Source organism: Pyrus communis, chromosome 13 (genome assembly GCF_041283825.1).
Source record: "Pyrus communis isolate YQ-2024b chromosome 13, ASM4128382v1, whole genome shotgun sequence".
NCBI lineage: Eukaryota > Viridiplantae > Streptophyta > Magnoliopsida > Rosales > Rosaceae > Pyrus > Pyrus communis.
This window is the reverse complement of record NC_142577.1, coordinates 23,274,668-23,346,137: the sequence shown is the minus strand read 5'-3', so window position 1 is coordinate 23,346,137 and position 71,470 is coordinate 23,274,668. Positions and strand designations below refer to the sequence as shown.

The 71,470-nt window shown below is 36.6% G+C and overlaps 6 protein-coding genes and 1 pseudogene across 6 annotated transcripts; 6 read left to right on the top strand and 1 right to left on the bottom strand.

Annotated features, from left to right (window-relative positions):
- The first annotated feature begins 12,560 nt into the window (after positions 1-12,560).
- On the top strand, positions 12,561-16,124 carry LOC137738235 (potassium transporter 5-like). The gene is made up of 8 exons (XM_068477867.2): positions 12,561-12,774; positions 12,897-13,119; positions 13,366-13,611; positions 13,756-13,794; positions 13,920-14,180; positions 14,288-14,340; positions 14,474-14,588; positions 14,803-16,124. Exons 1-8 carry the CDS (start codon positions 12,664-12,666, stop codon positions 15,939-15,941), a joined length of 2,187 nt encoding a protein of 728 aa, XP_068333968.1. The 5' UTR covers positions 12,561-12,663; the 3' UTR covers positions 15,942-16,124.
- A 9,733-nt stretch (positions 16,125-25,857) lies between these two features.
- On the top strand, positions 25,858-34,733 carry LOC137738224 (potassium transporter 5-like). Its single transcript, XM_068477857.2, has 9 exons — positions 25,858-26,060; positions 31,239-31,464; positions 31,636-31,884; positions 32,061-32,099; positions 32,197-32,457; positions 32,556-32,608; positions 32,871-32,985; positions 33,071-33,325; positions 33,424-34,733. The coding sequence occupies exons 1-9, from the start codon at positions 25,893-25,895 to the stop codon at positions 34,425-34,427; spliced, it is 2,370 nt and encodes a 789-aa protein (XP_068333958.1). The 5' UTR covers positions 25,858-25,892; the 3' UTR covers positions 34,428-34,733.
- A 901-nt stretch (positions 34,734-35,634) lies between these two features.
- Positions 35,635-43,765, top strand: LOC137736239 (potassium transporter 5-like; annotated as a pseudogene).
- Positions 43,766-44,710: 945 nt separating this feature from the next.
- On the bottom strand, positions 44,711-49,090 carry LOC137738078 (putative protein S-acyltransferase 7). The gene is made up of 6 exons (XM_068477680.2): positions 48,248-49,090; positions 47,878-48,152; positions 47,502-47,684; positions 46,498-46,806; positions 45,723-45,956; positions 44,711-45,640 (listed from the first exon to the last, which is right to left on the bottom strand). Exons 2-6 carry the CDS (start codon positions 48,019-48,021, stop codon positions 45,188-45,190), a joined length of 1,323 nt encoding a protein of 440 aa, XP_068333781.2. The 5' UTR covers positions 48,022-48,152; positions 48,248-49,090; the 3' UTR covers positions 44,711-45,187.
- A 9,038-nt stretch (positions 49,091-58,128) lies between these two features.
- Positions 58,129-59,963, top strand: LOC137737502 (putative 3-beta-hydroxysteroid-Delta(8),Delta(7)-isomerase). The gene is made up of 4 exons (XM_068477004.2): positions 58,129-58,371; positions 58,997-59,143; positions 59,269-59,377; positions 59,467-59,963. The coding sequence occupies exons 1-4, from the start codon at positions 58,212-58,214 to the stop codon at positions 59,741-59,743; spliced, it is 693 nt and encodes a 230-aa protein (XP_068333105.2). The 5' UTR covers positions 58,129-58,211; the 3' UTR covers positions 59,744-59,963.
- Positions 59,964-61,493: 1,530 nt separating this feature from the next.
- LOC148691965 (protein SRC2-like) lies at positions 61,494-62,268 on the top strand. Its single transcript, XM_088683457.1, has 2 exons — positions 61,494-61,929; positions 62,261-62,268. The coding sequence occupies exons 1-2, from the start codon at positions 61,494-61,496 to the stop codon at positions 62,266-62,268; spliced, it is 444 nt and encodes a 147-aa protein (XP_088539583.1).
- A 6,859-nt stretch (positions 62,269-69,127) lies between these two features.
- LOC137735972 (uncharacterized) lies at positions 69,128-70,045 on the top strand. Its single transcript, XM_068475323.2, has one exon. The coding sequence runs from the start codon at positions 69,277-69,279 to the stop codon at positions 69,862-69,864; it is 588 nt and encodes a 195-aa protein (XP_068331424.1). The 5' UTR covers positions 69,128-69,276; the 3' UTR covers positions 69,865-70,045.
- The last annotated feature ends 1,425 nt before the right edge of the window (positions 70,046-71,470 follow it).

The following is a 71,470-nucleotide window of genomic DNA, read 5'->3' as shown; positions in this document are numbered from 1 at the left end:
AATAGCAAGGTTCAACTTTTTCATCTTCAATTATATTTTTTGTATGAGTTTACTGTTTCTTCACGTGTACAGTACACCCAACAAAATTAAAGAACTAACGGGAAAATTCATTACTTTACAAGTATATTTTGAAAGTCACAGTGACCTTTAGACTAGGGTGGTTCGGTATGGGATACCGAACCGAAAACTATATACCAAATACCGAACTGAAAAAGTTCGGGATGAGATTTTAGCAACCGAAACCGATCCAAAATTTTGCCTTTCCCGAATTTCGGTATTCCCGAATGTTTTTCGGTTTTTCGGTACGGTTCGGGACGCAGCCAACACCAACAATCTCCAGTGGCTTCTTCACAAGCCTCCTCCTGAGAGAGATCTTAATACCATTCTCCTCCGCCACCTTCACCATTCTCAGAAAGCAACGACCACGGCGACGGCTCCGAATCCACCTAGCTCCCAACCCCACACCCACTCCTCTCCACAATCACATCTTCTCATGCCATTTCTGCACAAATCCTTTAGAACCCACAAGCAAAAATCCAATCTTTTTCTTCGAGCACGGCGGCGACTCTGAGTCCACCTCACTCCTAACCCCACACGGCCACACCCGCTCCTTTTCACAATCACATGTTCTTATGCCATTTCTGCACAAATCCTTCACATGCAAAAATCCAATCTTTTTCTCTCGAGCTTCAGTGATCATCAAATGGAATTATTTGTTGTGGGTTATGAATCGTGCATGCGCAGCGCTGAGGATTCATAACCCAGAGACGAGAAAGCTTCAGAGAGGATAGAGAGAGAAATGGGTCGAGGCCAGAGACGAGAGAGCTTCTTCCTATCTCTGCTTCCCAACACGAAGACTGCTTCTCTCATCTGCCTCAAGAATCAAGATTCAAAACCAAAACAAAAGCTTTGTGCTTTTAGTTTCCAAAAAAGCTTTGTGCTTTTATCCCAAACCGACAAGGCATCACCATCACATGCCTCTTCCATATTATTTTATTTTTGTTCCTTTGCTAGTGGAACCGAAAGGCTCTGCTTTTTATTTTATTTTTTCATTGTTCTTTGCAGATGTAGCGCTGGAAAGTAGGAACCAAAAACAAGAGAAGATTTCGGGACTTCGGGAATACCGAAGAAAAGAAATCTGGAAACCAATTCCATACCGAATATTTCGGTATGGGATTACCAAAGTTTGGGATAGTTTCGGTTTGGGATTTTTCGGTTTGGGTTTGGGATTTTTTCGGTTTGGTTTGGGATTTTCGGGAATTTTTTCCAGCCCTACATGCAAAATTAGTGGCCGGTCGTCGAAAAAATTGATCTAACCGTTGGAAAAAGTTGACTGGTTGGAAACATTGTAGAATGGAGTGGCAATCTTGTAATTTTCTAAACTATGTGGTATTTTAGCTAAAATTTTTGTTAGAATTGATATTTAAACTTAAAAAACCCTTCCAATAATTAAAAATATTTTTGACGACAATAAGCAGAAAAAACTTGAAAATAGTTTTGGATTATAAACAGACACATTTAGTGAACCAAAATCACAAGAACTAATAATCCTTGTGAGTATTTATCAAGTATAGCAAAAAATTAACTCTTAATTTCAAAAATGTCACTTTTTATAAAAACTTTCAAATATATCCAAAATTTCACTTAAATAGATACAAATACCCTCAAATTTAACAATTAAATAAATTAAAAGTTTTTTAGCTACTATCATCTCAAGCTCCGGTTCAACTTCACATTCGCTTCTACACTCCAACACCACAACCCTATTCCCTTTGACCTCCTCATCACCGACATTAAGCACTGCCATGGTTACCGTAAGTGGGAGCAGCAGAATTTCAATCATGCCTTCAACGCCTTTTTTCTTACTAATATCTTTTTAGTTTTAAATACAAAATAGTTTTTAAAGTTAATCCACATGTCGTTATATAATTATATTTGTGAGACCCACATGGTGCCACACAATCACACTAACAGAGCAATTAATAGATTTTTCACGAAAAAACTAAATGATCATGACGAACAAATTTAAAGAAAGACTAAAATGATTCAGTATAGACAAATTCAAGAACACTACTATTGATTATCATTAATTGTTAAGGACTAGATTAAGGAGTTATGTCAATGTCACAAATCATTTTGGCTAAAAAACCTTTAATTTGTTTGATTGTTAAATTTGAGGGTATTTGTGTCTATGTAGGTGAAATTTGGATATATTTGTGCCCCCTCAGGACTTAGATTCGAGGCGTACAATCCCGGCATCAAGGCATTTTCGCATCGGCATCTTCGAGTTCTCTTGGTGTAGGACCCATTCCTTTATTCATTAAATCTTATGTTATTTCTTTTAATGTTTTAGATTAGTTGTATACTCTGAACACGTTCCTCATTTGCATATTAATTATATTTAAATTTATAATTCTTACTTATTTCTTGTTCTCATGCATTCTAATACGGCTTTGTCACCTTCGGGTGTTGGCCAGCACATGCCTACCCTGGTATTTGGGAAATATCAGGGTCGGGTGTGTCAATTAAGATGTAGCGAAATGCAAGTAAATACACACAACTTAAGCCTAGAGATCATGATCCATTGTCGTCCTTGCATTTTTGTTTAGAAAAATTTTATTGGTACCCAAATTTTCTCCCTATACACACGACCTATAACTTTTTATTTTGAAATTTCAGTTTTATCCCATATAGAAAATGAGTTTCGAAAGACAAAGGATAAAACAAAAAAGAAACCCTTTCTAATTCAGTTGAAAGCTTTCCACGTAGGTATGAAATAACCGTTTGTTAGGACGACTTCTTTTACGATGTTTCTTACATTCGAGCTTGTTGGTGTTTACATAATCCATTGATAGTTGCATAAATGACTAGAATATGGTTTTCTATTGGAATGTCTCAGAGTGTAATCTTCCTATTTAATTGTGCTTTAGCTTTACTTACTTCAATAGCATATTTTTATGCAGGCCTTACAAAAAAGGGATTAGGCTAAGCGCATATTTCCTCTTTCTATTAGTGAGGTTTTCGAATTAAAGTTTACTTGCTTACTTTAAAGAGTAAGGAGAAACTTTAATTTTATGTGTAATGCTAGGGAAACCAAATTTTCAAACCAAATGATGTGGTCGTTGACGATTAGATTATTACTTTTTTGAGAAAAGATTGATAGATTTCATTAAAAGTCAAAATGGACAACAACACAGTTTCATATTAGCTTCCTCAAATAGAAGGTCTGAAATGAGGTCCAGTGGAGCCCCATCCCAGGTACAATTAATTCCACAAAGAAGGGCAGCACGCGCTAGGCGATGAGCAACACCATTGGCTTGGTGACGAACATGGGTAGAAGAAGCCTCAGTGACTGATGCTAACAAAGGTTTCGTGTCTTCGATAATATGCCCAATGACTGACATATTAGGAAAAGGATCACGAATTGCAGCAACAATCTAGAACGAATCACTTTCTAAAATAAAGTTTTGAAGTCCCTTTTGCGTCGCCAACATTACGCCATCTTTGGCTGCCATCGCTTCCTCCTGAGGGGGAGAGAAGATGTGATCAAGCTTCGTAGCAGAAGCCACCAGAAGAGAGCCCTGATCGTTTCTTATTATGATCCCAATTCCCCCTGTTTAAGATGTTCATTCCACGCCCCATCGACATTAATCTTCAGAAAGAGGCCCTTGGCCGAGCCCATTGAGTCTGCATGAGGGTAGGAGTAGTGCCATAAGTGGGGAGAATAGTCTTCTTAAACTCATGCCACCAGCATAGACATCGAGCCATCACTAAGTTCAGAGACTCTATTTTGTCATTCCACAGACGATCATTCCTAGCACTCCATATAGCCCACATAATCATAAGGCAAATCTCAAAGTTGTGCTGGATGAGCTCAGTAGCCCAATTCGATAAAACTTCTAGAAAAGAGCATGAACCCGCTCGATGGGGAATTCCTGTAAGAGTATATAACTGAATTAGTTAGATTGTGCCATCTGTCAGTAATACAGTGGCTAGATTGAAGACTATGGTTAGGACAGTTCAGATATGATAAGGTCAAGGTAGTATATAATATAGCTTGTGTAAGAAGATTAGAACAATGCAAAAATAATAAAGAAAAGAAGATTTCTTTCTCTCTCTCTCTAAGCTTTCTGATTCTTTCTCTTCTCCCTTAACTCTTCTGTCTTTCTGGATTCTATGTATGGTATGGTTAACATGGTATCAATCGCTCTCGTAAGTTTCGATCGTAAGCTTCGATCGTAAGCTTCTTCGATTCTGGTTTCTTAAGCTTCCGCTCCATTCTTTTCTTCTTTCTGAATCATTCTTTTTCTGATTTCTGGGTTCTGGTGTTTGCCCATTTCTTTGATTTTTCCTCTGAAAATCTTTGCTCACCACCTGTTTGGTTTTATTCCTCTGAGAGAGTTCTTACTATGGTTACTGCAAATCAACTGCAAATCTTGCAGTCCCCTATTACTGGGTTGATTTCGTCTGTGTCAACTTCGGTTTCGGTTAAATTGGATGATTCTAACTACCTTCAATGGCATTTTCAAATGAAGTTGATGCTTGAAGGCTATGGAATTATGGATTTTGTTGATGGAACAAATCTGTGTCCGTCTCAGTTTTCTACTGATCTGGAAGTTACTGCGTCTGGGTCTGGTATGAGAGTTGAATCGGATTCGTATAAGGTTTGGAAGATGCATGATCGGGCTCTCATGCAACTTATCACTGCTACCTTGTCTCCCATGGCTATTTCTTGTGCAATTGGGAGTAGTAGTGCTAGAGATTTATGGGTTCGTCTTCAAGAACAGTTTTCTACGGTAAGCAAGACTTCTATTTTCCAGCTAAAGTCTGATCTTCAAACAATCAAGAAAGGGGCTGATTCTGTCTCCCAATATCTTCAACGCATCAAAGAAACAAGAGACTATCTAGCAGCTGCTGGTGTTACATTTGTTGATGAGGATATTGTGATCTTGGCCTTAAATGGTCTACCTGCATAATACAATACGTTTAGATGTGTTATTCGTGGCCGAGAGAATGTGTTGAAGGAATTTCGTGCTCAGTTACTTGCTGAAGAAGCCACTATTGAAAACAATTCATGTGTTTCCTTTCCTACTGCAATGCTGGTAAAGGAGCAAGGTGTTACTTCTGGGGCTTCGTCATCTTCAGATCAAGGTTCTTTCTCAAATGGATTTCACAATTCTAATGGTTTTCATGGGAACTCTGGTCAATCTTCATTCTATAATGGGGGTCACAAGTCCAAATTTAAGGGTAAAGGCAAAGCTACGTATAATCAAGGTCAGAGATTTGGTTCGAATCAGGGACAAAAGTTTTATCATTCTAAACCTACCGTTCGGGATTTTGCTCCTGGTATACTTGGTAGTCCTTCTCAGGCTCACAATGGTAATTCTCTTTCCAATGTCATATGTCAAATATGTTCTCAACATGGACATTCTGCTGCTACATGTGTGTATAGATGTGCTGAGTCTTCTGAGAATTGTCAAATCTGTGATAGAAGTAATCACACGGCTAAGACATGTTTTTACAGAAACAAAGAAAGGAATTATCCATCACAAATGACTGCTATGCATACTGTGTTTCCTGGTTCAATGCAATCTCAGTATATGAGTGCTATGCCTCCTGTGTCTAATATGTCCTCTGTGAATGTGGTTCCTTCCATGAATGCATCTTCTTCCTATGCCATGAATGCATCTTCTGCCATGCCTAATCCAGTTTCTTCTCAAGTCTGGCTCACTGATTCCGGGGCAACCAATCACATGACGAATGAATTGAGTAATTTGTCCGTTGCTTCACCATATTCTCAAACTGACACAGTTCAAACAGCTGCTGGTGAAGGTTTGCAAGTTTCTCATATTGGCGATTCCCTTTTAAGGACTTCTCCACAGTCTATAAAATTGAATTCTGTTCTTTATGTTCCAAAGCTATCCCATAATCTGTTGTCCGTTCATCATATTTGCCTTGACAACAACTGTTGGCTAATTTTTGATGCTGCTTGTTTTTGGATTCAGGACAAAGCCACAGGGAGAATCTTGTTTAAGGGCCTCTGCAACAATGGATTGTATCCCATTTCTTCATTTCCTGTCATTCCTCATATTCCTCAAAAACAAGCCAATCAAGTTGTTGCTTGTCTTGGACACACTGTCACCTCAAACTTGTGGCACTCCAGACTAGGTCATCCCTCCAATCCTATTGTCTCTCTTATACTTAGGAAATCTAATGTTGCTATTACCAAGGATGTGTCTTCTATAGTTTTTCAAAGTTGTCTAGAAGGCAAATTTAGTAAACTTCCTTTTTGTTCATCGACTTCCAAATCTGTAATTCCTTTTCAAGTTGTACATAGTGACCTATGGCGTCCTGCACCTTGTGTATCTGTGGATGGATTCAAATACTATGTCATATTTGTTGATGAATGTACACGGTTTTGCTGGCTGTTTCCTTTGCGAAATAAATCAGATTTTGTCTATGTGTTTGTTTCTTTCTATCAATATGTTTTTACCCAATTTTCAGCTCGAATTAAGATCTTGCAGAGTGATGGGGGGGGGGAGAATACATTAGTAAATTTGTTCAATCTTTTCTTGCTCAACAAGGCATTCTTCATCACAAATCTTGTCCTTATACCCCTGAACAAAACGGGTTGGCTAAGAGAAAGCATAAACATATTGTTCAAACTGCCTTTACTATGTTACAAACTGCACATTTGCCTTCTAAATTTTGGACATTTGCTGTCAAACAGCAGTTTACTTAATAAACAGAATGCCATCGCCTGTTATTCATAATAATTCTCCCTTTGAACAATTATATTCTGTTATTCCAGATATTCATCATCTTCGAGTCTTCGGGTGTGCTTGTTTTCCATTGTTAAAACCTTATAATAGCAACAAGTTTCAACCTAGATCTACTAAGTGTATATTTTTGGGATATGCTTTGAATTACAAGGGGTACACTTGTTATGATCCCTGTCATGAGAAGACTTATATATCCAGACATGTTATTTTTAATGAGATAGACTTTCCATATGCCACAATGGTTGTCAAACCCAAGCTTTCTGTGTTACAATCATCTCCCTCTCCTGTTCCCTGTTCCTCTGTGCTTCCTAATCTTGCTAATATCCTGGTTACCCCTTTCACATCCTGTTCTTCACCCCACTCCTCCAATCTGCCCCATTCTCAGCCTAATATCCAATCTTCCTCTCAACCCTCCCCTGCTCCTCAATCCATTGTTGTGCAAGATTCTTCTGTGGTACCTGAGTATAGCTCAGACACTTTGCATGTGGTTCATGACATTCCATCAATGAATCTGCACCCTATGCAGGCACGTTCTAAAAGTGGGATTATCAAGAAGAAAGTTTTCTTGGCTTCTGTTAACAGTGCAGCTGAGGTTGATTTAACTACAATTGAACCAGCCTCTTATAAGTCAGCTTTGAAAGTTCCAGTCTGGTATTGTGCCATGCAAGAGGAGATTGCAGCTTTGCATTCACAGAATACCTGGAGTTTGGTTGATCTGCCACCTAATAAGAATTTAGTTGGCTGTAAATGGGTGTTTAAAGTAAAAAGGAATGCTGATGGAAGCATTGCCAGACATAAGGCTCGGTTGGTAGCAAAGGGGTTTAGCCAGGAACAAGGTTTGGATTATGGGGAAACGTTTAGTCCTGTGGTCAAGCCTACCACAGTTCGATTAGTTCTTGCTCTTGCTGCTCAGTTTAATTGGCCCTTAAGACAACTTGATGTTAAAAATGCCTTCCTTCATGGCATTTTAAATGAAGAGGTATACATGTCACAACCTCCCGGGTTTGAAGATTCTAGATATTCATACTTAGTATGCAAGTTACACAAGTCTCTTTATGGCTTAAAATAGGCTCCGAGGGCTTGGAATGATCGATTTACTCAGTTTTTACCACAGTTGGGTTTCAGCAATACATATTCTGATTCTTCACTGTTTGTTAAGTATGTTGGTGCTGACATTGTGATTCTTCTGTTGTATGTTGATGATATAATCATCACTGGAAGTGCAGCTGCAACAATTCAACAAGTCATTGCCCAGTTAACCAAAGAATTTGAGCTTAAGGATCTTGGTCCTTTACATTTTTTCTTGGGTATTCATATCACTAGAACTGCTTCTGGTTTGTTTCTATCTCAGGAAAAGTACATTCAAGATTTGTTGAAGAAATCTGATATGTTGGACTCCAAACCTGCTGCCACTCCTTGTTTGCCTTACCATAGGCTTATTAAGGATGATGGCCAACCGTTTAATAATCCAGCTCTATACAGAAGTCTAGTTGGGGCTTTGCAGTATCTTGTTTTTACCAGGCCTGACATAGCCTTTTCTGTTCATCAAGTTAGTCAGTTTATGCAGGTTCCCATGCTATCTCACTTCACTGCTGTCAAACGAATCTTAAGATATCTTAAAGGTTCTCTCAGTCATGGAATTAGTTACACCAGTGGAGAGTTGATCCTCAAGGCTTTTAGTGATGCTGACTGGGCAGGGGATCCTAATGATCGACGGTCCACTACTGGCTTGGTGGTATTCCTTAGCAATAATCCCATTGCTTGGTCCTCTAAGAAGCAATAGATTGTGTCTCGATCGTCCACTGAGGCGGAGTACAGGGCTTTATCAACTACTGCTGCCGAGTTAGATTGGGTGCAGCAACTTCTTACCTTTTTGAAGATCCCCCTCGAGTCTACTCCTGTTTTATTCTGTGACAATATGTCTGCTATTGCTTTCTCTTTTAATCCTGTCCAACATCAGCGGACAAAACACATTGAAGTAGATGTTCATTTTGTTCGAGAGCGTGTGGCTCACAAGCAGCTTCTCGTGCAGTTTGTCTCCTCCTCAGAACAGTTTGCTGATATTCTCACTAAAGGCCTCAGTTCCCCTTTGTTTGCTACTCACTGTTCCAACCTCCAGCTTGGGTCCTCCCAACCTGAGCTTGAGGGGGGATGTAAGAGTATATAACTGAATTAGTTAGATTGTGCCATCTGTCAGTAATACAGTGGCTAGATTGAAGACTATGGTTAGGACAGTTCAGATATGATAAGGTCAAGGTAGTATATAATATAGCTTGTGTAAGAAGATTAGAACAATGCAAAAATAATAAAGAAAAGAAGATTTCTTTCTCTCTCTCTCTCTAAGCTTTCTGATTCTTTCTCTTCTCCCTTAACTCTTCTGTCTTTCTGGATTCTATGTATGGTATGGTTAACAATTCCAAGAGGAGATGCCAGCCACATGCATCTCGAGTAGGAACATTCCCGCATAAGATGGTTGATGGATTCACCCACAACCCCGTGCAGAATTGAAAGAGCCGAAGTAACGAAACCTTGAGTAAAAATAGCATTTGGCGCGGTTATTGCGTTTAAATGGTTTTTCTGTTTTTTAAAGTACACAATAATATAAATAATGAAAAAACTCTACGAAATAAAAATTAATGATTCATATAAATCGCTTAATGGTAAATGCAACATATTAGATTATTATTTAAGTATTAATTAACGTGCTTATTTTATATTAGTGACACATCATTTTGTTTGTCAATTTAGTTTAAAATTTTGATGAGAGCGCTTAAAGCAACTTGATATTGCACCTCCGTTTAGGTTGATGGGTGTGTCGCTCTCGGAGTCGGAGGTTACAACTAGTAGAGGAACAGGTGGTGGACTTTGGCATAGTAATGATGGTTACGTGGGGATCGTGGAAGACAAGGGTAAAAAATGCTTGGATTTGGGATGGTTCCTTTCAAATTCACATGATACCGGTACTTCTTAAATCCAATTATCAATTTGCTTAATCTCAACCATTAAAATTTAGTCCAATAAATTTGCTTGCAGAGCCGTAGTTTTTTTTTCGTCATAAATTCAGCTATTTTTTTAATTAAACCAATTCGAGGTTTAAACCTGATTATGAACTTCTCCTACTTATATTCTTATAAACCTAACCACATTTCTTTTTTGGTTCATAGCCTAAGACCATTTTATTAAGGGGATTACCGATTGCGGTCCATTTGGTCCAGTGATAATGGGTGAAGTCCATATACAATTATATAATGATAATTGAGGTCCATTACATTAAAACATATGTCATGTGGATTATTTAGTGGGTTACCTTGTTGCTTGAAATTTCACCCACTGCCATTCTCCAAAGAAAGGCATCTCTCTCTCTCTCTCTCTCTCTCTCTCTCTCTCTCTCATAGTTAATTGGAAGCTGTTGGAAGCTGCTGGTTTTGACAAAATGCTTGGGCAGTTTCATACAGATCAAATGTTTTTTTATTATAGTCAACATCTTCAGTGAGTAAACTGGGGTTTTGTTTGATTCGAGTTCATTATCCCAATCTGTATTGCAGGTTTATTTAGATTAAATAAACGTATTGTGTAGGTAAATGTGTATGAATCAACCTGTGTTGTAGGTTAGTAGTCTAAATCAACCTATGTTGTAGATTAGTACCTTGGTGGTGTTAATAATCCCATATTGTGGGTTCATTTGATTTGTTAACCTAAAAATAAGAGTCCTTAGATTTGTTAATAAACCTGATGGATTTCAAGTATTACCAAATCTATGATGTAGATTAAGCCCCTTTAATTTGCCTTGGTTGCAGGTTTGTAGATGTGACAAACCTTGAAACTAAGTCGTTTGTTTATTGTTTTGATCTTCACCTCGTAAACCTTTTAACTTAAGGAAAACTAATGAAAATAATTTGAAAATTTTGAGTTTTAATGAAAAACGACAAAATAAAAGATAAAGTGAATAGTACCAGGATTAACTTTTTAGTGTAAAAATATGATTTTTTGTTAAAGTGAACAATACTGGGATCTTTTCGTTAAAGTTCCCTTTTAACTTATTGGTGTTAATAAACCCATGTTGTAGGTTCATTAGATTTGTTATCCTAAAATAAGGTTCATCAGATTTGTTAATAAACATGATGAGTCCCAAGTAAAGGTTGCAAGTTTGGTCATGCGTGTGCTGGTTAGGAGCTGTGGTTCTTCTAAAAATAGCAGTTTATTAAAAAACGGTTGTCAATGATGGTACAAAGCAGAAGCAGTGTCTATTATGCTTCTAAAAAAGTGGTTTTTTTTTTCTTTCAAAAGCATAGTGAACAGTGTCAATTTAATGAAATTTTCAAATAATAAGTATACCCCCACATATTTTGCAAAATTACAATATTTGCTCTTGCATTATTCTCTTTGGCAATTATAAAATCACATCCAATACCATATTATTTTTAGTCATATAACATATTCACAACAATTTTATATAAAAGTTTACTAAACACTTAGACAATGTTATGGTTTTTTTGTTAAAAGCACTTTTACAAAAAGAAAAAAAATACTTATCAAACACTCAACAAGTTTATTTTACAACTGTTTATTCTCATAGCACATCAAAAATAGTTTTTTTTTTAAGCACATTAATACTAAACTAGCTCAACATCTGCTAGAGAGGTTGGATTTGTTGCTTAATTATGTCAAACAAAAGTTATATGATGTAAATTAAAAACTGAGATAGACATGCCTACAATTATGCTAAATTAAGTGTCACCGTTACAAATAATTATCATTTTGGAGTCCTAAACAACTCAGGGACATAATCGGTATTTGAAAAGCTCATCTGAAGAATTAGGCGGACTCATCATTTTGAAAAATTAAAATTTGCTTAGTTGGAATAAAAGTAATGAATCTAAATCATAAGCAAAGTGTGTTGGACTAAACCTAATAACTAACTAAATTTTTGGAGTTATCTCTTCTATTAAATATAAATTTGGATTCTCCCTTCTCTTCTTGTTATATTAAATCCTACACAGCATTGCATCATTTATGTTTGCATGTCGGGAAGTGTTAATCAACGATCATATAATTTTAACGTCGACCATTGTTAGAAACTTCTTGATAGACTTATTTGATATGCTTTTGTACACGTAGGAAATGTGTTTTTATGTCCATTTGTCATGCACGTACTAGCTCCACATGGCGAACCAAAGGGTTTACATGTGGCAAGATTAAACGATGTACACGTACGACCACAGTCCTATTTTGAGAGAAACTATTTTTACGACTCAAAATGAACCTTGAGATCACCAGATGGCTTAAGGAAAAGTCTTAGCTTCGCGTGAAGTATGAATTTCCCTAGGCTACGTACGTTGACAGAGGAAACTTAATTATAGGGATCGGAGACACACTTCGTCACTTCAAAAAAAACTAGGGGCTCGTGTTTAATTTGCTAAGAAAATGTTTAATACAAATGCAGCTTAACAATTGTTCAAGTTAAGTTAATTACACAAAGCTTATTGTTACTACCCATTTCCATATATATAATTACACTGATCAAACTAACTCCCATCCAAGGAAGTGTTTCTTTTTTTCTTTTCTTTTATTTTTGAAAAAGAAAAGAAAAGAACATATCCTAGGAAATAGGAACCTAAAAATACGTACATACACACACTATACGCGTAACTAATTTGCCAGAGTCTTCCGCGTCTTTACATATAACATATTCTAGGAAATGGAAGCCTAAAAATACGTACATACATGCACTAGTTTCTCTTAGTCGTCTTTACCTATAAAACTCAAGGGTAGATACGAGGTAGAAGATACTCGTTGAAGAAGCGTTTCTTTTCTCATTTACACAGTCATCTTTGAGTTGAGAGGAAGGAAAACAAGAGAAACTAAGGAGAAAAAGAAAAGGATGGGAGAGAATTCGGAGACTACCGATGAACCGAGGATATCGATGCGTCGGGTAGACTCACTCAATTTGGAGGCTGGAAAAGTTTCCATGCCTAATCATCATGGCTCAAACGTACGTTTATATTCCAACCCTAAACCACTAATTCTTTTTAATTGTCACAGAGACTGGATATTTATTTTTCATTGTATGTAGGTTTTAATCTGTCAACTTTTTGTTTCTTTTTTCATTTTCAGATGAGTTGGAAGACAACGATCAGTTTAGCATTCCAGAGCATAGGGATAGTGTATGGGGACATCGGGACATCTCCCCTCTATGTATTCTCAAGCACTTTTCCTAATGGTATTGACCACAAGGATGACATTCTGGGGGTGTTGTCTCTCATCATCTATACCATATTGCTCGTACCCTTGGTTAAGTATGTCTTCATCGTCTTGTGGGCTAATGATAATGGTGAAGGTACGTGTGATATTTAATTAAGTTAATTCAATTACTTCTTTCGTTCTTTTAGGTTATAGCTTAGATTCTAGCAACCTAATTCCAACAATATCAAATTGTTTTAGGCATTTACAACAATATCAAAGGTTTAATTATTTATAGTTCGGATTGTAAACATATATCTCATTTTATTTTATGTTCCAACAATCGGAACCGTCCATTAACTTTTTTTCACATGAACTAATTATCATGTATATTGATTTATAGGGGGAACATTTGCGTTGTATTCATTGATATGCCGATCTGCGAAGGTGAGCTTAATTCCAAATACGCAGCCAGAAGACAGAGAGCTATCCAACTACAAACTTGAAATTTCATCGGAGTTAAAAAGGTCCCAAGCGATAAAAAAGAAGCTTGAGAATAGTAAATATGCTAAATATACACTTTTCTTTGTCACCATTATGGGAACTTCCATGGTGATTGGAGATGGGGTTCTTACTCCATGCATTTCAGGTAACTAACTATTACTACTTTAATCAGTGGCACACATTCTCTTAGAATTATTTACTGTGCTATTTATGGAATAAATAATTAATTCCTACACCCTTATTTAGTGTGCTATTCAAGATTTAACAAAAGTGTTAAATTTGTGTGCAGTTCTTTCTGCAGTGAGCGGGATCAAGTCACTAGGCGCAAGTATGCATGTTTTAACTATTTCTTACATATGCTACGAGTTAATTAAATCTTAATAACGATAGGACTATGCATATATAGTTTTATTTATCAACGTTGAAATTTGACGAAAAATTTATCGATCCCAGATGCTGTTGTGGGGATTTCGGTAGCAATCTTGATCGGTCTCTTCGCTGTTCAACAATTTGGTACTGATAAAGTGGGCTTCACCTTTGCTCCTATTATCTTGTTGTGGTTCGCGTTCATCAGTGGCATCGGTCTTTACAACTTAATCGTACATGACGTTACTGTCTTACGTGCTTTCAATCCAGCTTACTTCATTTACTACTTCCATAGAAATGGAAAAAAGGCATGGATTTCCCTTGGGGGAGTAGTGCTCTGCATTACTGGTAAATTAACCAACGTTTGTATTTTAATACCATATGATATTTCCCTATGAATCGTTTATATATATGTCCGTTAGCAATTGCTAATTGTAGTGACATAAATTAACTAGGGACCGAGGCCATGTTTGCTGATCTGGGTCACTTCAGTGTTCGAGCAATCCAAGTAAGTAATAATTTAAGAAAATGCATGCATTAATTTTTATACTTCAAAAACGCATCACCCTTATCAGCATTACTTGAATTTTAAACGATCGTTTAGTACTGCTGCTAATGGAAATATTAATGTCTTCTTGTAGCTTAGTTTCACTTGCTGCACATTTCCCGCATTACTTTTTGCATATTTTGGGCAAGCAGCATTTCTCACCAAGTACCCGGACAAAGTGTCAGATACCTTCTACGCTTCAATTCCACGTGCGTTCTCATGATTTCTCATTAAGGCAATTTATACGAGTAATATTGTTTGTACCATATTTACTAAACTGACCACTCAGTTAGTAATTTTGATACAAATAATTTGTCTGAACCGCACATAGTACACGTAATTATGTGTTTAATAATCAATTAATTAGTGCATAATATATATCTATATCGATGTTTACATACGTGTGTATTCATGTGCATACAGACGTTATCTACTGGCCAACATTTGTGGTGGCCGTTTTAGCTGCCATTATTGCCAGTCAAGCTCTGATAACGGGGACATTTTCAATTATCTCCCAGTCCCTAAGTACGGGTTCTTTCCCTCGAGTAAAGATTGTTCACACCTCAGCAAAGAACGAGGGTCAAGTCTACATACCCGAGATTAACTACATACTTATGATTTTTTGTGTCATCATCACTGTGGCCTTCAAGACCACAGAGAAAATTGGCAATGCATATGGAATTGCGGTGGTTAGTGTGATGCTGATCACAACATGCATGCTCACTTTAATCATGCTAGTCATATGGAAGACAAGCATATTCTTGATTGCTATTTTCTTCGTGGTGTTCATTTTGATCGAAGGGGTTTATTTTTCTTCGGTTCTATTCAAGTTCATCGAAGGTGGTTACCTTCCGCTGTGCTTCGCCGCATTCCTAATGATGATTATGACGATCTGGCATTATGTGCACAAACAAAGTTACATTTATGAGCTCAACAACAAGGTGTCTAGTGAGTACATGAAGAAACTGGCCACTAACCCTGACATTAACCGCGTCCCAGGAATAGGGCTTTTGTATTCAGAACTTGTTCAAGGAATGCCTCCTATATTTGCTCATTTAGTTGCCAATATACCCTCAGTGCATTCAGTTGTGGTTGTTGTGACGATTAAGCCCCTGCCCGTGAGCAAAGTGTTGTTGGAGGAGAGGTTTTTGTTTCGACAGTTGGAGCCCAGAGGATACAGGATCTTCCGCTGTGTGGTGCGCTACGGTTACAACGATATAGTTGAGGATCCTGTGGAGTTTGAGAAGCAGCTGGTTGAGAATTTAAAAGATTTTATTCGCAATCAACAGATGTTAGCAGAAGATCAAGCTGCAACGGATAGCCAGAACACTCGGGCAACGGCTGACGAGGAAATTGAGTTTGTGCAAGAGGCAATGGACAAAAGTATTGTGTATCTGATGGGAGAGACACAAGTGGTGGCAGGAGAGAAATCTTCCTGGTTCAAAAAGATTGTTGTCAACTACGTGTACGATTTCTTGAAGAAAAACTTTAGGCAAGCTGATAGCTTGATGGCAATTCCAAAGACCAGGCTTGTTAGGGTTGGAATGACCTATGAGATATAATTAAGCTACTCGGCGTGTTTCTAAATGCTACCGGCCTTCGCACTTCACCTGCCACTTTCTACTTCCCGTTCCTTTTTTGCTTATATGTACACCCTAGATAAACACTTATAACTAAACATTAGTTTATTTTTCGCCCAATAAAATTTAACATAAGTCTATCGATCGAAACCTTAGTTTTTTTAATGTTTTGTTCCCTCATTTTTAAAAATTACTTTTGTTCCCAAGCATTTTCATTATTAAAAGTGTTTCTATTTACAGCACATCAATATTTTTAATAATAATATATGTGTTTTTTAAAAGAAACACATAACAAGTAATGGAGTGCAAGAAGAAATTAACTTGTAGGCATTGTTCTAAAAAGCATCCTAGGCAGTGCCAAGGCGCTAGGCGGAGGCCAAATGCCCCGGTTAGAGGCTAGGCCTTTAAAAAATCGGTGAAGAGGCGGCAATTAGATGCTTGCCTAGGCAGTCTTGGCGGCTCTAGACGGTTCTTTTTTTTTTTTTTTTTTTTTTTTTTTGGGGGGGTTAAAGGTTTGAAGATAATTTTCTTGTAAAATAACTCTAGACTTTCTTTCTTGTAAAGTAACTTTGACTACATATTTCATTTTATGTACTTAATCAATTGTAGACACTTATTTAGATGTTGTTATTGTTATATAATGAATTAAATTAAATTAAAAAATTTGCCTAGGTCTCTGCCCACCATCTCACTGGCACATTTTTAAAAGTTACATACAGAAATAAACTTAGAAGTTACATATAGAAATAACATTCATAAAAAATAAACTCAGAACTAAATTTGGAGGTCAATCTCAACTTTAAATTTCATCTAGCTAGCTAGTAGCTAGTCGTCATTTTTGAATTTTCAAAGGGACACTTTGGATGCAGTCTCTAACTACCAATGTTCTTTGACTAAAACCTTTGTGGCTTTTAGATTTTAATCGAAGTCCCTAACATAAATGTAATAATGTATTTCCATGTAGGTTATTATATTTTTAAATTAAAAATGAAATTTGTAGTTATTTATATTAATGAGATTTTAAATAAAACCCATAATTTATGGGATTAAAAATATTAAAGATGAACTATACTCTCCAATATATTTGTATACACACACACACACACACACACACAAAACACATGAGTACGTTCGTCAAAACTAACCAAAAAATAATTGTACCAAAACATGAGTACATTTTTCAAAAACACACAAAAAAAAAGAAAAAAAAAGAAGAAGAAAATTATTAAATTTCTTCTATTAAACTGGACATGGATATATTCTCAAATCAACGAAATAGAATGTACCCATATAAGTTTAAAATATGGATTAGAGAAAAGCTTGAATGAATTTTATATAAAAAATGGGTACATTTTATATTAAAAAAGGGTACATTTTTCATATAACAAATTGGTATATTTTAAGAATGGGAACATATAGGTACAAACTTATTTTAATTTTATTTTTTATATTTTGAAATGTTTGAATTGAAAATTAATTAGGAGTTTAATAAGGGTGTGAGTATTAAAACTCTAAATCAATTACTAATTTTTATTATAAAAATTATGTAACTTACATGTCATTATTAATATATTAATGATAGGGATTTTGATCAAAATCTAAAAACTCATAAAGTCTTGGTCAATGAACAATAAAAATTAGGGACCGGATACTGATTTTGCTATTTTAAGAAGAATGAGGAATATAAGAAGAAGAAAAAACTATATAAGTGGCCACTTTTATACACCCTTAAACCTCACTTGTCCACCACCTTGCAACCACTAGTATTCTCACATGTCCTTCACAACACTACTGCTTTTAGTCTAAAAAGTTTTAAGGTTTAACTTGGATAAAAAGTTAATTTTGGAGATTTAGAGCTTCGGAAATGACTGTTAGTAAAATTATAAACATGTATTGCAATATACTTGTCCATGTCATCTCTCAATGCTAATGACCTAACAGGTGGCCAATTTTCAAAATATCATGTAGTTATTTGAAATGTTTACTAAAAAAATAGAAACAACTTAAAAGCACTCTTCAAAATTGGATAGTATCTCTACCTAAACCTTATTAACAACTTAATTGCATAAGATGAACAGAATTCAGAATGTGTTAGGTAAATCGTATAATTGAAAATGAAAGGGATTTTCTTCAAAAAATAAAATAAAATAAAAGGGACTCCTCATGGTTTATTATTAGTCATTTTTATTTACAAAATATGGCTTTGTTAAATTAAACAATCACATTGTTGTCTCAAGTGTTGCGTCGGACCTGCCGGAATAAAAAAATCAAATATTTATTTTAGAAGTCAACTCTTTTTTTGGGTTCGTGAAAGATACGAAGTCAACTCTATTATCGAGCCCCGACCCGACAAAGTGATTAGCAGTGATAGGAGTTGATGCAAAATATAATGACAAAAATAGCCTAAAATGATGAAGCAAAGTCAAATATATTTGTTTTAATCAGCTTGAAGGCCAACTAGTATGATACTTAAGTAAAAAAGTATCAATATTCGACAAAAAAAAGGTAAAAGATTATTAATACATAAGCACTCAAATTGCGCACGCTTGTGCCTTGCTTCTCGGCAAAGCTAACTGAGTATAAGGTATTTTAAATAGTAAATTAGAAAGAAAAAAAACAATCTTGATAATTGTAAGTTTTATAGGAAAACGCTACAAGGTTTTTTGTATTATTAATTAAAAGGAAAGGGTTTGAACCTACTACAATTGTTTAAGGAATGAAGAGTTTCGAACTCGGGATATTGGGGTGGAAATTCAAGACTCTATCCACTAGAATATTTGACCACATATGCTGCAAGAGCTCAATTGGTGAGAAAACTCCTCATTTATCCACTTGTCATGGTCTAATTATGAAATTCTTTAATGATACACAGTAGGTTGAGTTTTTCTCTTAAGTATTTATTTGAAGTGTTTTATCTAAATTATGATGTTATGAAGCACTTATATATGAAAACTAAAAATTTTGAATGATGCTAAACCTACTAGTTATATGAAAAAGAAAGGGATCTTTTGATATAGGCGCCTCACTTTTGAATTTCTAGACTTCACATTTATGCCTTTTAGAGATTTGATTAAACTCTTTTATTTTATAATTTTGGTGCTTTATGTATGAGAATTAATTATTTCCTGTACCTCCCTAAAATCTCACGCAAAAAAGAAGCACACATCACAACTAATTTCCCATAATCTAGCCATTTGATTATCATCTCTTCCTTTAGAGATAATTGTAAAAAAATAAAGGAAAAGGTCAGCACTGGGTTAGATTGGGCAGTTGCTAATATGAGGACGTCACCTAGACAGAGTTACAACAGTGACCTGTTTGTAGGTTAAGTTGGTGCTCTTTGAAACCAAATTGCAAATATATTGTAGCTAATAATAGTTTGGAGAGTTTTTTTTTTTTTTTTTTTTTAAACAAAAAGTTTAGGGTGAGATTGACTACTTTCACCATCAGCATCATATGACATACTCACAATCTCAAACCGAAAAGACTTATGAGTTTATTTCTAGCTTATGTTTCTATTTTCTGAAATTGCTTATAGAAAAATAATAATAATAATTTGCTAATTCTTCTTTTTATGTTGTTATGTTAATAATTTTTTCCGCATTTTCTTCTTTGAACTTAAGAAAGGGTCATCAATTGTGAGGCTAAGCTCATTGTGATGCAAAGTCCATTCCCCTCATCTTAAACTGCCACGCCCCGATCTCGATGTTCGTGGGACATCGGAATGGTCACGTGCTGGCTTTCGTCACCCTCGGGTGTCGGCCAGGAAGTGCCTATCCTGGTGTTCGAGGAATATCGGGATCGGGGCATGATAATCAACTTCTCGTAAAACGTTTACAAAACGTATTCAGTAAATCATGCTATACTGAGCTTATTTTGGAATACCTTATTTTCTATTAAACCCATGTTCTTGTAGGGTATCTGATGGATGACGATATACTATTTAGAACATGTTTTCACACACTTCTTTATAGTATAGATGATGGATGACTTTATACTATGAAGATGCTTTTGTGATATATGTACCTATATTTGGAAAGACTATATTCAATGTTTTTGTTCGTATCTGGTGGTTACTATATGCCTGTTTGATAAATGATATATATGCCTGTTTGGCAAATGATACTGTTATGCTTGTTTGGCAAATGATATATATGCATGTTTGGCAAATGATACTATTATGCATGTTTGGCAAGTGATATATATGCTTGTTTGGCAAATGAAGTGTTATGAAGGAAACGTTCCAAACGATGAGATATTGATACTAATACCACTAGTTAGCACACTATACACGACATATGTTTTATGAAAGGTATTATGGCATGCTAAGGTTTTCGGAAAAACCTATTACATATTAGACTATTGATGTTTTCATAAAACTTTGGGGGTTAGTATGTTGATAACTGTTTCAGTATTATATATATATATATATATATATATATATATATATCAACTTGGTCCACTCATGTTTGTTTTGCGCCCCCTCAGGATTTAGATTCGAGGAGTACGATCCCCGCGTCAAGACACTTCCGCATCAGCATCTTTGAGTCCTCTTGGTATAGGACCCATTCCTTATTCATTCAATTTTTATATTATTTCTTATAGTGTTCTAGATTAGATGTGTGTTCTGAACACGTTCCTTAATTGCATATTCATTATATTTAAATTTATAAGTCTTATTTAGTTCTTATTCTCAGCATTTGCATTCAATAAATGGCTTTCGTCACCCTCAGGTATCAGCCAGCATGTGACCATTCCGATGTCCCACGGACATCGGGATCAGACCTTGTCATAAACTATCTCCAACCTTTAGGGATAAAGGTTAAAAATTTAAGCTAGAAAATTTTAAGTTATAACCCATAAACTATTTTTCTCCTCCAACTCTTGCGGCTTAATTGCTTAATAGTTGAAAGAGTTCTTTTCTTTTTCTTTTTTTTAAACAAAAAGTTTAGGGTGAGATTGACTACTTTCACCATCAGCGTCATGGCATACTCACAATCTCAAATCGAAAAGACTTATGAGTTTATTCTAGCTTATGTTTCTATTTTCTGAAATTGCTTATAGGAAAAAAAAAATTGCTAATTCTTCTTTTTATGTTGTTATGTTAATAATTTATTCCGCATTTTCTTCTTTGAACTTAAGAAAGGTCATCAATTGTGAGACTAAGCTCATTATGAGGCAAAGTTCATCCCCCTCTTTTTAAATTATCTCCAACCTTTAAGGATAAAGCTTAAAAATTAAATCTAGAAAATTTTAAGTCATTGTGAGGCAATTAGCCAAATTGCCCTTTTCAACAAAAAAAAAAAAAAAAAAAAAAAAACTAGTTAATTTAGTGGTACTTCTTTTTGAATAGTGTAAGAGGCTCAAGTTCGAATACCGTTAGTTATATATTTATAGAGAAAGATTAAAGGGAATTTTTTTGTTAAAGGCCTTGATTATGGTGCCATCAGAGTATAATACCTCTCGATCAATCAAGAGAAAGACTTATATGATATGAGTTTACCGCCACAGTGGCATTCATTGTCAATAAAATAAAATGTATAAATTTTTATCCTCATATTTTTATTTCTTTAGCACAAAATACCATGCAACGGTCTACCCGTACCATTAAGTTGTTCGCCTCAACCAAAAGTTCAACACCTTTAAAGCTTAAGCTTGTAGGAGCATTTTTACTCTAGTCGTAAGTCCGAGTTCAGTTTTTCACTCCTCCGACATCACTCATGTAAAAAAATGACTTGACACTTGACAGCCAATCATGCGGGACGCCTATAGTATTCAGAACTGAAAAATATTAGACACTAAAAAAATTAATAATTAAAGTCACAAGCATTACGGTCTCAATGATATTTATCTTCACTTATCTATAAAATTTATAATAATAAAAATATGTTATTCGTAAGTACTAAGAAGTGAGAAGGTGCATCAATGAAGATTTACGACCTCGCCAATTACTAGGGATTCAATATTAGTAATCTTTGCAAATCCTCGCGAAGGCATTACCTCCAATCACAAGGGACGTCAAACAAAGGTTACGGCGTTATGTGACAGATTTGGATCCCATCTAAATTCAAATTGTGGGGATTTTAGGGATCTTCATACCTAACCATTTATTGTACATTGTGCGGCCATAAAACATTTTGAATTTTTTTATTTAAAATTAAACACAAATAGTACTAATGAAAACTGACCGTACGATGTACAATAAACAGTCATAATGTGAGGATTCCTAAGATTCTCACAAAAAAAATCCAAGAAGGATCCTCATCCTTATGTGACATGTCCCCTGCTCCTTCATAATCTCATTTCTTTTGTTTTTGTATTTTTTCCACAATGACCCTTCATGTACTGTGAATTGAAAAATTGCATATTTATTTATTTTGTTGAAAAAACTGCATATGTATTTGATTCTTTCAGCTTTATTATTCAATTGTTTTACACCTTTCTCGTATCAATCGTGGAGGTGTTTTTTGTGGATGTCATACTTCAAGACGCTATATGTTGATTTACTTTCACCAATCATGGAGGATATAATATTGTTAATCATAGCAATAATGTTTGATAAAATAATATTTCTTACTTTTGCATGTACAATTGGGATGAATACGAGGCTCACAGTTAGTTGGTTAAACACGAGGCTCACAGTTAGTTGGTCAAATGCTACATAATTAGCTGCTTAACAATATTATATTGTCTATATATTACCAACTATTAGTTTAATACTACTTAAGGTCTAGTGGGAGTTATTTTTCATGGGATGTGATATCCACACATCTCATTTTATTTCTCACACACATTTTTAATTTTCGGCCGTCGGATGGGATGAATTAAAGAAGATCAACGAACATAAATTAACAAGGGGTGTGTAAGAAGTAATTTGGGGTGTGTGGATAGCACACCCCTTTTTTATTTGTAAATTGAAAGGTTTGATTCCTCTCCCTTAGGTCTAGTAGTATTCATCTTCACTTATAATTGAAAGGACTTAGGTTCGATTCCCGTCAAAGGTGAATTTGAACCACATTATTGCTAGCTCATTGTGAGGCTAAACCTACTGCCTCTCCCTTAGTGTAGATAAAATCGTTTATTCAAAAAAAAAATCGAGAAGTTTGATTCACATAGATAGTGACTTAGCCGGATTTTATAGTTAGTTATGTCTAACTCATTATGTGACTTAGACTGATCATTTTTTTTTTCTTTTCATTATAGTATTAATATCTTCTCCCTTGAATAAAATAGAATGAAAAAAAGAAGATATGGACCTGTCAAGAAATCCATTGAATTTGTAAACCATCTTTGTATAATTCCAGTATTGCAAACAAAATAGAGAAATAGACAAAAATGACCAATTTTCTTAATCTTGGAACATAAATAGGACAAACCAATCATATACAAGCCGTGAACACAATGCAAAAAAATGAAATGACGAAAATATCCACTTATAAAATAGTAAAAACTCAGAGCTCATTGCATCATTTTTTTTATTTTGAAGAGAGAGCTGTGAGCTCTGGGTTTTTTGGTTGAGCTCAAATCTGTGAGCATATCATGTGCATGTCGTGTATATACAGCAAGGTTCTAAAACACGCTACGCGCTAGTCGGATGGCGAGCCAACGCCCAGCGCCTAGGCGGATTTAGGTAAATCTCTTGTAAATAAGTGTATATTGACACTTATAAAAAATTATACTTGTATGAAATCTAAGGATAAGATAATAAAAGAACGATAAAATGCAAAAAGAGTATCCAACAAGTCCAAAATTTAAAAACATATTAAGCATATATGTCATATAACCATAGTGATGAGTATTGTAGGATGACATATGTACAACAAGTTCACAATTTAAAACCACATAAAATGCAAAATAGGAGGAAAATAAGGAAATATAGTAAAAGTCTTTAACATCCCAAAATTTAAGTTGATACACACCTATTCTATAAAATTAACAAAATTTCAAGGTATAAACATAGGCACATATAAGGAACGGGAACTTAGAAAGTTAGAATAAAGATAGGAATTTTTTTTTTTCAATTTCAATTTAATTAAAAAAAAAAAAAAAAAAAAACCGCCTAGCTCCGCCTAGGTCACCCACCCTGCCTAGGGCCGCCTAGAGCCCATCCATTTTTTCCCACCGTTTTGCAAGAAAACACCTTGGCCACCCTCCACCTAGCGCCTAGGCGCCGCCTAGGCCCTTTTTAAGAACACTGATATACAATGAGCATATCCTAAAAAATTCATCCAACAAAACACTAATTTTTGCCAATTTTAGTAAACACCGTCACAACATTCAGACAAGGTGGGGAATCCCATGATATAGAAAAGGGAAATTTTGATTAAATTTTGTTTCACTATTACTTCATACATTTTTTGGGTTTATTCTCCCCTTAAATATGAAAAAGCCCACTTCTTTAATCCCATAATCTGCAAATATTGGAAGGAAGAGAGCAAACAACAAATGGGTTTTCTTATTTTTGGTCAAGAACAAATAGATTTTCTTGTTTTGGTGGTGTTGACCCCTCCTACCCCAGGCTTTTCGTGGAGAGAGAGAACGAGTAAAAACCCAAAGAAATTAGAGAGCTTTTGTTTCTGTTGCATTTTACAACTAGCTAGTAGTTTGGAGTTCTCTCTTTGCTTTGCTAGCTTTCTCTCATCTTCTACATTTTTCTGTTTCTGGTTAGAGAGAGATAGGACTTTGTTCCCAGGTAGTAGGCACTAGTAGTTGATGACTAGGCTTTGTTCCCACCCTTGAGGCGAGTCCTGTGGTGGTGGTCTTGAGCCTCGATTGTTTGCCATTTTGCCGAAAAATGGTCGGAAATGTCGCGGCCTGAGTTTTGATCCCACGATCGGGGATGAGATTCGTGACAAGACTAGGTGTTTTGGACTCATGAGGACGAGATGAAATTGGTGGTGGCTTCATTTTGGACGGTGTTGGTCGGATGATTGTGCATCGTGTGTGCACAGTGAGAACGGGAGAGAGAGTGCGTGAGGGAGAAAGTGAGAGAAAAGAGAGAGCCGAGAGGGTGGGAGAGAGATTTTTCTGCAAATGACCTATATGGGTGAGAGGAAACAACTCATTTCTAAACAAAGGCAATTAGGTCATTTCAAGGTGTAAGAAAAACCGTATTTTTGTCCTATTATTGTGCATGACGTGTGCATATTCGAAAAATCATATTTATGTCTCAAGATTAAGAAAATGGGTCATTTTTGTCTATTTCCCAACAAAATAGCTATGAAACTATTAAGGTCGACACACTTAATTCCAGTAGTGCATGATTATCGAAAGGTAGGGAGACTAAATTTCTAAACCAAATTTTGTAAATCAAATGATGTAGAAGTTGATAATTGGATTATTACTTATGTGTTGATTAACGTACTTATTTCCTATTGGTGACACATTATTTGGTTTGCAAATTTAGTTTAAAATGTTCGTCTCCTAGCATTACCCTTACCAAAATGGTATATCCATGACTTTTTTTTAGTACATCGATTTTTTACACTAAGGGAAGGGGAGTTCAATTAAGCCACACAATGGGCAGCCTAATTTGGTATCGAATTCGCCATTCACGAGATTCAAACCTAAGGCCTCTCACTTTCAAGTGAAAAAGAATACCACAAGACCTTTGTACTGAGTGACGTTATATCTATGAATTATTATCTCAATATACATGTTAATCGTAATTGGCGGCAACACAAACTAATTGCCACAAAAGACAAAAACATTAGTGCATATAAAATTACTATAAAATACGAGAATATGCGAGTTAGTCACTCCAACAACGTACGGGGTGCACTTAAGGTTGATGAAGAACAAATAAATAAATCAAGGTAAGACGTCAGAAATACAATCAGTGTGCCAACCGTGTTTGATTTTGCCTATAAAACGAAAGGCAGTGAGTTTGTAGAAGGACAAGTACAGAAAGAGTCGTAGAAAAACAGAGAGGAGATGGCGGGGAAAGTGGTGAGCTTGAAAGAGGAAGAGACAGAAGAAGCAAAAGAAATAACGAACCAGCAACTGAAGGAGAGAAAAGTGTCATGGGCAAAGTTGCGCCGTGTCGACTCTCTCAATTTGGAGGCCGGAAGGGTTTCCATGAATGGAAGGCATGGCTCACAGGTCAGTCTAGAATATTAGCTACCATGTATGCATATTGCATGCGTTTCATACTTTTAGTTACTTTAAATATTTGTACCATCTTTCATCTCTGGAGAAAAACTTCTGTGGAGCTTGACTTGCCACTCAATAATGCTGAGTGGCACTACCATCCACTCGTAACATACCACTTAGAAGCTTTATCTACAGTATTTGTTATAATTTTATATTTAATTTTTTCATAATAGAATTTTCTACTAAATAATTACACCTCCCACTTTTTTACTCAATTCCTCTTCTTTTTTCTTGTCAGATTTTCTTCCCAGTCATGTATTGTTTCTTCTCTTCCCCTTGCTTTTCTGTGAAAAATTTGTAAAAAAAAAAAATAAGAACCCACCTTCTCTAACTTTTCATATCATGGAACCTAGAAACTAACCGATTTTGTCCCTTTTTTTTTGCAATTCGGTAGCAAATTTTATCAAACGAACTTGACTTGATTGATTAACACACAAATCTCTAATATCCAACAAAGGTGATACAAATTGAATCTACCATTTTGAAACGAAAATTTTCTCGTAATTAATTTGCTGTATAGAAATTCAAACCCCAGAAGAAGAGATAAAGATGCTTCCATGATTGTATTAGTTCATTCAAAATGTATCTAGGCAATGGCTTTATAGGGTGATTGGTTTTCTCAATCAAAACGTGGTTGATGGTTTCTTTGGTTCTTTGGTTCTAAAGTGAATTCTATTTTTTTTTTCTCCTTATTCCTGTATATATTTATGAAGAAATGCAAGAAAAGGAGTGGGACAAGTTGAGAAGGAAAGGAGACAAATAAAGAAAGGAAAATTATAGAAGTTTAGATGAATTAGAATATTAATTAGGAATATTTATTATGAAAACTTTAAATATAAATATGTTAAAAAATTATATTTAAATCTTATCACGTGGCAAGTTTTGAGTGGATAGTAGTGCCACTCAGCATCGTTCATTGGCAAGCAAAACCCCACACAAGTTTTTCTCCCATATCTTACAAAGCGAACAAATCCAATAGGATAAGTTGAAATTCATTAACAATCAGGAGTCTACTAGAAAATTTTAAAAATCTCTCAAGTGTAATTGATAGTATGAATAAGATTACAATCTAAAGGTCAATATCACTTATTTATAAGGAAAATTTTGGTACCGGTCCATGATTGATTAAAATTTTAGATTGAAACTTTATTAATGTGAATACTTTGATTAAATGACAAAATGTTAAATTTCAGTATTAATTAAGAAATTTAATAACCAAAATTATGAAATCCTTCCTGAAATCACGCAAATATTAATACAAAATAGAGATTTTTTCCCCCTCATATTCACAAAATATATATATAATATATATGTACAAATCAAAACTAAAAAGAAAATTGGTTACAAATTAAGAATGGGTACATATAAAAAGAAATATATGATACAAAAATTTAAGCATGAATATAAGTATATTAAATGTAACCTTTTTTTTTATAATAAATGGGTCTATTTAGAAATAGTTTAATAATTATTATTATAAAATTTAAATATGTTGATGTGTAAATATTTATTATTGAAATAATGACATGATAAAACCAAACGACCTTGATAAAAAAAATTAAAAAAGAGTAATGTTTCCATAAATGAAATAAGAAAAAAAATTAGGGATATAAACCTAATTTCGCCTAGTTAAATACCAAAAACGTCCTAGAATATTGAAATCGTTGAAATCCGTCCACATTCTAACTAGGCTTTAGGGCTGGGTTCGGTTCAAATCAGTTCGGTTTTTTATCAAAACCGAAACCGAACCGAAATTTCAGTTTGGTTCTTTTTTTTTTGTTTGGTTTTTCCGGTTCGGTTTCGGTTTTTATTTTAAATTTTAACATCTCCAATGCAATTATAACATAAGCATTCCAACTAGATCAACACATTTTTATTGATGAATATAATTAATTAAGGGGCATCACATGCTGCCTTTAGCTTAGTTTACTGGCAAAATAGATGTTTGTTTTATGGTCTTCTGTAAGAAAAAATGTGAAAGAGTTTATAACCAAGTATACATTTTTTGGGACCAATCCATACAGCGCTTGATGAATTAAGCATTCCAGTTACTGAAGCTGTGTGCCTTTTCTGTCTCTCACTTCTTTATGCACTGTTCATGCGGGTATTGCTTCCGCAACCCAAGTTTCTTCCTTCTCTTGTCTATTTGTATCTCAAATAAAAACTCTCTCCTTCTCTTTAAACCGAGGAACCCCAGGTATTATGCACATCCTTTATCCCTACCAAAGAATTTTAGAGCCATTCCCTAAAACCTGGAATCTTCATCTGCTGCCAGAAAATCCCAGCATCAATATCTCGAAAACCAATCCCTGTAGCCGCTTAAACATCCTCTTCTAGACCACCTAGCCCAAAAATAACAATTTTTTTAGCTTCATAGCCCTTCATATAGCATATATGATCAAGAATTCAAATTATATCCTACACCTCCTAAACTTAGAACAGAAAACAAGAATCAACACCGATAATTATCAGAGTTAAAGAACAAAACCAATCTACAGGAACCCTAAATCTAACCGAATCCCAGCAACAGATAATTAAATAAATAAATAAAATTTAATTTAATTATTCGGTTCGGTTCGGTTTCTAAACCACTGAAACCGAACTGAATTGAATTCGGTTCAGTTCAGTTTTTTCAATTCAGTTCGGTTTTTTCGTTCGGTTTGGTTTTTTCGGTTTCGGTTAGGTTCGGTTTTCCCTTTTTTTGGGTTTTCGGTTTTTTGAACCCACCCCTATTAGGCTTGTTGCATAGCAACTTGTCTTGTAGATATCGTCATTGAAGAAAGTTGAGGTTCCATCATAAAACCAATTGGCAATATAATGAGCAGCCTAATTACTTATAAACTCATGCAAGATCTTTTCTTTTTTTTTCAATGTGAGATTCTTACTCTCGACCGTCGTTCTTTTTGAAACCATATATTACAAACTCAAAACTGACACTCCAAACAAAAACTAGCTACTCATCCAGTTTTGGGATATGACATCAGCAAATAACCTTTTAATTAACAATTATCCAATTATTTTTCTTGATTGATCAATGCTTTATTTTTATTGCATGCAAAATACCCCCAATTTATGGGAAAGTGATCCTCTCCAGATCCCTTCCACACAAATCAGGGCCCTTGAAATTTGATCCAATGGTTAAAAATAAGGGGTCTCATTAAAAGTTATAATAACTTTAGCCGTTGGATCAAATTTCAAGGGTTCGGATTTTGCACTCAGGTGGCTCAGGTGGAAGGGATCTGGAGATGATCCCTTTCCCAATTTATGGGCTACTACAATCTTAACTGTCCATATATTTTATTGTCTTGTTATGTAAAAAAATAGTACATCGTGTGATAGTATCAACAAAATATACAGTATGACAAGTGATCAGATAGCATGGTACAAATCAAAGGGGCAATTTTTTTTTTTTTGGGGGGGGGGGTGGGGAGCAAAAGGTGCAGTTGCACATGACCCTAAATTTGAATGGCCCCCAAAAGTTTTGTTATGTAATATTATGTAATAATGTTCTATATTTAGATATTGCTTTTATTAGCACTTTAAAATCCCATTGTGCATTCCTTATAAGAGTAATTTTTTTTCCTTTCTAAATATAAAACGATAATGCTAGGGACACTAAATGATGTGTCACCAATAGGAAATGAGCATGTTTATCAATGCTTAATACAATCATCAACTTACACTTCATTTAATTTACAAAATTTTGTCTCCCTAACATTACTCAATATAAAAATTTGGAGTACAATGAGATATTCTGATTGTCAATAATAACACCCTAAAAAATGATAGTTTTCAATTTTATCATATAATAATATTATATATTCAAGTGAAACTTTAAAGTTAGAGTTTTGAAGGAATTTTTTTTTTCTTCATGTTTGGCTGTTTAAGATTGAATTGCTTCGTATTATGGGTTATTATACAAAATGGTCCCTGAGATTTGCATGATCAATAGAAATGGTCCCTGAGATTGAAAATCAATAGAAATAGTTCCTGAGATTGTCCACCATCCATAATTTTGATCATTCCGTTAAAAACGATTTTGGGCAATTTTCAAAACTTTGTAACTCAAACGTTTCTTAACCAAATTCAACCCATAATATATCACAATGAAGATAGGAAAGTGTAGAATAAGATTATCCCAATGGTTGCTGGAGATGGCTGGAAAATAGACTGAAAAGTGACTGGTCCGCGGGAAAACTTGAAAACTCGTCAGAAACTGGGTAAACTTTAAACGTTCATAACTTCTTCAATACTCAATCAAATCGAGTGATTCAAAAATGAAAATAATACTTCTTGATGAGACGAAGAGAATGGTACCTTTTTCGAAGGCTAACTCGCCGTGGTTTGGTCGGACAACGGCTTGAAAGTGGCTAACCATTTTCGAGTTAGCCAGTTTCGAGCAGCTTTTTGGCCAAACCACAGTGAGTTAGTAGTAAATAAAGATACCATTCTCTTCCTCTCGTTGAGAAGTATGATTTTCATTTTTGAATCACTCGATTGCGTTGAGTATTGAAGAAGTTATGAACGTTTAAAGTTTACCCAGTTTCCGGCGAGTTTTCCAGTTTTCGCGCGGACCAGTCACCTGTCAGGCTATTTTCCGGCCCTCTCGGGCAATCATTGGGCTTCCAAATAGGTATAATCTTGTTCTACACTTTCTTATCTTAATTTTGATATATTATGGGTCGAATTTGGTTAAAAATTGATTGAGTTACGAAGCTTTGAAAATTGCCTAGAGTTTTTAATGGAATGACCAAAATCATGGATGGTGGACAATCTCAGAGACCATTTCTATTGATTTTCAATCTCAAGGGCCATTTCTATTAATCATGCAAATCTCAGAGACCATTTTGTATAATAACCCTTGTATTATTTAGTGAAGGTTATCTTTGTTGCTTTTTTACTTATAATTAATGACATTTGTAAACTTGCAAACAGTGAGTGCTAAATTTTGTTTTGATTTAAGTGATTAGTTTTCTAATCTCAATGCATTGTTCTACTTTGTTTAAAACTATTTTAAGGAGAGACCCTTTTATAAATTTCGCACGAAACCCCAAAAATCTCAAAGACGGTCCTGATACAAATGGTAAGACTTCTTGAAATTTATACTTTGATCCACTTTTGTTGCAGGCAAATAACTGGCATAGAACGTTGAGTTTGGCATTTCAGAGCATTGGGATTGTGTATGGGGACATAGGAACGTCTCCGCTCTATGTGTATGCTAGCACTTTCCCTCATGCTATTGACAACAATGACGACATTATAGGGGTACTGTCTCTCATTATCTATACCATAGCGCTCCTGCCTCTACTTAAGTATGCCTTCATCGTGCTATGGGCTAATGACAACGGTGATGGTAAGATTGATAAGCATCAAGTTTAAAGTTTAATCTCTTACTGATGTTGAAGTATTTCATTTTTTTTTTTCATATTCGACATCTTAAATCTCATTCATACATGACACCACATTTAACTTAATGAACATATCATTAATTACCTTGACAAACTAGTTAAGTATTAATTTGTAGGAGGGACATTTGCATTGTATTCCTTGATGTGCCGACATGCAAAGGTGAGCTTAATTCCAAATAACCAACCAGAAGACAGGGAGCTATCAAACTACAAACTTGAAACACCTTCCAACGAGTTAAAACGATCCCAAACCATCAAGAAGAAGCTCGAGAACAGTAAAATTGCAAAATACATCCTTTTCCTTGTCACCATTATGGGAACTTCAATGGTTATTGGAGATGGGGTTCTTACTCCTTGCATTTCAGGTAATTAACTAGTATTTAAATTGGCACACAACATGGACTTCCTTACTTATTGAACAATTAATTATTAGTTTGCCCTTATTTATAATTTTATATACATAATAGTATATTGGTAACTAACTATACAAATACATATATTTTCCTGCAAGAGTTGACCTAAAGGTTTAATTTGCGTGCAGTCCTTTCTGCCGTGGGCGGGATCAAGTCATTAGGCACAGGTAAAGTGAATTTAATGTATACAAGTCTTAGAGGGTTCCCATTTATTTTCTGTTAGCAGTTTCAGACACTTGCTAACATCGACTTAGAACAATCCAGATGCTGTCGTGGGGATTTCTATAGCAATCCTGATCATACTCTTTTCTGCTCAAAGATTTGGCACTGACAAAGTGGGATTCACCTTTGCACCTATTATCCTTGTGTGGTTCATGTTCATCGGTGGCATTGGACTTTACAATTTATTCAAACATGACATTAGTGTATTACGTGCTTTCAATCCAAAATATATCATCGATTTCTTTAGACGAAATGGGAAAAAGGGATGGATTTCCCTTGGGGGAATATTCCTCTGCATTACTGGTAAATATATATTTATTATTAACCCCTTTTATATATTTTTAAATTACCTAATCTCCTTGTGAATATATCGATTTAACTAGTTACATAAATTAAACCAGGGACCGAGGCCATGTTTGCTGATCTGGGTCACTTCAGTGTCAAGGCAATCCAAGTAAGTATTACCTTATACGCTTAAAATTTTTCATGATGGATTTTTTTTAAAGTTTTTTTTTTTTTTTTTTTTTTTTTTAAATGAATTAGGTAGATCTGATATTGGTTTCTCCCAAAAAAAAAAAAAAAAAAACTTAACTTTTAAGTTAGAGATGAATAATTTTAATAGAGAGAACGACAATGTCCAAAATACGTATAGGAAAATAATTAACCAGTAGAGAACTGTAGATAACCGACATTGTTGCACCATAATACGTTTTCAGGTGAGTTTCTCTTGCATCACATTTCCGGCGTTAGTACTTGCATATAGTGGGCAAGCAGCGTTCCTCAGAAAGTTCCCAGGGAAGGTGGACGAGACATTCTATGACTCAATACCAGGTGATTATAGTTATCCATATCTTGTGGTTACACGGATTGAACGATTATTTAGTTAACTAACTTCATTGGTATGTAATTTATGCAGACCCTTTGTACTGGCCAACGTTCGTTGTGGCAGTAGCAGCTGCCATCATTGCCAGCCAAGCTATGATATCTGGAGCATTTTCAATTATCTCTCAATCCCTGAGTTTGGGTTGTTTTCCAAGAGTTAAGGTTGTTCATACCTCTGCTAAGTATGAGGGCCAAGTATACATACCTGAGATCAACTACATGCTCATGGTTGCTTGTGTTATAGTCACTGCAGCCTTTAAGACCACAGAAAAAATTGGTAATGCATATGGTAAGCACAAAAAGTACATTATCTGAAGTAGATAGCTAGTGTACTAACATTTAAGTTGTACAACAGAAAAATTATGACATGTAACCTTCGTGATGCAGGAATTGCAGTGGTTAGTGTAATGGTGATAACAACATGTTTGCTTACTCTGATAATGTTGGTGATATGGAAGACTAGCATATGGTTGATTGGTCTGTTCTTTGTGGTGTTCTTTTGTGTCGAGGTGGTTTATGCATCTGCGGTGATGTACAAATTCGTTCAAGGCGGTTTCCTTCCTCTGGTCTTTTCTTTTTTCCTTATGGTAATCATGGGGATTTGGCATTATGTGCACCATCAAAGATACATGTTCGAGCTAAAGAATAAGGTTTCTAGTGAATACATGAAACAATTGGCCTCTAACCCCAACATAAACCGTGTGCCAGGAATTGGACTTCTATATTCTGAGCTTGTGCAAGGTATTCCCCCTATATTTTCTCACTTTGTTAACAACATACCGTCCATCCACTCTGTTATAGTGATTGTGTCGATCAAGCCTATTCCATTCAGCAAAGTCGCATTGGAGGAAAGGTTTCTATTTCGACAGTTGGAGCCAAGAGACTACCGAATGTTCCGTTGTGTCGCTAGGTATGGTTACAATGATAGAATGGGGGAACCCAAAGAGTTTGAGGAACAACTAGTTGAGCATTTGAAAGAATTTATCCGCCATGAGCACTTCGTACTTGAAGGAGAAATAACAAACGAGGCTGTTTCAACTGGACAGTCATCGAATGCGGAAGAATCAGCTCAACAAGTTAACCAGCCTCGTGGTTCATCAGGGCGCATTCTATCATTTAATACTGCTGGATCAACATCTAACGGAATAGTCTGTGCACCCGTCAAAGGAGCTGCAGAGGAAACGCAGTTCGTGCAAGAGGCCATGGAGAAAGGCATAGTTTATCTGCTGGGACAGACGGAAGTGGTGGCAGGATCAAACTCGTCATTGTTCAAGAGGATAGTGGTCAACCATGTCTACAGTTTCTTGAGGAAAAACTTTAGGCAAGGGGAGCAAGTCATGAGAATCCCACGGACTAGGCTTCTCAGGGTTGGAATGACCTATGAAATATGAGATCACAGTGTGTGTGAATCCGTGATCTCAAATGAACAAACAAGATTGCCTAATGTGTTTCAATATGTGAATTTGTGTGTGGCCCTGATGCGAACTATAATTAAGTGATTAGTTTAATGACTATTAGGGGTTTAATTTTGAATTATTAGGCTTATTCGTGTTTTAGTAAAGTTTGTTATAATGGCGAGCTGGCAAGAGTCAGTCATAACTTGTATAAGACACTAGCTTGGAGTATTGTTGGTATGAGAAATATTTTACAAAAGAAATTAATACAAAAATATATTGGAGCTCTGCTTCTTCTCTCTCCCTTCTTCTTCCTTCCACCCCATTTCTGTGTATCGGTTAAGGTTGAATAAGGACTGACATTTGGATCATATCAGGCCCCGACACCAATTCAAGGGCAATGTTGTTCATGCATGCCATTGGATTAGCCATGAAATTTTTGTGAGCAGTTTGGTTTATGTATATGTGTAAATCTTTCCACTTGATGAAGATATAATTAAGTTTTTAGTTCAAGTACTTCAAAGTAGAATTCTTATAAAAAATAAAATAAAAAAGAAGCACAAAATATGGCCCTACGCCACACCAAAACTTGACTAACATCAAAACCATGAAGTCAAACATATTGACATTCCTCAAAATCCCATATTATGTTCATCCTTACCACTTCGGGCTGGGCCCATAGGCTTCAAAAATCCAGCCTTCACTTTGCCCTAAGATTTTATTACTCAATTTGTCATTGGTTGGTTCTCTAAAATTTTTAGAGCTGGTTCGGTATAGGATCTCAAATCGAAAATGGTATTCCAAATCTCAAACCGAAAATTTTTGGGACAAGATTCTGAAACCAAAATAGAACCGAAAATTTCGGTACAATTCGGTATTTCCCAAATCTCCTATGCGGATTGTCGTTTTGAAACCTCTAATTGTTGTATCAGCTTTCCGTGCTTGGCTCCAAGTTCCGATTTCACATAGAGAGTTCGAGGAGGAGGCAAAGGAGCTCGGTTCTGCTAGCTTTGAGGAGGAAATAAATGAATTATAGAAGAACCATATGATTAAAAACCCCAAATTTCAAACGAAATGTAACACGAAATTGAAAACCCCCATATCCAAAACCCTAGAATTCAAATGCCCAAATTAAAACAAATTGAAGCCACAAACAGACTTTACCACATCAAGATTACCTAATGAAGACAAGAAGATTATCTTAATGAAGAGAGAAGTAGAAGGAAGCAAAGGTGGCTATATTGATTATCGAATGCAGAGGAAGTTGTCAAGTGCGAAAAGAAAATGGAAGATTGGATGTAGTGTGAAGGTAAGGGGGAGAGAGTGAAAAAGTGTAGGGAGAGAGAGAGAGAGAGTTAAGGAGTGAAGGTCGGGTTTGGGTGGAGAGTTTCAGACTCAGATACACATTTTGAATGAACGGCTGAGATTAATTCTCAACCAATCCAACGACCTATAATATCTAAAACTATATATATTTTAACTTCGGTTCAGTTTGGTATTACCGAAAAAGTCAGATTGTGAGACCAATTCCCCTATCGAATGGTTCGGGATCGGTACCAAAATTTTCGGGATTTTCGGATTGAGATTTTTTTAGTTCGGTTTCAAGATTTTTTCAGTACGGTTCGGGATTTTCGGTATTTTTTTTCCACCCCTAAAAATTTTCATGGGATCCTTCCTTCCTATTAAGTTGCACAGTAAAATCATACGATATTTGGCATGTCACACGATAATCTTTCAATTCATATTGAGAAACAGTACAAATTACTGTTGTCTCTGTAAATCTTCCCGGTCCCCGAAATAGGTGGATAATTATAACTTACTACTAGTTGTCTCCATTTTCTTAAAAAATAAAAAAATAAATAAAAAATGAGAGAGAACAAATGAGTAATGTGTTTGACTTTACATTAAATTAATAGTTTAATATAATTTTTGGACTCCAAACATGTTACGATCACTTCATGCCACTAATAGCACATGTTTCGAAGTATGCAAATTGTTTTTTTTTTTTTTTTTTAATCGTACGCCCAATTTGTCTCTGGAAGACTGGAACATATCTATTTAGGGTTTTGGGGCTACTTTTAATTCCTTTTGATTTTCTACTTTTCGAAACATCGATGGCATTTCATTACCGAGAAAGAACCAAAATACAACAGAAGGCTGAACGCCCACTGCATAAGAGATTCTTGCAACAACAAATATGATATGAGGTCTGAGGGCTCCTCAAACAAGTTACAAGAAAGTACCGTATGAAGAGCATAGCAAGCTAAATGATCGACAATCCTATCGATATGATGACACACATACATATATATATATATGGGTAGAAAAAGCTTCTATTCATGGATTCCTATTAACAATGATTCAATGAAGAACTTGCCGCTTAAAACCAGCTTGTGAGGAAATGATGCCCATTATGGAGAGAGAGATATTATTAGTAAAAAATTTGGATAAATTACATAAAACTACCTTAATTATTAGGTTATTAACAGTTTCACACCTCGTCTTTAAAAAGTTTCAATATCATACCTTATCTTTGAATTTGTTGCAATGTCATACCTCCCGTCAGTGGTGTGTTAATTCATCTGTTAAATGCTGACATGGCTTGAAAAGAGGCCTATTTTCTATTAAAAAATTAATAAAATATTATTAGAATAATAATTTACCCTAAAAAAAAACCCACACCCATCTTCCCCGACCCCTTCCCCACCTACACCAACATCTCCACCGGCCACCACCTTATCCGCCCCCGACCCCTTCCCTACCCATGCCAACAGCTCTAACCTTCCCCACATCCTCTCTTCCTCCTCCCTCCAACAGCTCCAACCCCCCCATTCCCTTCCCATCTTCCCCGTCGGTCCCCCCCACCCCCCCCCCCCCCAAAACCTTCCTTCCAAGCCCAAAACCCCTCCCCCACAAACCCACCACCCCTCTTTTGCCTCCCAAGCCTCCCAACCACCTCCCTCTTCTCCTCCTCCACTCTCTTCACCTATCCTCCCATTCAAAAAAAAAAATAATTTTGAACTCGCACCTCACCCAACCCTTCATTCCCGTCGAAGTCAGACCACCTCAACTGGTTGTCTTTTTTTTCTTTTTTATTTCTAAGTTTTGAATGCTAGGGGAGGTGAAGAAAGTGGATGAGAGGGAGGTGGTTGGCAAGCTCAGGAGGGAGAAGAGGGGTAGGGGGTTGCGGGGGAGGGGTTCTAGGCTTAGAAGGAAGGTTTTGGGGGGCAATGGGGGGACCGACGAGGAAGATGGGAAGGGAATGGGGGGTTTCGGGGGGAAGGGGAACTAGGTTTGGGATTTTTGGGGCTTTTTAAAAAAAAAAAAACAATTTTTAATAGAAAATGGGTCTCGCCTCAAGTCACGTCAGCATTTTAATGGAGGAATTGACAGACAACTGACAGAAGGTATGAAATTGTAACAAATTCATAGATGAGGTATGACATTGAAACTTTTTAAAGACGAGGTATGAAACTGTTAATAACCCAATAGTTGAGGTAGTTCTGTGTAAGTTACCCAAAAATTTTAGATTTCACCAAATACTATAATTTTTTTTTCAAAGGACAACAAGGCTAATTTGAATGTAAATGAAATAACTACATATATAATATTTGAAATAGTTAAAAAAAAAATCACTTTTGAAATGACTACGTGCAACCAATACTTAAAAATCCATGAATATCTTCATTTTCTTATTATATCATCCAATCCTATACTATAAGCATCCATGGAGAAATTTTTAGTTGTGACGGGAACACAAGTGGTACACCACGTGTTTTAATAGAAGTGGTGGGATATTTTATTTATTTAAGTTATTAACTTTTTAGCACACATATCCCACCATTTGTATAGTGACACGTGATGTACCATCCCGTGTACCAATCACATTGAGAAATCTCTCTCATCCATGCATGCGAAAAGGTATTGATAACTTCCATGTAGGGTTAGAAAATAAGGAAACCAATTGAAATGACACGCCTCAACAAATTAAGTACGTAAATGGGTAAAGATTTAGAGAACTATTTAAATTATGATTGGACAACAACAACAAAAAATATATATAAAAAAAGATCATGACACACGTTTTAGATCTATTACATTTCTTTATATATGACAGTTCAAGTACAATGGATATTGTAGAGACACAATTAAATTTTGAGGATGGTACAAAAACTAGCTAAGCGTATAAATCATGTTTAAATAAAACCCAATTCAGAGAATTGGTAGAGAAGTTGAAGAGCAAGAAGAAAGAAGGCTCGATAGATGTTCATGGCAAAGAATAAAGTTGTGAGCCGTTTCAACTCCCTTAATTTGGAGGCAGGAAAAGTTTCGACGCCCCAAAGGTCAAAGCTACATGCAAGGTCTCTATTTGTTCATTTCAATATTTTTTTAATAGTTTTTGTTTAATTACAAGCGATATTACTACTTTAAATTGAAGGGGACGATTTGAACCCAGCCACAGATCCGCCATTTGCTTCTTGATGGTTTAGTTTGACATAGTCTTGAGATTTATACTAATTAGTTTGCTCCATTTTAATTTACTTATTTGTGTTCAGCAGCATGTAAGTTGGCGGAGAACTTTGAGTTTGGTATTTCAGTGCATAGGTGCTGTGTATGGTGACTTGGGGACGTCTCCACTCTATGTGCTTAATAGCACTTTTGCCCAAGGAATTGGCCCCCATGAAGACATTGTGGGAATCCTGTCTCTCATCTTCTACACCCTAACACTCATATCCTTGATTAAGTATGCCTTCTGTTCGGGCAGGAATTTCATTGGGAAAGGTCCCTGGCTCGAGCACACAGCTCCCCGAGGAGTTGGCACTTTTGTTGGTTGTCGAGCTCCTTCTTGCTGAGAGGCTACAAGAGGAGAACAAAGTTAGTTCCGAAATGTGCCTTTGTAGAGCCTTAGGTGTAGGCCTTGAGGCTCACAATCAAAATCAATGAAGTGCTTAGGCATGCCACTGCCATCTCAATATGGCAGATGTAGAACAAGTGTGTTTAAGTCGATCATTTGCGCCCTAAGTTATTCTAACTTCTTGTTATCAAAGGATTATCGTAGATGAGTTAAGTCTACATTAAGTTCTTTTCTATGCCTTGAGACCAAGGACTTTTAGTTTATTATCTTATATGCTTTGAAGGGTGAAAGTCCAGATCTGGCTTAAGCCATCAATCTAATTTATGTTCATCTTTTATGATAGTAAAACCACTAAATGAACCAGATCTGAGGACTGATGGAGCTTCTGATCACCAAAAGACTGGAAATACTTGAATATATAATGTAGAATACATCATAAACCAGATCTATTAATGGAAAGACGAAACAAAGAGAGTCGGGCAAGATTTCACCTTGTCAGGCAAGGTTGAACATCTTGCAGTCTTTTCTCTTTGTGATTACAAATGGTTGTGTGTTTGGAATGGATGGATGGTAAACAAGTTTACACGAGAGAATCGATAGTACGCCACAAGGGGTGATAGCAGAGCTTTAAACTAGACAAAAGATGGCTTTTGTGGGGAGTTATCCTGAAAAGGATTAAGGTCCGGCTGATTACAGCTTTTTAGATGCAAATCTGGCTTGAGAGCAGAGTTTTGTATGTTTGTTTGTTTAATTGGTTGAGTGTCTTTGTCTCTGGGACCTCTTCCTCCTTTTATAGACCTTTTATTTTGGCTGTTGCAAGTTTTGCCCGAAAGCACTTCAGTGAGTCATCATTTTTTTTTACATGTTATGCCATTAGAAAGTACTTCTCTTGTAAGCACATAACCTTTTCATTAATAAGGAGTCGTCATATTGTCTTGAGATGGATGGCTGGGCTTGGTGCTGGGCCTCGGGCGAGTTCCTTCACTTTAGCTCTTTTGGGCTTCCATTCCTTTAAGTCCAAATTTCAAATATTAACCCAAACACCTTCATCGTCTTGTGGGCCAATGATAATGGTGATGGTAAGAGAGAGATTTTTCAATGTGATCGGTGTCACTATACAAATGATGAGATATGTGTGCTAAAAAGTTAATAACTTAAAAAATAAATTTTTCCATCATTCCTATTAAAACACGTGGTGTACTACTTGTGTTCTCATCACAATTAAAAAGTTCTCGATGGTAAGATAATATTAGTGGCTAGCTGCACTGTTTTTATTGTTGTAGGACACCAATATACTTTTGTGCCTTTAGAGTCAAAAGACACAATATAATTTGTGTCCTGTGACCAGATTTCTAGTACTGAATTAACGATAGCTCTCAATCATACCACATGATGGCATCAACCTTCACAAATCTTCTGAATTTTTTTATTAAGTTTGTTGAATTCGTAGGGGGGGACATTTGCACTGTATTTATTGTTGTGCCGGCATGCGAAGGTGAGCTTAATTCCAAACAACCAGCTAGAAGAAAGGGAGCTATCAAACCACAAACTTGAAACGCCATCCAACGGGTTAAAACGATCGCAAACCATCAAGAAGAAGCTCGGGAATAGTAAGATAGCCCAATATGTTCTTTTCCTTGTAACCATTATGGGAACTTCCATGGCAATTGGAGATGGGGTTCTTACTCCTTGCATTTCAGGTAATTGAATACTAGTTTCATGGCATACAATTTTGGACTTATTGAACGAATAAATGCATTGTTATTGTATACTTTAGCATATATATTTTCTTGCTAGAGAACTGACAAAACATTTTAATGTGCGTGTATGCAGTTCTCTCTGCAGTGATCGGGATCCAATCAGTAGGCATCAAATCATTAGGCACAGGTAGAGAAATATTTATATGCGATCGTAACACCGCCACAAAATGCTACTAATAAAGTGGAAGAAAAGGAGGCTTTAAATTAGGGTTTTGAATCATTTATTTATCTGTGCAAATCATATTAAATTTATTTATTTTTGTTGGTATCTTAAACGTTTAGTGATACATTTGGTAACATTGACTATTACTTCAGATGTTGTTGTCGGGGTCTCCGTAGCCATACTGATCATTCTCTTCACTTTTCAACAATTTGGAACTGATATAGTGGGATTCACATTTGCTCCTATTCTCATCTTATGGTTCGGAATTTACAACTTAATCACACATGACATTTCTGTATTACGTGCTGCTAATCCAACCTACATCTTTCGTTACTTCCATAGAAATGGAAAACAAGCATGGATTTCACTTGGGGGAGTAGTTCTCTGCACTACTGGTAAGTATAAATTTATCTAGATATAGATATATTTTATTTTTAACCATGTTTCTCCTTCTGAATTGTTTAACTAGCAAGAGGCATAAACATGCAGGCAATGAGGCCATGTTTGCCGATCTTGGTCACTTTAATGTCAAAGCAATACAGGTAAGCGAATAGTAATACCCAAGCCATTCTTGTTGTACATAGACTTGTGGATCTAATTTTGGTTTCTTTAGGAAAAGGAAACGAGGAAATTTTTATAGAGGACCAACTAGTATAATTTTTATAGAGGACCAACTAGTATAAATTACCTACAGAGTATCAACTAACAGCATTCAAATTATTACTATTGAACTGCATTCTTTTGAGTACTTCAGTGCATTCGTGGTGTAGCCTTAACTCATAAACCCTAATAATGCAGATCAGTTTCTCTTGCATCATATTTCCTGCATTGATAATGGCATATGGGCGATCAAGCCGCATACCTCAGCAAGTTCCCAGAGAAGGTGGATAATATATTCTACGATTCTGTACCAAGTGCGTTCTCACCACACAAGCATCATTCTCAAATTCCAAACCGGAAAATTTGTTTATTGAGATCGTATTTAACTATATGCTTGAATAATTATTTTTGTTTGCTGTATTAATCTTCCTTGAGGTGGCATTATGCAGAAACTTTGTACTGGCCAATGTTCGTCATGGCTATAGCTGCTGCTATTGTTGGAAGCCAATCTATGATATCTGCAACATTTTCAATTATCTCTCAGTCATTAAGTCTGGGTTGTTTCCCTAGGGTTAAGGTTGTTCACACCTCCGCTAAATATGAGGGCCAGGTTTACACGCCGGAGGTCCACTACATGCTTATGGTTGCTTGTATTACAGTCACTGCCATATTCAAGACTGGTGATCAAATTGGCAACGCATATGGTAATTAAGCACCCAAAATATTACAAAAATCCCTTCTTAAAAACAATTTTACTCTATGCACCAAAATTTGAATAGTAAAGAACTGAACATATAAATTTGCAAAATGACATGTATCTTCTTGTGATGCAGGAATTGCAGTTGTTAGTGTAATGGTGATAACCACATGTTTGCTCACTCTAATAATGTTAGTTGTATGGCAGAGGAGCATATGGTTGATTGCTATCTTCTTTATGGTGTCCATTGGCGTCGAGGGGACTTATTTATCTGCTTTCTTGTTTAAATTCTTTGAAGGTGGATACCTTCCTTTGTGCTTTGCTGCTGTCCTCATGGTGGTTATGGGGATTTGGCATTATTTGCACAAGCAAAGATACATGTTTGAGCTCAAAAATAAGGTTTCTAGTGAACACATGAAACAGTTGGCTTCTGACCCCAATATAAATCGTGTGCAAGGCATTGGACTTCTAAATTCTGAGCTTGCTCAGGGAATTCCTCCTATATTCTCTCACTATGTTTCTAACATACCATCCATCCACTCGGTTGTAGTGATTGTGTCGGTCAAGCCTATCCCGATCAGCAAAGTTGCATTGGAAGAGAGGTTTATATTTCGACAGTTGTAGCCAAGGGAGTACCGTATGTTTCGTTGTGTAGTTAGTTATGGCTACAACGACAGAATTCGGGAACTCAAAGATTTCGAGCAACAATTGGTTGAGAATTTGAAAGAATTTATCCAGAACGAACACTTCATACTTGGTGGAGGAACAACAGAGAAATCCGAGGAGGCAGTGACAAATGGACAGTCACTCAATGCTGAAAAAGAAATACGACAAGTTAACCCACCTCGGGTTTCATCAGGGTCCATTCAGTCACTCAGTGCTGCTAGCTCAACGAGTCCGTCCAGGAGAATTGTCTCTGCACCCAGTAGAGGAGCTGAGGAGGAAATGCAGTTTGTGCAAGAAGTTATGGACAAGGGTATAGTTTATCTGTTGGGAGAGACAGAAGTGGTGGCAGAAGAGAAATCATCATTGTTCAAGAAGATAATTGTCAACTATGCCTACAATTTCTTGAGGAAAAATTTTAGGCAGGGGGAGGAAGTAATGGCAGTCCCACGGACAAGGCTTCTGAGGGTCCGAATGACCTATGAGATATGAGAGAATAATATCAGATGACAATCTTTTTAGATTCCAGTAACTTGAAACTAGAGGGGTTTTATTTACCTGCGTTCTGTTCAAATTCATCGAAGGCAGATACCTTCCTTTGTCCTCAATTTCATAATATATTTGATTTCAAAAGTTGGTGCAGAGTGAAAAACGTTTAATGGCACTTTGGTAACCTAGGGTACTATTATTTCAAATGATGCTGTGGGAATTTCCATGGTACTCTCTTTGTTGTCAAAAGATTTGGCCCCGGTAACTTGGGCTTCGAAGCCAGTCGCCGGAAAAGCTAAAGCCAGGTCGACTCATTCAACATGTGAGGCGTGGCTTATAGTCATGGAGGTTCTTCCCACCTCCAAGTTGAACTACCTGGCTTAGCTTTTTTGGTGACTGGTTTCTCGGGTTCTCCATTTCTCTTTCGGCGGTCTCGGATATTTCTTCCGTCTCTACACTCTCTAGTCTCCCAGTTCCTTCGAATATCTGCTTTCTGTAGTTTCTAGATTCTCAGTGGTGTTTCCTGAAAATTTGTTGCAGTAGTTTAAAGTTTAAAGAGAAAAATCTACACCTATGGTGGTCGCAACACACTGGAAAATAGTAGTGTTTGTTGCTGAAAATGTTGAATTCGCATCATTATGCTCGATAAAAGGAATTAGGGTTCGTGTTCACTTCTTTTCTTTTTCCTTAAAAGGGAATGAATTTTAATTAAGCTGGATGATCTGAGATTCTGAATACATAAATCTTCCTAATAAAGCGCAGAAGTCAGAAGGCTCCTCAACCCTAACAAGCAAATCTGGGGACTACACTATTTCCCTCTATGAACATGCGTAAAACTTTCGACAGAAACATTCTCTATCACTATTAACTCGGCAGAGTAACCTTCAAAAATGGCTTGTAAAAAAGGTTGTCTCCAGCACCTGCGTAATTTGCTCGATCTCTAGCAGAAAAGGCTTCGGCATTTTCAGTGAACACACAAGCGGCATTATCTAGACATCTAGCTGCTACCCTTGTACATTCTCTCCTACCTTAGAGTCCTGAGTGCCTCAAAGCTTTAAGACATAAAGTTCATCTATATATTACACAGTTTTTATAGGAGAAGTGATTACATATGTCTAATTTCTGGGGGAACCAATAGTTTCAGTTTTTCTCAACTTAAAAATGGAAAACAACTCACATATACGTCTATGGACCTTGAACCCTCGCATGAACGAAAGCCACCACCAGACCTCTAACCACAATGTACAGGCTCTTCCGTGATTCGATGACGAATAATGTATAGAGTAGATGCAGACCTTAGTTTTGCTGAAACTACACTTGACCCAAAGTATCCATAAAGGCAGTTCGATTCTATGCAAGTGCATCTTCCTATTTAAAGAATCAGAGCTTTCATTCCGACAACAGAGAAGGATTGTGACATCATCCTTCCTGTGTGGAGTTCAGCACTACGCGTTAACCAAATACGATCCTCCAGGTTAGCAGCTATTATCTTGGCTGTAAGAGCAGAACAAACAATTTCTAACCAATAATTTAGCTCTTCAGATCAATACTCCCTTCAATTTTCTGTCTGCCTGTTGAACCATGTTCCATTCCAAACTCCGCAGCCAACATTTGTATATCAGGTGAGCTCTCCCAGTTGGCTTTGTGATCCCAGTTTGTATGTCTTGGCTGGGTCTCGCACCGCTGCAATCCACCAACACTATCAATCTGAGTCTGTATATCCTCCAGATCTTCAGCAGCAACAGCTTGTCGTTTTCCCATTTCTATGTCAGAACTTGCTTTGGGCATCTCTGGGCTCATGGGATGGCCTGATGGCATTGAAGTGGTGTAGACAGAAGAAGTATCGCCCTTGACCACTTCCCTGAAGTTATGTTTAGATCTTGGAATTTCAGAGAAGAAGACTTCCGCAACATTGCTAAAACACCCACGATTGTAAGGGTTCGTCTTCACGTTGTACCGGTACCGAAAGTTTTCATATGTTGTCTGTACACAAGTGGAAATTATCTCTAAGAGAGATAAAGAGAGAGGGAACACCAAACAGAAACAAAGGTAAAGAGCAACGAACCTGATTGGTGAGAATTAAATAGAGATGGAATCCTGTGAGACCTCCAACAAACCAAGCAGCTCCAAATGTATAGAGAATTAGAGCTCCTGAAACAGGTGACTTTGATAAAGCTCTCCAGAGACTGCAATGGTAATAATCCATTATCTTCATGACGTTTACCCAGCAGAAGGCAAAGACATAGAGACACAGAACAGTCGTGGAGGACACAAACATGAAAAATAATCTGTAATTCCTCTGTAAAAAAAATAAATTTAACAGTGTAAGGATTATAAAAAGATAACAACGTATCCAACAAAGACATTAGTGAGAAAAAACTCAAACAATGAGAGGAAGCATAGATTGAGAATGCAGGAGTATGATTATATGCAGGGCAATGACGTAAGCTAGAGATGAATCGAGTGTTGGAAACTCACCCCCTAGATGCATGAACTGTGCAAATAGTGAGTGAAAGACAGACATTCATCTCAACAAGTCACGATAGACAGATACAACTAAGAGATTTGCTTGATAAAAGCATAGCACAAGGAGATAACATTGTCATCAGTCTTTTTGGAATTTTAATATGTATATGTGTTTGTGTGTGTCTGGGTGTATTAATTTATTTGCACGGGAATAATTTAACCTAAAATTCAAAAAAAAAAAAAAATCTGAGAGAGCTTCTTCTGCTAAAAGGTTACACCTCACATCATATTACGAAAGATAAACACAAAGTTCAAAAATAGAATAACTACGTAAATACAAGCTATAATGTTAGTTCAATCAAAATGAAGCATACTTTGCCAATACATTGCCCCACCCATGGACAATGGTGATCAAAACGCTCAACGCAGTTGTTGCATATAGAGCAATGAGAGCATCGGGGTGGGCGATATAGCATGCATGTTTGACAGTATTTGGTTTTAACTATCACGCCATTAATGATAACTTCTTTTGTGGGTGGTATGCCTGTAGGTCCATTCTGGCTTCCTGGCCAATCAGAAGAGATACTAGAGACATAGCCGTCATCTTCTGGTTCTGGAGGATGCAAGCTACGAGGAATAATGCCAGGATCTCTTGCAGATGTAATCAAGAGAAGAATAACAACCTGCACTAGTTGATAGGCCAAAAACCTTCAGTTATAAATACATACAAAAGTAACCTTCAGTTATAAATACATGCAAAAGTTCACCGCTGCAAACAACGTAAATGCTCTTTAAAGAATAGTCGAGCAAATAAACTTATTTCACAACACCAGCTTTATCAAAATCATATACTAACAGGTAGGACTGACTCATTTAAGGGGTTCCATCAACTGATGAGTTTGACCAGGCAGGTCTTGTTGCCCGCCTATGTCCACAAGTTTACTTCCTTCTTAGTGTGGCGCTATGTCCCTATGCCACACCAAGTAGGTGGTGATTGTGCTGACCCTCAGGTTTAGGTGGAAAACCCATCCTTCCTGGATGAGTGGAAAAATCAAAACTTGACCAACATCAACACCATGTGCAGAACATATTGTGATTTCCCAACATCTCTATAAACCAATGAAACTACCGATTGCTTCTGCCTTAAAGCGGAAATAAATCTATAAGTATTATGCTCCATCTGAGTTTCAAGTTTACATTATCATATTCAGGTGTCCAAAATACAACAATTTGATAGTTAACTCGAATAAACTTTAGTAATAAAGTTACAAAGTATATGGCTAAAAATTTCTCCTCTTTTCTCTCATTTTCCTCCTACCGTGACATCTCTGATAGTTGTAAGAATTGAAAAACAAGTCATCTAAGATGAAGAACTCACATATACTGCTAATACAGGACATATAGCCACAATAAGATTGCCAATGTAGTGCGGGAATTGATGAATTAGTCCTTGCGAAACAAAAGCGCAGAACAGGATCACTGGAACCACAATTAGGGACACAGTAAGGATTAATGACCTCGAATCTGGACCCAATATAATTCTTCCATTAAAGAAAAATTTCTGCAAGAAATCACACGAAAATGAGTTCATTGTAAGGTTCATCTTTTACAAAATTCAATCCAAAGACAGGTCAATCTACGAAATGCGAGAATTATGAAAATTAACTGATAAATATATAGATTTGTATTCATTTTCTGTTGTTTTTACATGTAATGCAATTGGAATTTGACGTATTTACAGATTAATGACCTACATTGTTTCCTTTCCAAACTTGATAAAGCCGCAGGGACGGGCCAGGGGCGTCGATAATCCGACGGTCGGAGTCGGAATGCTGATGAGGCAGAGCATTTCCGTACATTCTTTCCTGCTGCGTTCTGACCATGTCGTTGTTTCTCATGGCCCTTCCCTCCCTACAATCCCTCCACCTCAACGCATTTGATTCCAACCCACCAGCCACCGTACGATCCGCCGCTCAAACAACCACCCCAAGCCTCAACGCTCGGAAAACACAATGCCCGTCGCATCCAACTAGAATCAAACACGCCCATATTAACAAAACAAAAACTGCTCCAAAAATTCCCGAACCGATACAAATTTGTCAAAAAATGAAATCTTTAACGTACCTTTTTGCCAGTCTGAAATTTTCTTTTCTGGGTTTTCGATGAGGAGGAGGAGAGAACCGAATCCGAAGCTCTGTCGCCCTAAAAGTGTACGGGTTTATTTCAAAATTTTCAGGGGCTTTCTGTTCAATGCATTTGATGAAACGCCATGAAAACGAGCAGCTGGGCTGGAAATCGGAAAGTGGGTGCGGATCGGGGACGAGACTCGGGGTGGGAAACCGGTTGCCTCCAAACCCAAAGAGGTGTATGAAGAGGGTGGATACTGATTACAAGTCCGTCCGAGAGGGACAATGCTCTCTGCTCCCGTGGCGATTTCCCTCCCAACGACTCGGTTAACCGATTTTTCCGAATATTTTTCTTTTTTATTTTTGCGCTCTTTTTGTCTGTTGAATTTTGCTGTGTAATTTTATTTTTCGGGGAAAAAAATGAGCTTAGGAGGATAAAGGAAAGAGGGCAACGTGCTATTCGCCGTTGCTTTCTCGTACTGTAGGATGTAGTAGCTGACTCTGTCTGCTGTTACGAGGAATGGAGCTTTGTTTTCCTGCTTGCCACGACGCACCAACTAAAACTAACATGAAACAAACAAGCTATTCATACATCTTCGCTATAGCTGATGTTGTTACGCTCATGTCTGCTCACATTTGTATTTTTTCTATTGTTATTAAAATCGTCATTTGATTGCTACTTACATATTATTAAACAATAATTAATTTGTTTAACTTTTTATAAGCATTATCGTTAAATTAGAAAATAGAAAATGAACAAATCATATCATGATGTATAAACATTTGGATGAACACTATGCCCTAAGTATAGTCATTGATTAAAATTTGTAATTAAACCACTAATTAAAGTGTTTGACGAATGCCCATTTTAGTTGGGGCATTTGGCTTGGCATGCCCCTCCAAAGCATCCTTTTCCTTTAGTTTTGCTTTGTCTTTTGTCTTTTATCTTTTTCTTTAATTATATGATTTGATTTCACATATTAAAAAAGCATAAGATACGTTTTATAAGGCTGCCCAATGTATCCATTTTGAGCCTACAAATTTCAACGGCAAGCCGGCAAATCACTTTCCTAAAGCTGTCAATGTTTTTCTGGTTAGGCAACCTTTTTCTTTTTCATTATTTTTTAGATTGGCTATAATAGTATGTGTCATTCAGCGATACAATTTAATACAAAATTTAATTCTTCCATAAATAATAGATTTATTAGGTTTTTATATGTAATATTTAATTATTGATTTTTCAAACCACTCAGTGATACTACCATAAAAGAAAATTTGTATTCTTGGAACATGTTACATTTTCAAATTGAAAAAATGGTTGGAAGGCTTGAAAACTAACTCATTAATCTTTAATTCTATATAAGCATACACTACCCTATATGCTTATATATGTTACCAAAGTAAATTGTTGTACAACAGTTTGAGGTATAAATTAAAAGACCAAGATATTTATCATATTAGACTTAGGGTTCATATGGAATCAACTCTGTAGGAAGTGCTTATACGTGGTTTCATCAGAAACATTTTGAGTATTTTTTTATTTATGATATTACTACTCTAAATTATAGTGGGTTTGAAATTGAGCCACGGTAAGTTTGAGAAGAATATATGGCCTAACTACCAAAGCATTTGCAAACATTAAAATCTAAAGTATTTCTTAGAAATTACTTTAAAATGTTTGAAACTAAAAGTGCTTATTCATTATTTAAAAGAACTTCAAACTTTTTTTGTTAAACGCAGCTGAAAAAAAAACATTTTTAGTTTTTAACAACAATCTCAACTAGGTGTTTGAAAAGAGATCCAATCAAGCCGTTGTGATAAGTTTTGGAGTAAAACTTATATATATGTTTTAACAAAATGTAGATTTCTTAGTTGGTAATCGACTAATGGTTGGTATTAATTTGGTATATGATGTGAGCTGGAAGATTCAAACTCCAAAGGGGAATAACAAAAATAAAAGGGGAAGGAAATTAAGGAAATGAGGGGGTGGGCATGCCGCATGTAGCTCAAAGCCCGAAAGAGAAAAAGCTAGTCAAAAAGCAATTCCACGACTGCGGCTCATTTCCGATTTCCGATGTGCTCCCGAAGAATCTGAAGTCCTTTTGTTCCCCTCTCAGAGCAACGAAATAGATAGTAATTAAACTTATATTCTAATTAACTGCTTGATCATTCTATTGATTAATTTTCTGTTAATTATATCCAATTCATTATTTGCAGGGATAAAGACCAATTATCATATGCTTCAGTGACTTTTTGGGCAGCCTTATGCTTTTCAAACTGCTCCTCCTTGATGTAAGCACGCAACAACAGAAACTTGTTCATAAATTCAAATGTAGTAGTTTTAATTAACAGCCCACCTGATAACTTCTTTTTTTGTTGGGCTCTTCTTTTTTTTTCTCTTTTTTTCTTTTTTTTTTTTTTTCAGTTTTCAGTTTTTATTTGTTAACTAATTTCATTTTTCATGTCAAATTGATAAATACTGAAAATCAAAATGATTGTTAGATGAACCCTTTAATGTTTTATTTATTTATTAGTGTGTCTAACATGAAGGGGATAATCACTTTGCAGGGTGCAAACTTTGGGGCCGAACAGTTTGTGTATTACCTGCATATGAATTCCAATAGTTTCAGATAAAGACACTGATGATCTCGCGCTCAGGTTAACCCATCTTATCTAACGTTAATATCTGTAAACTAGTCTCTCCATATGTGCTAACGAGAGTGCGGATAGGCCTTTTTCACTCCGTGCATATTTTGATTACGAATAATGCATCTGTATGCATAATTGCATTTCCAGACAAAAAAAAACCAAGGACTCATTCCAGCTGATAACCCTATGGTGCAGAAAAGCAAGGTCCAGATAGAGGAGAAGTTGAAGCTGTCGGAGAAAGCTAGGAGACTGTTGATGGAGCAAACGAGATCGGCATTTTTATGCTGTTTCTGATGCACTTGATACAGCATCAAGATCTGCCTTAGAATTTGGAATAATTAGCTTAGAATTTGGAATAATTAGGAAGAGAGAGAAATAAATAAATTCAACATGTTTAACCCTAATTCTACAAACCATGCATGCACAATGTGCCACGTGATGTAGTATGTATGCGTCTATTGAGGTTATAACAGATTAATAGTCAAGTCTTTTATAGTATATCCGCAATTCAAGGTTCAGAAAGACGCTAAGTGTTATTCGGACGGCGGGCTGAGACCTAGTGCTTAGGTGAGCTAGTCGGATTTAAGTAAATTTATTATATATTGTGTAAATAATTATCTATTTATACTTAAAAAACACGTAGTTGTATTCAGTGGCAAATCTAGGATTTCAACATTAGGTGGTCCTAATTGTAAAAGTTTCAAAAAAAACTTAAACGAAAATAACATTGAAAAAATTTACAATAAATTACTATTTGATGTTAGAGAGAAACATTCCAAGATTAGATTGTTTGATCTAACCAAAATAAAAAAAAATCATATGGACTAACAAAGACATAATATATATTAGAAAATTTTATTTGCACTCTAAAAATATCACTTTGTATTTCAAACTTTCTAAAATGAGAAAGAAATCTACACTTACAAGGAGTGCAAAATGTGATTTTTAAAGTATAGATAAAAGTTCTCTATAAATTAACCAACAATGATCAAATTGTTATAAAAAAAATCATAAACTATATCACAATAATCATATGAATATTTTCATCTAATACACATAAGACCAAAATCATCAAATTTATTTGAAATTCAATATTGTAATGAGGTGATGATGGAAAGATAGAGGTGGAATAATTGTGGTGGGCTTTCGGGGTAAGGTTTGTATTGGATGGGTGGATTTGGGGCTTTGTGCTAATAAAAAGAGGTAATTGCATGAGAAGTAGTTGGGCCTCGGGTTTGTAGACGAAAAAGAGTTTTAATTTTTTGAATGGCCTGGCTCAAAACGGCACCGTCTAGGCCAGGTCATTAAAAACAATATTAAACCTTCTTCTTCTTTGCTAAATGATGATGGGTGTTGCGCTGCAAATTCATGGAGTTCCAAAACCAGCACAGGACCAAGCAGTCGGGTGGTCCTTAACGATCTTCATAGATGCTTCTCTGATCTTCCGGAGGGTCCTGGGACCACCCAGGTCCTGTAATGGATCCGCCCCTAATTGTATTATGATACATCAATTGCAAAATAAAATAATATATACATTATAAGGTATTCGAACATATTGAAAACATGGGAAACAAGAATACAATGAGTGTTAAGTATTTAACAAGTCTCTTACATTTTATTGACAAAATAAAATGCAAAATGAAAGTTATCGATTTTCTGTGTAACAATCAGTCTTAAATTTTATGTTTTAATTAGTTAAATTTACAAAAGTACGCCTAACGACGAAAGCGTTGACTTTCATTGACTTCTGCTCTTTGACATGTAGGAATTTTTCTTTTAATTTATTCGCATTGCATTCGTCGATACGAACGCATGGACATGAAGGGAATCAAAATCGAAGCTAAAACTAAATTTCTATGAATTTTTGAAATGTTAAGGGCATTTTGGTAATTTCATAATTAGAGATATTTCTCCATCATGAGCCACTCATGGGGTGACACGTGGCAGGATTACCTCCATTTTCTGGGGTGTTCCTTTCTATCCCAAGACTCTCTCCCTCTCTTATTTCATATTTTTATTTCACTTCTTTTTTTATCTCTCACTCATTCCTTCTCACTTTTCTCCTTCCTTCATGTGCCCAACTCCTAACACCCTTTCCTCTTCGTACAACCACAAATCACCACCACAACCACCTTATTTCTTCGACGTGAACCACCACCACGAAGCCTAGACAAAGTCAAGGCCACCATTGGATTCTTTCTTCCTTACTGTGCACAGCGACCCCTTCACTATGTAACCCTTTTCTTTGGCGAATTCTCGCCATTTCCGGCAAAGGTAAACCTCGAAATTGGTCCATATCATTGTAGATTGTGTTTAGGTTCATGATTAGTAAGGTTTGGGGTGGTTTTGGTGGTGTAGGAACTCAGAAAATACAAGGGAAGTCACTGTGCAAAATCTGGAATTTCGAAACCATGATCATTTGGCCACCTTATAGCCATTTCTCCGGCCAACTCTGATCTTTCCAAATGGTATGAATCTCTTCTCCACATTCCTAACTACATTTTGGCTTTTGAATCACTTGATTTGGGCTTGTATCGAGCTCGGAATAAGCTCTTGAAGTTGGAGGAAAAATCTGAAAAAATTCCAGAAATTCGAAGAAGGCGAGTACGAGTGTACTAGCGACACGTGGAGTGCACATGCCTTCACCGGAAGCCATGTACGTTTAAAGAAGTTATGTACGTTTAAAGTTTACCCAGTTTCCGACGAGTTTTTCAGTTTTCCGCGGACTAGTCACCTTTCAGGCTATTTTCTGGCCATCTCTGGCAACCACTGGGCTTCCAAATGGTACAATCTTGTTCTACACTTTCCTATCTTCATTTTGATATATTATGGATCGAATTTGGTTAAGAAACGATTGAGTTACGAAACTTTGAAAATTGCTCAAACTTCCGGCCAAAAGCTCCAGGACACTTAATGGAGTTTTTAACAGAATGACCAAAATAATGGATGGTGGACAATCTTAGGGACCATTTCTATTGATTTTCAATCTCAGGGACCAAAGTAATGTGTTATGCAAATCTCAGGGACCATTTTGGCTAAAAGGCCTCTTAATAATGGTCCATATTTGTGTTTAGGTGTGTTGGTTGGAAGTGATCCCATACTCCCTAGTTCGATCAACTCCTCAGTAGCGGAATATCTGTGAGTGGACCCCTTCTTAAATTGCATGATTTTAAATGCTAGGATTGCATTCACGAAAAACATGATTTCATGATTTTACGTTTTATGCATTATTTATAATTTATTTACGATTTATTGAATTTACGTTTATGAAAGATTTACGAACCATGACTTTTTATGCTTAACGATATATGATGGATTCATGAATATGAATTTATGTTTTCACATGATTGATTTATTATGGTTTATGAGATAACGCTTTAAGCTTTTGAGCTAAAATGATTTGATGTGAAAGATATGTTTTATGTTTTCTGTGCTTATTTAGCGGGTATTCATACAACACATACACACACGAGTATGTATACGTCTATGGTCATAGGACACAGTTGAGGATATTTATGACATACTTCCAGCTTCACTAGCCACGGCTAGTGTCAGTGTGTTATATTATATTTCTTCTCTGGCACAACCTAGAGTCATACAGCTTCACCTTTGGTGATAGGACTTACCATACTTCTTCACTAGCGTAACCCAATGTCGTACAGCTTCACCCTTGGGTGATGAATATACCTTCGGGCGACTATGATACCGCTAGTTGAGTACTTTATTATTTTGGGTTTACGAGCTTTCTTGGATTTGCCTTTGGGCAATTTCGGTATCACTTTTAGATATGGTTTTATTATCTACGAATGTTTTTATGGCGTGTTAGGATTTTCAAAAAAACCTAGTATGTAGTATTATATATGTGTTTTCAAAATAGGGGGTTGGTATGTTCAGAAAGAAAATGGTTTTCTTATTATTAGTATTATTGTAACAACCCGTCCCGATTTTATCAAAACGAATGGGGTATTTTCGTGAAATTTCACCTTGCGCTAGATCTTTTTCTTTTAAAATTGGTTTTTGTGTCTTAATTGGTGGGACTTGGATTGTCTGCCTTCCCCATCCCCTTATATTTCTGTGGCCACGCCAACATTTTATATTGATTTTTTTTTATAGAAATAATAAGATAAAAAGCAATGGGACTATAAAATGTTAACGTGGCTTAACCGTGACCACGGAAATAGGAGGGGGTAGGAAGGGTATGAGATGGGAAGGGTAGACAATCCAGGTCCTAATTAGTGAGCCCAAGGGGCCTACCTCCTGATTTGTCCCCCGGTTCCCTTCCCATTTTCTCTCTTTTTATGATATTTATTACTCTCTTTTCTCCCCGTAACCTCATCTTTCTCTCCCCTAAGCTCTCTTTCTCTCATTCAGCTCTCACTCTCCCTTATCTCTCCATCTCGACTCTTCCTGCAACTCTCTCATTCCCTCTTCCCCGAAAACACACACACAGCAACCATCACCACCACACCTGGAATGTGATCTCGAAAACCTTAAGCCAAGGGAGTGCCCCACCGTGGCAGTCACGGTGCTTAATCCCCCGACGAACTCTGGTGACTTTCGAGGATTTTCCGACGTAGGTAAGCTTTGAGACTCCTTTGATCTTCCTTCCTCGTAGTCTACATTACTTGGTTAGTGATTAAAATGGCTTTGGTGAAGGTTTTAGCACGAAATACAACTCAAGGGTCATTTTCCAGAAATCTGGAAATTCCAGGCCGTGGTCATTTGGCCATCTTTCAAGCAATTTTATGGCCAACTCCTGCCACCACTTGGTCCCCACTTGGTATGAATCTCTTCTCCAAATTCCTAACTACAGTTTGGATTTTGAATCACTCAATTTGGTTAAGTAACGAAGAAGTCACGAAGCTTTGAAAACTGCTCAAACCTTTGGCCAAAAACCAAGTTTTTCGACGAGCACCGCCCCTTTCGAGGCGTTTTCCGGCCAAACCACTACGAATTGTCCAGCATGTAAGGTATAAATCTTTTCATCTCGTCGAGTACTACAAATTTCATGTTTGAATCACTTGATTTCGTTGAGTAACGAAAAAGTTATGGGCGTTCGAAGTGGTGCCCCAATTCATTGACCTGAAAACTGGTCAACCCGACTCGGTTGCCCTGAAACCCAAACCCACTTAGGCTGAGACCCAGCCCAATTACCCCAAACCCAAATCCTTTTAAGTCTAGGCGTTGGGCCGGATTACCCAAGCCCAACCTAATTATTTTTATTTATTTATTGATTTTATTTGTTGAAACTAAACCCAAACTCTTAAAGCCCAACCTTTTTAAAAACTTAACCCAAACCTTTTTAACATAGGGCCTTTGGCCTACTAAACCCTTTAACCTTTTAAACCCTAAACCCTAGCCGGCCCAAACCCTTTTATGTGGAATATTCCGTTAAGGAATATTCCATTAGAGAATATTCTGTCAGGGAATATTCTCTGTGTTGACTTTTACGAAATTTATCCGGGACATTTCTTAGGGTAATTCGACGTCCTGAATCTGTTTAAGAAGTCTGTTTTCCCAAATTCAATTGTTTGAGCATAGTATTATTAATCGTACCATTTATGTGTTTAGCTGCAATTAATAGCAGTGATTTCGTTATTCATTTTGGCATGGCTTTGCACTAACGGTGTATAGTGAGTGGACCCCTTCTAAAAATGCATGTTTTAATAGTAGAAATGCATACATGAAAAACATGATTTAATGATAACGTTTTATGAGATAACATGCTTATTGAGGCTAGTTTGAATTATTATTATTTTTCCTATAACCCGTGTTCTTTTTAGAATATCTGATGGATAACGATATAATATTTAGAACATGTTTCGAACACCTCTTTATAGTATAGAGGATGGATGACTTTATACTATGAAGTTGCTTTTCAAATATATATATATGTTCAATGGTTTTGTATTTACCTAGTGATCCCTATTCTGCTACGGGGCAAGGGATAGATTCCATCCTGGGCGACAGTTACGGTGTTGACATAGGGCCTGAAGATGGTTTTTCTCTGGCTATTAGCACAGGGACGGGGAGCTGGCATGGGGCTTGAGGTGATTTTCCTCTGACAATTGGCACAGAGACGGGGAGTTGGCATGAGGCCTAGAGGGATATTGGACATTCACTAATGATTACGATATATACGAGATATGTTTTGAGACATTGCACGACATGCTAGGTTTCGGAAAACCCATTTTATTTATCATGCTATATATGTTTTCATAAAACCTAGAGGTTAGTATGTTGATAACTGTTTTATTATATATATATATATATATATATATATATATCAACTTGGTCCACTCATGTTTGTTTTGCGCCCCCTTCAGGACTTAGAATGAAGGCATACAATTCCGGCGTTCAGGCACTTCTGCCTCGGCATCTTCGAGTCCTCACGGTGTAGGACCCATCTTCTTATTCATTCAATTTTATATTATTTCTTTTTAGTATTCTAGTTAGTTGTATGCTCTGAACACGTTCATTAAATGCATATTCATTATATTTAAATTTATAAGTCTTATTTATTCCTTGTTCTCAGCATTTGCATTCAATAAATGGCTTTCGTCATCCTCGGTGTCGGCCAGTATGTGCCTATCCTGATGTTCGGGGAATATCGTGATCGGGGTGTGTCAATTATTATTATAAACTTTGGTCCACTCACCTTTTGTTTTGCGTCTCCTTTAGGAGTTAGAATCGAGGCATACGATCCCGGCGTCAGGGCACTTTCGCATAGGTATCTTTAAGTCTTCTTAATGTAGGACCCATTTCTTTGTTCATACCTTTTTTATAATAATTCTTTCATAATATTCTTGATTAGTTGTATGCTCTGAACACGTTTCCGCATTTGCGCATTTCTTTATATTTACATATTTTATTTACTTTCGTTTACCATTATCACTTGCATGCATGTTAAAATGGATTCGTCACCCTCGGGTGTCGGCCAACACGTGTCTATCCTGGTATTTGGGAATATCGGGGTTGGGGCTTGTCATTCTGTCTAAATGAGAGTCATGACCTAAGGTTGCCTAGGCGGGTTTAGACGGGTTAAGTGGGCCTTTCTTAATTTTTAGACGTATAGGAATTAATCGGAATGATAACTAACCCCGATTTTTAGAACATTCGGCAATTGCAAGCTTTGGGAGGTTTGTGAGATCCATGGATATTGGGCCTCTATCCCAACCATTAAAAGATTATGAGATCCAATCTAAAAGAATTTAAAAGGCAAAAAGGAAGAGAGTTGGCAGCCTTATCACTCATTGTTTTCGAGATTTGACTTGCATTTGGGAGACAGACAGTGTACTAGGCAGCGAGTGAAAATGGAGGGATCAGACTCTGGGATTTATGGGAATCATCCGTACGCCCCGAGGGATCTAAAGCTACCCGGATTCGTACCTGGATTTCTCTCACAGTCCACCATTCTTGGCGTCTACGGCGTCTCCTCCCTACTCGTCGTTTCCCTCACCTGGCTCTTCTCCGGTACTCCTCCTTCCACTCCACTTCTTATCAGATCCAAATTTTATTCAGCTCAATTCATTTCACTTCTCTGCACATTGAAATTTGCTCAAGTAATTTGATGCGTGAATTGGGTTTGTGTACAGAGCACAGAAAGTTGAGCCCTTTGAGGTCCAAAAAGTTCATATTTTCTCAACTTTTTTGTATGATTGCAAATTCATTGGCTTGATTTTTGAATGTGGCGATTAAATATTCTACCTTAAACTAATCTAAAGTGCAGAAAGAGGGGGATTCGAATTCGGGCTCTAGGAAACGTGGCTATGCCTACTTATACTGTTATTACTGATTACATCCGCCCTAGCCAATGTAGCTACACCCGTCTGTGGTGTGGTGATTACTGGTTGTTAAAACTCGACAAATCTCCAATAAGGAAAACCGAATAATTCTAGTGTGGCATTTTAGTTCTTGGGTTCGTTTTGGATTCATGCTGTGTGCTTGTTGATTTGATGTTTTCTACGTTTTGGCATTGATAATTGAATGCTATGTAGCTGTAGATGTTATAGTTTTTGTTTAAGTCAATAAATTTGACATTTTGAGGGAGACATAGGAATGCCTCAATCGACATGTTTTACTTTTTGCTATGTACCAGGGAGATCACCGAGGAAATCGAAACTTGATAGATGGCTAATGTGTTGGTGGGCTTTCACCGGCCTTACGCACTTGATACTCGAAGGCTATTTCGCATTTTCGCCTGAGTTTTACAAGAATAAGACTGCTTGTTACCTGGCTGAAGTTTGTAAGTTCTGTCTCACATTCTTTCTTAATCTACAAGATTAGCATTGGATACAATTTGCGCAGTTTTATAACTACTGGGGCTTGTTGGATTATATAGTTCTTATGCTGATAGATAAAAATTGGCAGGGAAAGAGTATAGCAAAGGTGATTCAAGATATGCAGCTAGGGATGCAGGGGTCGTTTCTGTCGAAGGATTAACTGCAGTTATAGAAGGTCCCGCTAGCCTTCTTGCAGTGTAAGATTTTGAGTTTTGAATATCACAAAGTTTATATGCTGTGCAATGCAAAATTTGATATTCTGAACACGATTTCTGATTCTCGGCAGATATGCAATATCTAAAGGCAAGCCATATAGCTACATACTTCAGTTTGCCATTTCATTGGGTCAGCTCTATGGAACTGCTGTATATTTCATAACAGCCTACTTGGAAGGTGACAAATTTGCTACAAATTCGTTTTACTACTACGCATACTACATTGCTGCAAACGCCTCCTGGGTTGTAATACCGACGCTCATTTCCATCCGCTGTTGGAAGAAGATTTCTGCAGCAGTACAAGTTCAAGCCCAAGGCCAAGACCAGAAAAAGAACAAAACTCGCTGAGCTTGACTCCAGATCATTAACCTTTTAAGAAGATTTTTTTGGTTTCAAGTTATGTTAGTTATAATGGCTTCATTGAAATAATTTTGGATCATGAAACAGTCAATCAAGTATTTCAATCTGTAAAGATGATATTTTTTTGGGGTTTTTGACCCCAAAGATTTACAAACGATGAATGGTTTCTTGCACCGAGATTAATTGGTATGGATTTGATTGTTTGATACTGCTCATATGTTCGGAATCAGCGATAGGAGTAATCTCTTATGTGTGTTCGTAGATTTATTACATTTTTATGGGAAGGATAGGTTGTTTTCGGGGAGAAACTTGCATACCACCAGGGCCCTATACACTCGTTGCGTGTATTCCCGGGGCCACCAAGACTACCCTGTTCCAGGAGTTGTGTCATAACCATATTTTCTCTCCTTCCAAAAAGCAATGAGAGAGATAACCCTTGCAACACAGTTTGCTTTTCTTCTCTCTGTGTGAGAGGTTTTCTCAACTTTGTTTGAGTGCTTCCATTTCCGATACCTCGTTTAGCCGCCAACCTTAGCTTTGGCCAAGGTTGGTGGCTGCCCCTTTCCCTTCACACCTGCTTTTCCCCCTGCAATTTCTCTGTTTTCCTTTCCGTGTGCCCCAATTTTAGCCGTGCTTTGCCCCAATTGGAAAACCCCTTTTTTTATTTCCCTCTTATCCTTCCCTCCCCTGTCTTCCCCCCTCCCCCCATGCGTCCTCTTGCTTCCTCTTCTTCCCCTTCCACTTGGCGTTGCCCTCTCTCAATTCCACTTGTGATCCGATCTACCGCTACTTTGTTCAACCGTTGTTCACGGCTTTATCGGAAGGTGCGTAGAGCTCAAGCTCGGGTGTTCACACCACCACCTTCCACTTGTGTGTCAATCTCGACACTGTTGCCAGTGGTCTCACTGGTTTCCTTCCCAGGTTTATTCCATTGGTGGTGGCAGATTGGTTCCTTCTGGGGTTTGATTAAGGACAATGACAACTTCTCATTTTGTGTTTGGGGCTTGGTTTGGTTTCTTCTCTGGCGGTTTCAAGGAGGCCAGTTTGTGGTCGTCGGGAAGTGCTTCGGCAACGGCAAGAGATCTTGGCAACTAGGGTTTGTTCAGTGTTTTCTGTTGTCGGCTCAACCCACGGGCTGGGCTTTTGTGGTTGTTGTTTTGGAGGTCCAACTTTTGTATTGTGTTTTATGTATATTTGGGCCTGTGTTTATGTAAGCTTCTTGTTGGTAATGAAAAAGTCCGTTTTCCAAAAAAAAAAAAAAAAAAAAAAAAGCAATGAGAGACAAAAACCATGGACCTCATGACTGTAAATCGCAGTTGCTGTGTTTTCCAAATGTGCAAAGAGTTGTCGTCGTAGTCCTGATTCATTGAGGGAAAGGACTAGCCTAACCTCAGAACGTCACCATGGCGTCCTAGATCAATTATACAATGTCAAGTGTTTTAACTTTCTTGCATGTTATTATATTATTGGTCCAAGACACTATTGTAATCTCCCGGAGTTTCATGAAGTCCCTCTCCTTGTTGAGAGACTAATGTGCCTCTAACATCTGTGTTCACATTAAGGAATTTGCAATTAACTCTGGTGGCCTGTTATCGTATAATCACAGTTAAGCGATCGATGACTCCAAGTCTGGCGGGGCGTTATCTCATGATCAACGGTGGTGGTTACATGTCTGAACTATTTAGGGGACTTTGTTTTTTCAATGGTTTGATCCATTGATCCGCAACAAATTTAGAAAATGCTAACTAACTATAACTTAACAGCTGAGAAAATCAGGAACCTGAAAGAATGCAGCTCCATAGAACTGAAGGTAATCTCCTGCCAGGATCTCAGTGCCTTCAATTTCTTCAACAAGCTGTCCGTCTACTCTGCTATCTCCATCTTCAACGACGAAGCAAAGAAAGAAAAACAGAAGAAACATCTGCAGCAGCGCCATAAGACACTGGTTGATAGAGAAGGGGACTACAACCCTGAATGGAACCACACAATGCAATTCGACATGAATGACGTGTGCCTGGTTGACGAGTTTGATAATTCCCTTGTAGAATTCGACATGCAATGTGAGAGCGTCATTGGCAAGAAGAGCATTGAAAAAATCCGGGTGGCGGACTTGATCGATGACCAGTGCAATGAAGCAGTCCGGTTTGTGAGCTACCAGTTTTGGAGTAGCCCTGGTAAGCCTAATGGGGTCCTGAATTTTTCTAAGGTGATCAAGGACAATGATAAGCTCATATTTATATATATTTTACATCAAATTCACTTGTCTTTTTTTAGTTAGTTCTTTATATTTTTGAGCTATTTACTTTGCTTTTGTGTTTTGTAGGATTTGTCAAACAAAGAAAAGAAAAATAGCACAAGTGGGATTTTGAGCAACAAATTGGTCAAAACTGCCGGGGCAGATCGGCTGACTTTGGAAACAAGTTGCGAACAGCTCAGAATGAATTATAGAATGGGCCTTATATGCTTGGAAAGCTACAGATGTCTATTTTCTAAAGCATTTTGCAGATTGTTAATATCATTTTTCTAGAAGAAGTTAGGGTCGTTTTAACACTGAAAGATTCATAAGAGACTGAGCAGTTTGTAACTGCAATGAAAGCAATAAACCCAATAAATCTAGCAGCCAAAACTGATGCAGCCAAGAACAAGCCAGCTGACACCTATACAAATATCAGAGGAAATGAAATTAAAGATGAGGATTAAGAGGGAGTAATTGGCATAAAGGCTACCTAAAGAGTTATAATTGTTTTACCATTTCCTCTCACTTATTATCATCACTAAATGGCTATTAGTGTGTGAGTTAAGGAGAAGAAAATGGGGCAGCAAGTTAAAAAGGGAAAAAGGTTGCAGGTTGCAGGGCATGGTGGAAGGATAGAAAAAAAAAATAGAACAAAAGGCGAGCGGATGGAAAAAGCAATAGAGAAGGAATGAGGAAATCTTGGCATTCTCTTCTTTCGGTTTTATCTTCTCAAACTCATGTCTTTCTTTTGGTTTTATTTAAGGATTATGTGTAACTAATTTTTAGTAGTTAGGGGCTGTTTTGAAGCTCTGAATATGATTGCAAGTTTGTTATGACATTTCGTTTAAATCACTTATATGAATGGATAAAAATTGGTTCACTACTTATGTCAATGATGAATTCTTTATGTGTTTTCTACGGATGCATACTTAGTAAGCATGTAAGCATATCTAGGATTCTAACGCTATGAATATGTGTGTGCCTACCCTTGTTGAATGAGGACCTACATATGTTCTAGAGTAGTACTTGTTAATTGTGATTAACATGTGAACCAATTTTTAGGATAAGTAGGACAACGCTAGTACTTACAATGCCTTGTGATGACTCAAACTCTTTTCATTCTTAATGTTTCCTACTTGTTAAATCTATGAACACGCCATTCTAGATTGCATGTTAGGGACTAAGTTAAGTTCAAAATGTCATTCTCTTAACATACTACATAAGAAAGAGTAATAGGTTGAGTTCTAACATTGAGCCAACTTGAGCATCTTCATCCGGAAATAAAAGGAATTTAAATGAAACATAACATGTTTGCATGATTATTTGGTGGTGGATAGCAATTTCCCTAACTCGTTTTCTTAACTTGTGAACTACAATCTATTTTTATTATTTAAAATTTGTTTCTGTCCTCTTTTTGTTTGATTTAATTTAAATAGAAAATCAACTCTAAAAATCACAAAAATTTGTGTGAGTATAGCTCTGTGTATCTAGTGTCTTCATATAAAATTTTGTAGACTTTGGATAAGTGTAAGTCAGTCTAATAATTATTTTTCGGTGGCTGGTCAGTAGGGACAGCAACCCAGTTTTTGTGACATTTTAAGTAGTTGGATAAAACAATCTTCTGCGGGAAAGACCCTTCTTTTCATATGCTACAATTGACAAAACTTAGTGTTAATAAGGAAAATCAATAAGACATTTGTGTGCTACTTTGTAGTGTGCTTTTAATCTTATCAAATTTTTGGTACCATTTCGCCGAGGATTGTTATTTCTAATTACTTATTTTTCTATTGTTTTCTTTTCTTGTCTAATTAGTGTTTTTGTTTTTTATTTCAGGTACTCTTCGTAGTATATGCATACTCGAAGGTCCAAGAGCATTGATCTAACTTCTTACGATCTTGAGCTTGACACTTTGAAAGCTTCAGAGAAAAATTAAGTAGAAGCATGCATCGGTGTCTTTACCACCATCTTCTCCACCACATTTGAGTTCGGAAGAGGAGGAAGAACCACAAGAAGGCATGGCTGATAACCGAACTTTGAGAGAGTTGGCAATGCCAAATATGGATCAACAACCATTGTGCATCACATATCCAAATGCAGAAAGGATTTGAGCTTAAATCCGGCATGATTCACTACTTGCCTAAGTTTCATGGCTTCTCAACAGAGGATGCCAACAAGTATCTCATGGAGTTTCACGTGGTACACTCAGGAATGAGACCAGCAAATGTGGATGAGGAGCAAGTCAAGTTAAGGGCATTCACATTTACATTAGAAGCTAAGGCAAAGGAGTGGCTTTACAATTTACCTCCAGGGCCAATGAACACATAGAACTAGGTTAAGCAAGTATTCTTAAAGCAATATTTTTCGGCCACAAAAGCTGCAAGCATAAGGAAAGACATATGTGCAATCCGACAACAACATGGATAGCCCTTTGGAGATTACTATAAGCGGTTCACGCATTTGGTTGCATCTTGTCCTAATCATTAGATTTTAGAGCATCTTCTAATACAGTACTTTTATGAGGGATTGTGTGGTACTGATCGTGTAATGCTTGATGCAGCAAGTGGAGGAACATTCATGGACAAGACACCAACTAATGCTAAGGCATTGCTAAAGAACATTGCTGGCAACACACGACAATTTGGAGGGAGAGATAAGCTACCTCTTAAGAAAGTTAACGAGGTAAGTGCTAATTCTAGTATTGAATTACAATTAGCTAACTTGACTAATCTTGTGCAATAGGTTATGGTGACTCCAAAACAGGTATGTGGTGTATGTTCAATGTTGGGACATGCCACGGACATGTGCCCTTCGTTGATAGATCAAGGTGGTCTTAAGCAAGCTAGTGCGTTAGGAGGGTTTCAGGGGCAACAAAGGTAAAAGTATGATCCATACTCCAACAACTATAATGCGGGGTGGCGCAATCATCCATACTTAAAGTGGAACAATCAAGATAACAGACAACAATTTATTCCCAACAACTATAACTATCCACCTGGCTTCTTTCAAGCAAGATCGCAGGCACCATTTCAACCTCAACAACAAGAAGCTCCAAGTAAGTCTCTTGAGGATTTAATTGCTTCTTTAGCTAACTCTACTCAATCTCATCAACAAAAAATAGACAAAGCAATTGAAAACCTTGAGCGCCAAATGAGTCAATTAGCAAGTTTGATGGGGCAACAACACCAACCAGGAAGGTTGCCTAGCCAAACCGTGGTGAATCCAAATGCGGAGCAGATGAATGTTGTGACTTTAAGGAGTGGAAAAGAAGTTTTTGAGTAGCCGAGGATGCAAAAGAAGACTATAAAAGATACAAATGAGCAAAGAGGACAGCTCTTAAGGTGTTAGAGAGTGGTTTTTATTGACCTAGTTTGTTTAAGGATGCGTACGAGCTTTGTGCAACATGTGATCGTTGTCAACGAACAGGTAACTTGGGTCCAAGAAATCAAATGCCACAAACTCCTATTTTGATTGTTAAGATCTTTAATATGTGGGGCATTGATTTCATGGGACCTTTTCCATCTTTAAATGGTTTTCTTTACATTTTATTAGCTGTGGATTATGTTTCTAAATGGGTTGAAGCTAAAGCCACCAAAACTAATGATTCAAAAGTGGTTTCAGATTTTATTAAGACTAACATCTTTGCAAGATTTGGGACACCTAGAGCAATCATCAGCGATGGAGGGAGTCACTTTTGCAATAGAACATTTGAAGCGTTGCTTAGGAAGTACAATACATGCACTGCCTTTTTTTTAATTAGTAATGTATATTCATTAGTCAGGATCAGGCTGTAGTTTTGGTGTCTTCTTGACAGGACGACTAAAGAAGCTTCCACGCCTGCCACTCGCTCCGCTACGGAGAATTTCTTGTGTCATTTGTGTGAATATAGATAGCGGCATACGGTGGATATAGTTGTGACTCATTCCCTTCTCAACAGTAAAGATCTTGTATGTCATTAGTTATATAGAGTAAAATGTCACGTGGTTGTATACATCCAACAAGAATTCGAAATCTTCCCTCAATATGTCCTAAGAGAGTTCTAGAACCATGAGAGTTAAGAAGCTTTAGAATTGAATATGGACCTAGAGTATACAAAATGTTTTGAACTAGTTGGTAAGCACACCTAACCACCCACTTAAGAAGAGAAAACCCCTTTGATTAGCAAAGGAAAAGAAGTCCCACCATTTTCAAAGGAACTTCAATGCTTTTCTTCCATTGCGGTCCTTCAAGAAAAGTGAAATCTTCTTTTCATGCGCATCACCAATAGTTATTGTAAAACTATGAATATATCAAACCAACGGGCTACTTCATAACTATGAATATAAACCGCTTCTGATAACATTTGACAACAAAATTTACAATAAAACACTTGAAGTTGTTGTTTAAACACTTTTAACCAAAACGCTTACAAACAAAAGTTTTTTTTTTTTTTTTTTTTACAGAAGAAGTCGCGAATAAGCATTTGAGCATAACTTAATTTAAAGAAGTTGATCCAATTATTGCAAATTAAGTCAGGTTAGACGCGTTTGAATATAAGTCAAATATTAATTAACTCAGAGTACATCAACCTAGGCAACGCTGTTATGGTGACTCTAGTACTACTCTAGTCCAAAGGGTGGAGTTGATGTTGATGGAGAAGCATATGCACGATGTGAACTTATATGATGATTGTAATTTCACCAAGCCAATTAATTAACTTATATCTTGATCAACTCATATGACTTTTGACCATGCCCATTCAATTTATTGAAAAAGAATCTCAGCAAATGAACTTTAACCGAATGGTTTATGTTTAATTGTGTATTATTAAGTACAATTAGGAAGGTACATTTAGGGTTTAGTTTCTTGGCAATATTCTATTAGGAGATGACCTAATTGTGATTATATATGCCTGTTTTTTTTTTTTTTAACAAACGATATTATCTATACTAAGGAGTCAGAGAAGTGGGTTAAGTCTCACAATGGGCAAGCAATAATATTGTTCAAATTCACCTTTGGTAAGAATCTAACATAATCCCCTTACTTACAAGTGAAAATGAATATTATTAGACCACATTGTTTAAACACTAATTAAGTTATGAAAGAGCTAGCCTAGCTTAGCAAATAATATCAACTTGTGTTGTCTATTTAATGGAAATAATTAAAGTAATTTGGTGTTTTGCTTTTGTGAAAGACAGCTATAAAACTTCCATTGTTTGTTCAGTACTCTTTTCCTTGCAAAGGAAGAAATCTGTCATGGCTTGAAATATTCCGTCGTCCAGGTCTCCAGAAGTAAGAAAAGGGATCAAAAGGACCAAAAAACCCTAGTAGGGTTTGGAAATTTAAAAAGGAAACAAAACACATAATCAACAAAGTTCCGAAAATAGCCTCAAAACTTAAAATACTGTTTTGGGATGGTAAACGAAGAAAATTGGCCAAATCGCCCCTACGTCATAAGCGAAACTGGTGATCAGTCATGTTCCTTACGTTGTTCCTTTCGAAAAATGTATTATGCACCCAATTCTAACGCCGGAACCCAGACCTGCACTCCCTGAGTTTTGTTGCCAAACTTACGCTTGTCGAGCTCCTCTTCGATACGCTCAGCCATCCGTTCTACATCAAGCTAGATATTGTTGATGTAGATAAATTAATTTTAAATAAACTTTCATCGCTATGATCTCAAGTGGGATACTATGTATAAAGGAGTCTAAATTATAACTTATATACGTCATTAGACTCATTACAAGTAGATGGTGATTTGTCAATCTATCAAACAATGGTTGATTTTGAACCGATGTCGTATATAATAGAACTTCGAATTCCTTTCGAAGTACAATAATTCAATATTTTCTTTACTCTAACGTTCACAATGTACTGATGACATAGTTGCAGCGTGTGAAAGGAGACCATGCATAATAAATAAACTTAACCATAAAAGTCATGAAATGCAAAATATTATGTGCATTAGATTAGATTAGTATACGTGTGTGTGCGATTGATCCTATCATTCATCTATCACAAACTCTGATGTTGATTTCAACATAACCATTACCCAAGGTGCATAATCAAATTTCTGCCAGAATAGCAAGCGATACAATCGTCCTTCAAAAGAGAAATCAATGACAAATGACCCTCGCTGTTTATCGTAAAATTGATTTATTCTTTATTTCTTATTGATCAATATATATTGACTTCACTTTGTAAACGCCACCACTCATATTCAATTATTTTATCATGGTAAATTAATTTAAGATTTACTTTTTCTTTATAAGTAATTTTTTTTTTTTTAAAGGCTGCAATCCACCATTTTGGGAGTCGGAAAGACTCACAAAGGCATTTCAGCCTCCCCATAGCCATCATCAGGTGATTCACCAATGTCAGGAATTGAATTCAGGATGTGCCGTGTGAAATACAGGCTTAGAATTTGTTCCCAACTACTGATCCACTCCCTGGTGGTTTTTATAAGTGTTAAGTTTGGTTTGTATACATGGGCATAACGCAACATGCATTATAATATGTAGGATTATTTCAGTACATTCACATTCAGCATGCACATAACTCATATAACATTATTGCATTTTTTTATGCACCTAACTCCAAAACTTAGTGCCTGAGCAACGAATATATAGCTTCACTTTTTTCCTCCATTGAATATTACTTTTCACTGGCCGCTTTACTTAACTCTCACCGTCCAAAGTCCTTTTCATTACCTTTAATTTCTTAGCACCCTAATAAAGTGAAATATTTACCCCCACCTGGGAGATTTTCATATCCTCAGAACCACTTTATATACCCACCAGCATGACATTACTTAGTTGGCTAATCGCAGGGACATAATCGTCTTCAACCATTAATTAACATATGTTTTGTGCACCTAAAGTAACCATCGTTATCAAGCTTTTTCTCCAAAAAAGTCGATCGTACGTCCCACATTTGTCCACAAGTCGTGTACGACGAGGATGCATGGTTCCACTTGCGTAAAAAGATCATGAACTCCATGTGGCACACAGTACAGTGCTACAAGAAGCTTCCGTTTCTGATTTTGTTCTAATTTATTTTTCTTATTTTTTCCTTTACACTTTCACCCCACTCCGTCACCAAAAAGTAGAAGCTTTTTGCTTTCTATATAAAGCCCCCTAAGGCTCTTGTATTCCTTCATGCAAAATAATCAAGCTTCCACCACATTCTTTCTCTTGAGCATCTCACATTTCCTTAAATATTATTTCTTCAAAGGGTTTCGTTCACTTGAATATATAGGGTTTCCTTGCTAACTCAGTGCAATTGTGACTAATTAAGCAAGAAAATAATCATGAAGAATAAGGCTTCTGTTTTCTTGAAGCAGATAATCACATTGTTGAGCTCAATAGCCAAAGCCAAGTCCCTCGCCATCAAGAGCAAAACCAGCGCCGCTAAAGCTCGCCTGATAATGTTTTCATTGGTGAAGAACAAGAAGGTTTTGATGGACACTGTGTCGCACAAGATCCACAGCCTATTAGGTCACGATCACCGTGATCAAGAGGAGGCGGAGGAAGGAGACCAAAACAAGGCGCTTGTTCTCTACAATGCCATGGCCAATGAGTACTCGCATACAGCTGGTACTTCAAGCTACATGCGAAGGTACAATGGTGAAGATGAGGAGGAGGACGATGACGATGATAAGTACCCTGATCTCAGGCACTCGTTGTTCGATGAAAATGAGAACTTTGACGATGTCAAAGATGGCGGGTCTGTGATCGATCTGGTGAAGAATTCCAAAGAGGAAGGACAGGATTTCAAGCTGGAAGACGAGATAGACCACGTTGCGGATTTGTTCATTAACAGGTTTCACAAACAAATGCGCTTGCAAAAGCTTCTATCCTTCAAAAGGCATCAAGAAATGCTCGACAGAAGCGTCTGAATATTCTGACAAATCAACACAAAATAATTACTATGTTGTTTACATTAATTAACAAGAAGTATTGTTATTAGCATTCCAATAGGAAAATATCTTGCACTTTTTTTTATGAAAGAAAACAAGAAAGGCAAGAGTGTAAGATGATTATTTTAGAGTTCTTATAACAATTCTCTAATTAATTACATGTAGGATGAATCGATCGAACCCTATTATTTGCCATCAAACAGGTTAAACGTATCTGATTTGGCTATCTCATGCATCTATTATTGGCCCAGCTTTTCAGAAAATTTGAGCATGGCTGGAAAGTGCTTAGGGCTCTGGGGATTTTTTTTTTCTTTTCTATTGCCTTGTAATTTTACGAGTATAAATATCGCTGTAAAGCTGTTAGTAATGTATACTTTTTGGAATGGAATAAAGGTTGGGGTTAGAATCCAGTGCGCACTGCCACTGCTAGATCTGGTAACGTATGCATGTCAAGTCGTTGGTGGCGCTTTACTTCTTTAATTTTTTCTTCACCCAGTCACAAAGTCGATCGTTGCGCTACAGCCAACAACCTTGGTAGTGGGGTGCACCATATACTTGTAATTAACCAACTTTAGTCTTACTCAATATATAATAAAGGTTTCCTCAAAAAAAAAAAAAAATGTAACAAAAGGTAGATGCACACGTTTTAAAGAAGTGATAAACAATTGGATTGTGTTTTTAAAAACTATACACACAAATTAGTTGATGTGTGTTGTTTGAGACGGCTCAACCTAAGGCCTTAGACAGCAATTAGAAAGAGGCCACCCATGCCTGCCCGATACAATATTTAGGGTTAAGTTCGGATAACTACTCAATTTTCACTGAAGATTCAAAATTGGTCCTATCCTTTTAAAAAAATTAAAACAACTATCAAATATTGATGATGTGGACAATTATTAAATAGATTTTTTACTCTCAAGTCATCTATGGAGTTTTGAATCTCCAAATTGACACAATTTAGCTAAACAAGTGTATGACTTAACTTTGCTAAAAGAAGCCGATTTGAGGAATTATATCTCCAAAGACAACAATTACTAGAGACAAGTTTAGTATTTCTTCGTTACCAAAAAAAAAAACTTTAGTATTTGTTCACCTCATCATTTAATACTAGAAACATCATCACTTAGAGTTGGTAAAGTTATCGTTTAATGCCAGTAACCTAACGGGTGTCTAACTTTTCAAATGTTAGGTAGTTATTTTAAAGTTTTAAAAGGTTGAGAGATTAATTTGGAATCACTCCAGAAGGTTGGGTGCTTATCCGTGCTTAACCCTAATATTTATTTCATGGTTGAGCAAAAACAATTAATATTTAAAAAGGAATAAAGTTTAGTTGCAAGTGCTAGATTGTGATCTTACTTTTTAACTCGCTACATCTCGACTTCAAACCCTCTCTCCTTCCCTTAACAACTCAGAATACGAATATTGTTATACATAATGAAAAGCATGTATAGAGCTGTTTTAACGATGAGACTTTTTTTTTTTAATATGTGGCCCAATACACAAGCCTTGTTATAAGGCGGACAACGAGTTTATACTTTAAGGTGTAGTGATGATATCTCTGCTTACCAATGTAGATGGCCGAAAG

Excerpts from the sequence above, each read along its gene's own strand:
- LOC137738235 (XM_068477867.2), top strand. The coding sequence starts at position 12,664 with ATGGGAGAGAATTCGGAGACTACCGATGAACCGAGGATATCGATGCGT. Across the intron at positions 14,181-14,287 it reads AGTAGTGCTCTGCATTACTG|GGACCGAGGCCATGTTTGCT; the intron begins GTAAATTAACCA and ends TAAATTAACTAG. Across the intron at positions 14,341-14,473 it reads TCAGTGTTCGAGCAATCCAA|CTTAGTTTCACTTGCTGCAC; the intron begins GTAAGTAATAAT and ends GTCTTCTTGTAG.
- LOC137738224 (XM_068477857.2), top strand. The coding sequence starts at position 25,893 with ATGGCGGGGAAAGTGGTGAGCTTGAAAGAGGAAGAGACAGAAGAAGCA. Across the intron at positions 26,061-31,238 it reads ATGGAAGGCATGGCTCACAG|GCAAATAACTGGCATAGAAC; the intron begins GTCAGTCTAGAA and ends CTTTTGTTGCAG. Across the intron at positions 32,100-32,196 it reads GATCAAGTCATTAGGCACAG|ATGCTGTCGTGGGGATTTCT; the intron begins GTAAAGTGAATT and ends AGAACAATCCAG.
- LOC137738078 (XM_068477680.2), bottom strand. The coding sequence starts at position 48,021 with ATGAGAAACAACGACATGGTCAGAACGCAGCAGGAAAGAATGTACGGA. Across the intron at positions 46,807-47,501 it reads GTCCTGTATTAGCAGTATAT|GTTGTTATTCTTCTCTTGAT; the intron begins GTGAGTTCTTCA and ends CAACTAGTGCAG. Across the intron at positions 45,641-45,722 it reads ATTTAATTCTCACCAATCAG|ACAACATATGAAAACTTTCG; the intron begins GTTCGTTGCTCT and ends ACTTGTGTACAG.
- LOC137737502 (XM_068477004.2), top strand. The coding sequence starts at position 58,212 with ATGGAGGGATCAGACTCTGGGATTTATGGGAATCATCCGTACGCCCCG. Across the intron at positions 58,372-58,996 it reads CCTCACCTGGCTCTTCTCCG|GGAGATCACCGAGGAAATCG; the intron begins GTACTCCTCCTT and ends GCTATGTACCAG. Across the intron at positions 59,144-59,268 it reads TTGTTACCTGGCTGAAGTTT|GGAAAGAGTATAGCAAAGGT; the intron begins GTAAGTTCTGTC and ends AAAAATTGGCAG.
- LOC148691965 (XM_088683457.1), top strand. The coding sequence starts at position 61,494 with ATGCTAACTAACTATAACTTAACAGCTGAGAAAATCAGGAACCTGAAA.
- LOC137735972 (XM_068475323.2), top strand. The coding sequence starts at position 69,277 with ATGAAGAATAAGGCTTCTGTTTTCTTGAAGCAGATAATCACATTGTTG.